Source organism: Vombatus ursinus, unplaced genomic scaffold (genome assembly GCF_900497805.2).
Source record: "Vombatus ursinus unplaced genomic scaffold, bare-nosed wombat genome assembly UNPS02000749.1, whole genome shotgun sequence".
NCBI classification, from domain to species: Eukaryota; Metazoa; Chordata; class Mammalia; order Diprotodontia; family Vombatidae; genus Vombatus; species Vombatus ursinus.
The window spans coordinates 11,390,868-11,459,137 of NW_020940527.1; the positions used below are offsets into that span (position 1 = coordinate 11,390,868).

General features: G+C 41.5%; 2 protein-coding genes across 3 annotated transcripts in view; one reads left to right on the top strand and one right to left on the bottom strand.

Annotated features, from left to right (window-relative positions):
* Nucleotides 1–7,867, top strand: part of ANXA11 (annexin A11) — a 49,158-nt gene extending 41,291 nt beyond the window's left edge. Inside the window, exons 12-15 of the mRNA XM_027859002.1 lie at nucleotides 2,567–2,662; nucleotides 4,237–4,295; nucleotides 4,912–5,034; nucleotides 7,048–7,867. Coding sequence (XP_027714803.1) covers nucleotides 2,567–2,662; nucleotides 4,237–4,295; nucleotides 4,912–5,034; nucleotides 7,048–7,107 — 338 coding nt within the window. The 3' untranslated portion in view covers nucleotides 7,108–7,867. The remainder of the gene's footprint in view (nucleotides 1–2,566; nucleotides 2,663–4,236; nucleotides 4,296–4,911; nucleotides 5,035–7,047) is intronic.
* Nucleotides 7,868–15,936: 8,069 nt separating this feature from the next.
* Nucleotides 15,937–50,326, bottom strand: PLAC9 (placenta specific 9). Of its 2 annotated transcripts, XM_027860404.1 has the most exons (5): nucleotides 50,047–50,325; nucleotides 21,600–21,700; nucleotides 18,649–18,772; nucleotides 16,948–17,053; nucleotides 15,937–16,094 (listed from the first exon to the last, which is right to left on the bottom strand). In XM_027860404.1, coding segments are annotated over exons 1-5 (387 nt in total). In that variant the 5' UTR covers nucleotides 50,102–50,325; the 3' UTR covers nucleotides 15,937–16,093. The 2 variants fall into 2 exon arrangements, with proteins under 2 accessions (XP_027716205.1, XP_027716214.1); XM_027860413.1 differs by lacking the exon at nucleotides 16,948–17,053 and having other exon boundaries at nucleotides 50,047–50,326.
* Between the last annotated feature and the right edge of the window lie 17,944 nt (nucleotides 50,327–68,270).

Consider the following 68,270-nt stretch of genomic DNA (forward strand, 5'->3'; position numbering starts at 1 on the left):
CACAAACATATGTGAGAAGGCACATGTGTGAGCTGGAACCCAGAGACCCCCATCCCTCATCTTCCACCAGTCAGTCCGTGTTTGCTGTGTGCTCCATCCTGAGCTGGGTTCTCTGGGGAGAGAAGACAAGGAAGGTCCCAGCCTCCAGGGTACCGTCTAGTTAGGAGGCAGGGCTAACACCTGAAGCAGCAGAGAAGTACTCACCCTTACATTGTCTCTGGAGCTCAGAGCAGGGAGGCCCTCATGGCCGGAGCGTCTCGGGAAGCCTTTGGTGGAGGAAGCGGTTCTGAGGTCCAGACTTGGTCATTCTCTTCCTCCTCCACTCAGCCACTCGGTTTCTGAGTTATGTCAGTTCCCCTTCCGTGCTCTCTCTTACATCCAGCCTCTTTACACTCTTACAGTCTCCTCTCGTGTTCAACCCTCGTTGCCTCTCACTTTACTGTTGTAATGATTTCCCAACTGGTCCCCAGTCTTCCTCTTCTCCATCACGGCTCTCACACCACTGCCGGAGTGATCTTTACACAATCACAGAAGCTCAGTCAAGAGGGTCCTCAGTGGCCACCAGATTCAACCTATGACTGAGAAAGAATCTCCGCTCCCTGGCAAGTGGTCGTCCAGCTTTTACTGGAAGACCCACGGAAGGGGAACCCTTACATCCCAAAGCAGCACATTCCATCTTGGGAAATGCATAAATTATGGCTTAATTATGAATAAAAGATGGCAACCCTGGGGGCAGCTAGGTGGCACAGTGGATAGAGCTCTGGCCTTGGAGTCAGGAGGACCTGAGTTCAAATCCGGCCTCAGACACTTGACATTTACTAGCTGTGTGACGCTGGGCAAGTCACTTAACCCCATTGTCTATAGACAAAAAAACCCTAAAACTTTCATTGTGTACTATTTTTTCGTTGTTTAGACGTTTCAGTCTATCTGGCTCTTCATGACCCTGTTTGGGGTTTTCTTGGCAAAGATGCTCATTTTACAGATGAGGAAACTGAGGCAAATAGGGTTAAATGACTTTCCCAGTGTCACACAGCAATAAAGTGTCTGAGGACAGATTTGAACTCAAGTCTTCATGACTCCAAGCCTAGTGCTTTATCCACTGTGCTACCTAGCTGCCTCTGTGTACCTACTACACATCAAGTAAAATCCAAATTTTCTAGCCTGGCATTGAAGACCTTCCACAGTCTTAAGTTAACTCTAGCTTACCTTTTTAGCCTAATTTTGCACTATTTCTATTTGCACATTGTATCAGCCACCAAAACCATCAGACTATTAAAGGCAACCAGGTAGCATGGATGGAGCACTGGGCCTGGAGTCAGGAAGACCAGAGTTCAGATCCAGCCTCAGACCCTTACTAGCTGTGTGACCCTGGGCCAGTCACTTAAATTCTGTCTGGTTCAGTTTCCTCAGCTCTAAAATCAGGCTCATAAAAGTATCTACCTCCTAGGGCTGTTTTGAGAATCAAATGAGATATAACTTGTGAAGTTCTTAGCACAGTGCCTGGCACATAGTGGGTGCCTCATAAACGCTTGTTTCCTTCTTTCCTACTCACTTTTACCAATGCTCTCTCTTCCCCTGCCTCCATACATTTGTAAAAGATACTTTCCAGGCTTGAAATGGATTCTCCCCATTCCCCCTGCCCCACACAGACATCTCTCTGCCTGTTGAAGTCTGTTTCTTCAGGGCCCACCTCAGTTGCTCCCTCACCAGAGAAGCCTCTGATCCCTGCTGGAAGTGACCCTTCAACACTTAACCTGCTGGTTGCACTTAGTCACAGTCTGATTTGTATTATAATTGTGTGTGTCCATGTCAAAAAGAAGCTCTGTCTTCTCTGTGAGACCCTTCCTGTTCCCCTCAGCAGTGAGTGCCTTCTCCCCAAGAAAATTCCCTTCTAGATACTTGTAGCTGATGATTCCCCTTGGAGAAGCAAGCTCCCTGAAACAGAAATTGTTTCACTTTTGTCTAGCATCTAGCTCAGTCCCTGGCATGTGATAGGTGCTTAATAATCAGTGCTTCTTAATTGATTGATCCATGGGTTATCATCCCTCCTACTAGAGGATAAGCTTTTTTTTTGTTTGTTTGTTTTTAGGCAATTGGGGTTAAGTGACTTGCCCAGGGTCGCACAGCTAGTAAGTGTCAAGTGTTTGATCTGAAGCCGGATTTGAACTCAGGTCTTCCTGACTTCAGGGCCGGTGCTCTATCCACTGTGCCACCTAGCTGCCCCTAGAGGATAAACTTTTTTGAGGTTAGGGATGTTTTTTTTCCCATCATTGTATCCCAGGCATCCAGCATAATGCCTTGGGAAAGAATAGATATTCACTACATGTTTGTTAAATTTAATTGAATTTAGCTTGGGTTAGATTTGGAAAAGACATGGGAGTAAGGAGCGCCCTCCAGCAGGCAGAACAGCAGGGCCCAAGGTTTGAAAGGTGGAGTAGTTACCAAAGGCAGTTTCTGAGGGCTCAGAACAGAGTGGAGGAAACCCTGGGAACCAGCGTCAGGGTTGGGCAGTTTTCCACTTTGCCAAGCAAAGGCTCATCCTCACGTGTCCTCTCTCTTCCTCTAGTTTTCAATGAGTACCAGCGGATGACAAACCGGGATATTGAGTCGAGCATCTGCCGGGAGATGTCTGGGGACTTGGAACAGGGCATGCTGGCTGTGGGTATGTACCCCCGGGCACGTTGGTTGGCCACATTCAAGGCTAAACTTTGTGACTTTAACGTGATGGGAGAATCTTCAGCCGACACAGACTCTGCCTTTTGGGTTAGGCATCCCCCTTGGGATTCCCCAGGCAGGCAGGAGAGGAGCCTTTCTAAATCAAGAAACATTAGGCCTGGGGGTTGGAAACGGGGGATGGGGCGACTCATGGCAACCTGCACCTTAAAGGGTCAAGGAGTAGGTCACTTTTCCTTCTTGCTGTGTCCAGAGCAGCTGCCGTGCATCCCAAAGTGATAACCAGGGACAAAAGAGGGTGGGGATGGCCATCTCGAGGGTTTCATCACTAAAATTGTTGCCACCCAAGGTAGGGGAGTTCGACTCCTTTCTTTGGCTGGGCATCCGTGTCCTGTCTCACTGTGTCCTTCGCAGCTGAGTCACTGTGTTTGTAGCTTTGTTCTGAGAGATTGCTGTTGTCGTTTGTCCTTCATTTCGAAGAGGATTATGACATCAAGAAAATGATGCCGTGATTTCAAGGGAATGGGATTTAAGTGAGGCCGGGCTCTGAGAAGTCACCAGCCTCACTTTTTCCTCCGGAGCTATGTGGGTCCAGTGGCCAGATACAGATCAGGACGACTGGACGTGGCCCAGCGTTCTGGGACATATGCAGTGCATCTTGACAAGGGGCAGGGCTCACTGGGCTCATCTCCCAGAGGAAATGAAATCACACACATCCTGCCAAGGCTTCTCAAAAGACCTGCCTTAAATTACTGGTCAGCAGAAAGACTATTCCTTGCAATGGCGAGTCCTACTGTACTATGATGAACTGGGTTGATGGACTTTCTCCAAGCACGGCGCCCCTCCCCACCCCATTTCCCTAAAGTCAGCCTCTTGTAGCTGAAGGCTGGCATCTGCTCTTGTCCTCCTCCACACTTACAGTCCTCATTTCACCGTCAATGCGGGGCGCTACAAATTGCCCTTTTCGAGCCTACTTGGAAAAATAATGTCTGTCTTTTCAATTTGCTTTTTTCAAAGCTTTCTGGATCACGTGCAGGGTAAACCCCGCTAATTTCTCTGTGTTTCTCCTGTGGTGTTTGTGGCTTATCGGGTGAGGAAGCATCCCCGAAAACGTCCCTTCCATGCTTTGCTGCCTTTTTCTGTGTGAATGTCATTTGCAGTTGGTGTTTTCACCTTGTCTTTCACCTGAGTGGTTTTTCATGAACATCCATGTTCTTTAGAAAGAAACAATTAATGACACATAAAACGCTCAGTTTCCTTTGCCATTCATCATTGGTTGGTTACCAAGTGCCTTCCAGAATAAGAAGTTTGGCTCAGATCGAGGCACCTGCATGACCTTTATTTCAAGAAGCCATGGACCTGGGATTGTGGGATCGTTGTGGTGGGTTATGGGAAGTCAGAATCTGGAGGAGTAGAAGCAAACGGCCTTGTGCCATGTCCACAGAAACTGGGATGAAGGAAACAGTGGTTTAGATGCTTGAGACCTCCCAGCAGGTCTAAATGGCTGTTTCTCAGCCCCTGCATACGTTGCTAATCTGAGTAAGCCATGTTTCTCTGTTTCAGTCAAGTGCCTCAAAAACACTCCAGCTTTCTTTGCGGAAAGACTCAACAAGGCAATGAGGGTATGTATGCTCTAAGACCTTTGCACACAGCCATCATCATCATCATCATCATCATCATCATCATAATAAGACACTTTAAAGTTTCCAAAGCCCTTTACTCACAATAACCCTTGGGGGTAGGTGCTATTATTATTCCCTATTTTACAGCTGACAAAAATTAAAAAAAAAAAAGATTAAGTGACTTGCCCAGAATCACACAGTATCTGAGGCAGGATTCAAACCCATGTCTTCCAGACTCCAAATCAAGCACTAATCAGTACTCTGTCTAGGCAGTGTCAAGGAAACCACCGTTACATCCGTTGGGCACAGTCATCACTAATCATTGAAACAGAAGTCACTTTTAGCCTAATAATCATGCACAGAGAGGACCCGGAAGGATTAGTTGTAGCTCGGAGCCTTTGTGGGCCAGAATCCAGATCCTCCCCATGTGATGGTCAGTCTCCCCACCCAGCAGCTGTTGTGCCATCCTCAGAAAAGGGGAAGTGAGCAGACCTCACTCACATGGTCAGGCAGAGAGTAGAAATTTGGATATTATCCCACTTCCAAATATACCAGCCCCTTTTAAGTGGGGAGGAGAGGTAAAAGATGCTGATTGATGTTTTCCTGGTGACTGCAGGGAGCAGGAACAAAAGACAGGACTCTCATCCGAATCTTGGTGTCTCGAAGTGAAGTTGACCTGCTTGACATCCGAGCTGAGTATAAGAGGCTCTATGGCAAGAGTCTGTACCATGACATTACGGTAAGGGGGAGTTTTCAGGTGGAGAATTAACTGGGGCAGATTGCTCTCTGTCTCTCTCTGTCTGTCTCTGTCTCTGTCTGTCAGTCTCTCGAGGTCTAAACCTCACCGTTTAGTTATTTATTATATACAATACACAATACCCTGGTATCCTCTGATTCCACATACAGATATCATATATATCTTGTCTCTTTAAGACCAGGATCCCCACCTCATGCTTCATATCTTCCAAAACAACCACATTTTGTGTCACTAGCTACTTGACATCATCCAGTGGGGAAACCCCCCTAACCTTTTGAGGTTGGCAATCAGAAACAGTACTCTTACCTTCTGCCATATTGTTTGTCAGTTGATTAATTTCTCTCATAGGGGATTCATTGACCTTTCCAGTTTCAGTCAGAGGGCTGGTTCTAGGTTCAGCTTATTTTGATATTTGATATTAATGGCTGTCATAGCTAATAAACAATACCTTGGGAAAGTTGCATAGATTCAAAATGAAAGAACAACATTGTTAGCTATACTTCCTAAGTCGTAGTATCCATTTCTCTATACTATCCACTAATTATGCAATTATGTTGAAATTCCTCTAGTAAATTTCTGTCTTCCCTTTTGTCACTGATGTAAGCCACCCTTTTTTAGTCACAGGTGACCCTCTAAAATTAGAAATTATAGGGGCAGCTAGGTGGCGCAGTGGATAGAGCACTGGCCTTGGATTCAGGAGGACCTGAGTTCAAATCCAGCCTCAGACACATAATTACTTACTAGCTGTGTGACCCTGGGCAAGTCACTTAACCCCATTGCCTAACCAAAAAAAAAAAAAAAGAAGTGATAAATGAGCTGTGTACAATCTGTCTGTCAAAGGAGTAGCCATGCCAGTAACATTATAGGTCCTTGGTTTTTGTTTTGTTTTGTTTGTTTTTAATGAACTGTGTTGCTTTTTTATTTTTTTAATTTAAACTCGTAGCCAGAAATAGGGGAAAATCTTTACATTGGACAACCCAGAAGATGGGCACCAGTTTCCTAAATTCTAAGAATTTAGGTTGCAGTGTACACAAAAGAAAATAGACTCTAATCTGTCTTTCCGGGCTGATTACACTTTGATCTTTCTAGCACGTTCCGTATTCCATCCCAGATGGGCTGCTTACTGATCCCTCTACATGCCATTCAACCTCCCATTTCACTACTTTTGCACAGGTTGTCCCCATGCCAGGAATGCCGCCTTCCTCGTGTCTTGTCTCTTAGAAACTCTAGTTCCCTTTAAGGTTCAGCTCAAATGCCACTTCCTGCAAGAAGCCTTTCCTGAATTGAATCGCTGTTAGGATTTCCTCACTCAGAAATTACTTTGTATTTTAGGTCCTTGTTTTGTTGACCAATAATACAAGTACTACTCTGCGGGGGTCCATTTTGACCCTGAAAAATGATTCCTCCTATGTGAAAGGGTTGGGAACCATTGGTTTAACATATGCATAAGCTCTTTTTAAAAGCCTGTCAAGTGCTCTATACAAATAAAGGAATGATCATTCTAAGTTATCTTTCTCCAGTAGGATAACCTTTTGTTTTCAGGGACAAAGTAGGGGATAGGTCACAATTTACTTACTCTGATGCCACTTGAAAAATATCAGAGAATGTGTAGTTTGTAACTTAAAAAAGTTCTTCGGGCACTTAGTTTAGATTTACTATTTGGATCCAGAATGATTTGAACTTTGGGCAGATGTAGATGGGCAGAGTAGTTCTAGTGGATAGCCAGGGGGGCTAGTTTGATTCTACTTTGCAGTCTTCCCCTAGAATGACCAGGAAGCCTTCAGCCCTCCAAGAATCTTGGCTTTGCATGCCCTTACTGACTCCAGGCTCTCTTTGACCCCCTGAAGATGACACTTAGTTCCACTGGTACCTGCAGGATCCTTCTGGGGCTTGGAGGGATGGTCCCTGAGAATTGGGACCCTTGCAGTAAGAGAGAATCAGGAAACAAGGTTCCTCTTCTCTTGCCTAATTTGTCTCTTTGGTTTCTGTGGCCAGGGAGACACCTCTGGGGATTACCGGAAGATCCTGTTGAAGATATGTGGAGGCAACGACTGAGCCTGTGTGCTTGCCTTCTGACCCAGAAGAGGGAAAGAACAGCAGCCAAGTTTGTTTGTTGTTTTTCCTCCCAAAAAAGAAATCCCAGACTTGTGTAGATGTTCCAGTGAGAAGTGGATGTCAAAACATCCATCGTAGATTCCTGTCTCTGTCCCATCCTTTCCCTCCCCTAATGGCATATCACGCTGAAGGACTTTGATAGATGTTTTAGGACTTTTCTCAGGATATTTTTTTTCCATCCGTCACAGTGGCCACCAGCTTCCTGCTGCTGAAGTAGATAATTGGTTTTCTTTCCTCTCTCACAGTCTCACATGGTCCCATGTTCCTGTTGCACATTCTGAGACTGTTGGCTTCATTTAGACTTTTTAATTGTGTTTTGAAGCAATGCTTAATTTTTTTTAAATAGCCATTGCCATACGCGTGTCTTTTTTTTTTTTTTTTAAACCACAAACATTTCTGGTGCAAGGGATGACTGGTTCTCTGTGGAGGGGTGCCCTGTTTGAGAAGGGAGTGGAAAGGCATTTAAATGTAACTTGTGTGTCTGGAGGGAATGTGTCATGAGAACTGTCATTGCCAAACACTTTTTAAAATATATATAGAGAGAGACTGTGTGCTATGCCATTAGTGCACATATCATGAGAATGTAGCAGCAGCTGCTAGCCAACGACAAAAACCCTTCTGTTTTGATAGATGCCTTAAACCTGAATGTCTGTAGCTGAAAGCTGTTATCAAATTAAAGCCATCTCTCTTCTAAACCTTCTAGAAATGTCTTACTCGGTCATAGTGTGTGGTTTGCCTTTTAGTTTGTGGTACAGATTCTGCTGTTCAAGGGGCTAAGGCTGCTTTGGAGGGTGGACATCAGAGCTAAGGTAGAAACCCACCTTCAGAGTGGGAAGGGTACACCATGAGTCTTACCTAGTTCTGTCTCTTCTGGGGACCTGGGATCTGCCTCTCAAATGTCAGGCAACCAAATATTGTTATGGAGCCATGAATATAGTGTCACTTATGTGTCCCTCAGCGGCACGGCCAGGCAGCATAGTGGATCTGAGTCCAGGTGCCGAGACTGGGGGAGCAGAGGTAGCAAAACTGAGAGCATGCTATAGAAACGGTGGCATGGGAAGAGGAAGGCTACTTGGAAACAAGAAGGCTAGAGGCATCACCTCTGAGAACAGGATCAAGAAATCAACAGCTCAGAATCGAGAGTCAGGAAGAGCCGAGACTCGTGGGAAAATGCCAAGAAACAGGGAAGGACTAGATCCACTGCTTGGGGCCTATGCCAGTGGACAGAAAGAATTCCTGGACTCTTGTTTCCATCTTTTTGTCTAGGTCAAGGTTCTTAACTTTTTTAGTGTCGTGGCCTCCGTACCTCCCACCCTTTGGCAACGTGCAGTTAAGTTTATGGATCCCTTCTCAGAATAATGTTTTTATATAATTGAAGGAAATGCTAAATTTCTTTTGGAGATTAGTGAAAGTAGAGATGCATTTTCTTTCCCCATCCAAGCTCATCGACCCCTTGAAGTGTGTCCCTGGATCCCTGAGGAGGAGACCCCAGGTCAAGAACCACTAGACTAGAAGAAAGATCTTCAAGGCTGGAAAGGCTGGAACAAACATGGCCAAGAAGAAATTTAAAGCCGAGAGTTAAATAATCGCCTAGGTTCCCTCGAGGAGTTCAGATCACCTGACCTAGTAGATATTTTTGTTTTGGGCCTTTGTGTACTCCCAGAGTGCACCACAATGCACACAGTAGGTGCTTACTATAAGTTTGTTGAATCAGATTACCTTCCAGGGCACTGAATAATTTGCTGATTGGTCCTAGACTAAACCACTGGCTGTCATCTTTTAGCAACCAATAGATCAGCCAATAGAGGATGGCACGGATGCCAAAAGGTAAGAGAACTGTTATTCTCTGAGTCCGTATTAAGCATCTGCTATGTACCAGGCACTGTACTAAGCATTGAGGATACAAAGAAAGGTAAAAGACAGTCCCTGCCATCAAAAAGCTCATATAGTCTACTGGGGGAGAGAACATGAAAACCAATATGAACAAACGAGTTAAAGACAGTATAGAGAGGAAATAATCAATGGAGGGAAGGCCACTAGCATTAAGAGGGACTGGGAAAGGCTTCCCATAGAAGGTGGGATTTTGGCTGGGACTTGAAGGAATCCAGGAGGCAGAGATGATGAGGGAGAGCATTCCAGGCATGGGATACTGCTGGTGGAAATGCCCAGAGTCGGGAGATGGGAGTGTAGTATGAAAGGAACAGCAAGCAGACTTCTGGGTCACTGGAATGAAGAGTACAAGATGGGGGTTAGGGAGGGGAAACTTTTGGTTCCTAAGGTGATAGAAAACTGAAAAGATGGGTGGGGATCAGGATTAAAGGGCTTTGAATGCCAAACAAAGGATATGATATTTCATCTTGAAGATGGTAAGAAGCCACTGTAATTTATTGAGTACTGGGGATGAGGTAGGATGACATAGACCTGCACTTTAGGAAGATCGTGTAGCCTGCTGAGTGGAGGTTGGACCAGTCAGGAGAATCTTATGGCAGGCACAATAGGCTTGTTACAACAATCCAAGCATAAAGTTTCAAAAGGGTTGGGGAGATGGATTCTACAAATTAGATCAGAGAATGTGAGGTCAATCCCTGACAAAATTCTAGCATGTTTATGAGCACATAGAAAGCAGTGGTGATCTTGGTGTTACTAAGCCCAACTCATACCAAACTGATGCTATTAACTTTTTGTCGGGGACAGGGTCACACAGATTGGTAGAGCAGGGTATTGCCATAAAGAAAATGGATCTGGGGCAGCTGGGTGGTGCAGTAGATAGAGCTCTGGCCTTGGAGTCAGGAGGACCTGAGTTCAAATTTGACCTCAGACATGACATTTACTAGCTGTGTGACCCTTGGCAAGTCGCTTAACTCCGATTGCCTCACCAAAAAATAAAAAAGAAAATGGATCTGGTTTTTAAGGAGGCATCTAACAAAGTCCCTCAAGTGTTCCTTTGGACAACATGTGAGCTGGTGAGTAGACCTCAGTGAATGGAAAGACATCTCTAATGGTGTTCTGCAAGGAGCATTCCCCCCTTCTGCTATCCTATTGAATATTTTTATAAGTGTCTGATGAAGGTATACGTGGTATATACTTACTAAATTTACAGATAACACCTAACTGAAAGATAAATAATACAATGGATGAAAGAATCAGGACCCATTGGATAAAATTTGAAAACTAAATGTAAGGTACCATTCTCAGATTTTAATAATCACTTGCAGAACTAAAGGATAAGAATGGACCTAGGGGCAGCTAGGTGGCGCAGTGGATAGAGCACGGGCCCTGAAATCTGGAGGACCCGAGTTCAAATGTGGCCTCAGACTAAACACTTGACACTTACTAGCTGTGTGACCCTGGGCAAGTCACTTAACCCTAATTGCCTAAAAAAACAAAAAAGAATGGACCTAGATTAATAGCAGTGTGAATGAAAAAAAATTGGGGGAGAGGGGTTTACTTGGTTGCAGGTCCATAATAGTGATGCGTGGCTGCCCAAATAGCCAACTAGCTTCATTAATAAACATAAAGGGTCCAGAAGGAGTTGTCTGGATCCTGTTCCTTGGTCAGACCATACGTGGAATGTGTTAGTTTGGAGTGCGACCCTCTTGAAAAAGGTCTGGGGGCACCAGCAGCAATAAGATCTTCATAACCAAGATCCAGTTCTGTTTTCTGCCAAACTGTAGTATGGGATTCAAAGCCAGGACATTTCAATTAAAATCTTGGTTCTGATACTTACTTAGTTGTGTGGTCCTTAGCAAGTCATTTAAACTCTGATCCTCAGTTTTCTCATCTGTAAAATGGGAATAATGCTTTTATTAATCTGTCCTGTGGAGCTGTTGTCAGGAAATTGTTTTGTAAACTGAAAGCTCTCCATACTTGGGAGATCCTTTTATTCTGTAAAACTGGGAGGGAAAGCTCAGGGACTGAACCAGGCTGTGTCTTGCGCAGAGATGTCAGACACCCCTAGTGCTGCAAAGCCAGGTTAAAATTAATTCGGAAATACTTCATAAAATAAATAAACTATAATAGAATGTAAAGTTAATGTGATTTTCTTAGTCATGAGTCTTGGGATTTGAGGTCAAAGGCCTGTTGTCACACATGTGAACCAGCAAATCTTAAACCAGGTAAATTGCTTGAAGACTGTGGCAGAGCCTTGGACTAAAACCCAGGAAATAATTCCAAATGAGAACCAAACCTGTAAACTACCAGGGGGTGCTTCCCTTGCTCAGTGGCTGGAGTAGCCTATTTCAAGGTTTACTCTTCCTTACTTGAGACAGCTTTGTTATAAAGAACTGCAGACATATTCTGCCCTAGGCAGGAGTTTCTTAAATCCTACCTGCTGAGATAGGAACCAGTCCCAGGACAAAGATAGCCTACAAGCCACAGGTTAAGTGGCAACAAACTTACGGCTAATCAGATTCAAGCTTTAAGAAAAAATGACTGCGTAGATTGATGCTGGGCGTTCTGAAAAGAGAAGAGGATCGCAGACCATCAAAAATGGGGAAGTAATTAGGCCCCCTTCCTGAGTTTGTCTGCCCAGACGTGTTTGCTGCCTGCAGATACTTCACCTATAGAGTGAACAGAAGAGGACGATGTAGGGCAGAGGCCCTTTCAATGCTCCAGGCTTCACAGAGTGGAAATCACAGATTTAGGAGGAACCTCAATGGTCATTCTGTCCAATGAGTACCTGAATATGAATTCCCTTTATGTCGTCCCTGAGGAATGTTCATCTGTCCTTTGCTAGACAACCTGCGAGGGAGAACCTATCATAAGATCATAGATTTAGAGTTGGAAGAGACCCGAGAGGCAAACTCCCCCATTTTACAAATGAGGAAACTGAGTCACAGAGAAGTTAAATGACTTACCAGGGTCATGCAGGTAGTAAATCATCTGACACAGGATCTGAAGTTAGGTCTTCCTGATTTTGCATCCAGTTTCTTGGCCCCTAATTGAGGCTTGGGATATTTCTCCCTTGGGATATTTCTGATTTTTAGGAACGTTTCCTCATATCATGCCTAATTAATTTGGCCCTGAAACTTAGATTATTTATTCCTGGTTTTGCTATCTTATGATATTTCTTGTCTTATTCCTGCTAAGAAAAGAGAAAAATATTCTTTGTAGACCAAATTGTTCAGAGGACAGTAGCCGTGCTGAGATATAGATAGCCCTTGACCAGTGAATTTGACTTTGCTGTGGCTGCAGAGACAGACTTAGTGATAGTTCCTCTCAACGCTTCTTTGAGGAAGGAACAGTAGGATGACATTACATTCAAATATACCTCTGGGTGAGTTGGAAGGGTTGTTTCTGACAGGGACTTTTCTTTTCCTTCCTCCCTTCTATCCCAACACATACTCTTTTTGTTGGAGTTTTTGTTATTGTTGTTCCAGACCGATAATTTCATCTGTACAGGAGCTGCCAAGTGAGGAAACTGGTCTGCTACTTAAAACTTTTAGAGTAGGTAATGAGGGATCAGCTAACTTGCCCACGATTAGGTAGGTAGACTGAGTCAGAGGTAAGACTCAAGCTAAGATCTTGTCTTTAAGGCTAGCTCTCCTCTCTTCCAGGATGCTTCTCACCACATACTACATAGCTCATATACAAGCATATCCTACATACCCAGTAATTACTTAAAACTAAGACCAGGCAAAAAATCACCCAGAACAATTCCATAGAAACTATCATATGTGAGTCATTCACTAAATGATGTTACGGTACCACTTATCTACTTTACAGTGATATTTTGTTATAATGATGTTGCTGGACATGGCGGCTTTGTTTGGAATACTCCCGTATGGTGACTTAGGAATCTACAAGGCACGTTTTCTCAAAACAACCTTATGAGGGAGATTATGCAACAAATAATAATAATTACCCCCATTTTACAGATGAGAAAACTGAGGTACAGAAAGACTAAATGTCTTGCCCATGGTTATATGGCTAGTCAGTAAGAAAACTGAGAATTGAATCTATGTTTTCTTTCACTTCAAGGTAGGATTTGAACTATTACACCAGTGATTCCCATTTAGTGTTTTACAACCCCTACCCCACCATGGTCCAAAGGGTTGGTGCTGAACATTCTTTAATAGTGCCCTAAGCAATAATTACCCAATTATGTTGCAGATAAGCTTCAATCAGTTCTTGATAATAAAGAGTTGAACAGTGAGCATGTTACATTTCTAACACATATAGACGTTAGGTGACTTTTCCATGTCTGAGTTATTACTCATCTGTTTGAATTAAGAGAAGAATTGACTGTCTTCACTCACCATCCTTTTGACCTGAGTGTACATAGCGACGAAAATGAGCATATTTAGTAGACATCTTTTAAAAAATGAATGAACTCAACACATCATTACAGGGTGAAAATGGAAACATATTTCATGTTCAAGACAAAGTAAAAAGTATGATTAAGATACTACAATTTTGGAACCCCACATAATTAAGAACAGTAGGTTCTGTGATATTGCATAACTATTAGAAAGTGAACTACCTTTGGATTAGGTTGTCAAGAAAGTCATCCGAGATCATCTGCAATTTTTAGAAGTGACTTGAATAACTTCCTGAAATTTCCAATAAATTTAATTGGACTTGACACGTTTGATAGGTCTTTTATGTCTGACTGATTAAATGACAGTGGATGAAAAAGAAAATTGACATATCGAAGGATCTTGGACCATGACCATCACTTAAAAATGATAGCCCTATACATCTTTGGCTAAAAATAAATGAATTTCCATCAGCAGGAGAGCTTGTAAAAGTCTCCTACCATTTTCCCTACATATTGTACAAATGAACATTTTCACTTTCTTCTTTTAAATCAGAACACAGAAACAAACTTGATGTACAAACAGATTTAAGATTGTGTCTGGTATTGAGCCGATAATATTGCAAACCTTTGTTCAAATAAAAAAAAGTACAACATTGAATTTAAGTTTATGTGTGATTATAATATTATGAAGATATTATAATGTCTTCCAGGTTGTAACTTAGTTCATTAAAATGTTATTTATATTCAATTAAGTTTATAAAATAAAGAAATTTAAATAGGAAGTCTTGCAGAAAATAGTAAGCATATGTGGTCTTGCTAGATTACTTTTAAGTCTTAAAGAACGTCTCATAAAATGTTTGTAATTCTATAATTATAGTTTAATAATTTTATTTAGAGTTTCCATAATTGTATAATGCAAGTTTTAGTTTGGAGCTTTGAGGGGCAAGAATTATCACTGTAGTTATTGTAAGCAATTAATGGACAAATCTAAAAGAATATTATTACAAGTATTATCCATGGGGTTCACAACCCATTTTTTTTGTTGTTGTTGTTGAAGGATGATTGAAGAACAAAAAAAGTTTGGAAGTGATAGTTCCTCTATAGAAAATGAACTATAGAAATTACTATAGAAATGGATTACTCTAGAAAATGAATTATAAGGGGCAGCTGGGTGGAACAGTGGATAGAGCTCCGGCCTTAGAGTCAGGAGGACCTGAGATCAAATCTGACCTCAGGCCCTTGATGCTTACTAGCTGTGTGACCCTGGGCAAGTCACTTAACCTCAATTGCCTCACCCAAAAAAAAAAAGAAAAGAAAAAAAATGAACTATAGTTAAGGAATTTTGATGATCACCTGACCATCTTGTTTCACACATGGGGAAACGTGCCCAGAGATATTTACCCAAGACTACATAGACATAATCCACATTCCATGTTCCATGGCAGATCGGAGGCCACCACTCTGCCTTCTCAAACATCCTTCCCCTCTTCTCTCTCCCCTTTTTGCCTTTCCTTTCTCTCTTCTCCAATTCCCCTCTCCCTCTCTCCACTTTCCCTTTCTAGTCTCCCAGAAGTAACTTGTCTTGCATCTAAACCTCCCTTCCTTCTGTGCAGGGAGCTCTTAATCTTTTGTGTCATGGACTACTTTTGGCAGTCCGATGGAGCCTGTGAACCTTTTTCTGCAATAATGTTTTCAGTACATGTGATTATAAAGGAAACCAATTATATTAAAATATAGTTGTTGTTGTTTTTCTTGTAAGTTCAAGGAACTCAGGTTAAGTACTTTTGTTCTACGAAATAGAATCTACCAGCAAGAGCGCGCTGGGTTTTCTTACCTCAGAGGGGCCAATGCTTTCCTTTGTGCCAGTTTGTTTCCCAACTCACTCTTTCCCTCTCACCAGGGTTTCCTGCCTCCACCTCCCCTCCTTCTAGGCAGTTTTCCTTGCTGAAGCCCTTTGTGCCGATGTCTTGGCTCTTATCAACTTCTACTGAGGCTTCCTCTCTACCCTTCTTACTGACTCTTCCAACTTTTGTCTAAGTCAGAATACATATCCACTTGACCCTGGACTTAATTTAGCTTGAGATCAGTTGTGTTAGGAAGGAGAGGGAGAGTATACTTGAGTCCCTAAATCTCATGTAACTCTTGAGTTTTTAGTCATTTATCTACAAGATGTGGACTGTCCCCATCAATGCCCCCACTGATGCCAAGGATGTTAAATTCATAGATTTTAGAGGCATTCGCTTCACCCCACAGTTTTTACAGTTGAGGAAAACAGGTCCAGAGAAGTTTGTGTGCCAAAGGTCACAAAGGTTGCACGGAGCAGGTTCAGGATTTGAACCTAGATCTTTAGACTACATTTTCAGGGTTCTAGACTTCCAGGACCAAGATGATTTCCTTGAATAAGGAGAATGTGAATCTGACTGATCCGGCAAAGCAAATGGAGATAAAAGCAAAATAAAGAGGGAAGCATCAGACCTGTGGCTTGTCGCAACAGTGCAAGAGTCTCCACATTACCGCTCACAGTACAAGACACATTTATTACATGACAGCCTTTTCCAACAGGTGTCCAAGTGGATGGAAGAACAGCCACCTGGGGAGGGAGTTATCCAAAAAGTCGTGGAGCCACTGCTGCCCTCAGCTCCAGGTCCTCTTGGTCGTCATAGGGATTCTGTAGGAAACAGGAGGTCTCACGGTGGGTGGAAACAGCAACAGCATAGAAGGAAAGACTGATTGAATGCCTGTGGGTGGGTATCTAGATTTGCAAGGAGGGAGAGGCTCCTCTGTTGGGGAGGCCTCCTTCCAACTCCTGTGTGTTGTGGGGCTAAAATGAATAGCCACTTTGTCCATAAAACTGGAAACTTTCTTCCAATTAACCCTCTGATCCTGTCCCCCTGCAGTGCCCAGATGGTGCTCTTCCCCCTGGGCTCAAAGCTTTTTATTTCAGTATCAGACTTAAGAAGCAAACTCTCCCAAGAGAGGATTCACCAAAGTCTTAAAATTTATGCCAGTGTATAAGGTGCTGACGAGAGATCTTCCCTTAAGGAAAGGTTTTGTTAAGAAGAGGGGAAGAGAAAGCCCGAGAGAATCTGTTGTCTGCAAGGGAGAAGACGGTGGCACAAGGAGGGGAAATGACCATAGCCCTAGGAAGCTGTTGGTGCCCAAACCCATTGCGCATGTCCCAGGTTTGCTGAAGGTCACATTCTACCTAGCCCTTCTCCTTTGTTCTGCTTTTCTGCATGGGGAACCCAGCTCCTTCTTCTTCAAGCAGAACTAAATCTAGAGTGGTAGGGGCAGCAGATCTTGTCTACCTGTTTGCATGTGGAACCCCCTTTCCCCAGAAATTCCCAATCTCTTCTGGGACATGTCTTTGGCTGGACCTTTTGGCAACAGAGGGAATACAAGGTGCAGAAGGGTAGTTAAGGCTTCAGGGAATTGGGGAAGGGGGCGATGCATGAGGAAGGGCAGTCAGGGAGGAGTAAGACCAGAGCCCAGTGCTGACTGAGATCTTCACTGAAGCTTACCACATCTCCCCTCCCCCTGCATCCTCTTCCTCGTCTGCGGGGAGCTCCCTTTGCTCATCAGCAGAGCTGAAGAGATGGCAAGACCCAGCCATGTCTATTTTTCCTCCTGTTGACAGCAGGAATGGGAATGTCTTAGTGCCTTCCCAGGCCCCCAACTTGAGCTAATCTTTCCAAAAGTAAAGGCAAAGAGAGGCAATTTGGCAGAATGGGTACAGGCTAGGTTTTGGCATCAAGAAGACCTGAGTTAAAGTTCCGCTTCTGACCCATGCCAATCACGTGACCCTTTCAGAGTTCCAGACGATAAATTACAAAAGAAATGCTATTCTGCATTTCTAATAAAGAGTTTCTACACCAGAGGATTATTCATCCCTATGAAACCACAGGACTTGACCAAACCCTCCCCCACCAAATATATGTGTTTGTTTATGTGCATATATGAGATACACAATGCCATGTGTCTAAAACTACACACAGGACACAGAAATGTATACATATATGTGTATAGTGTACGTAGTATATATGTGTATAGTATAATGTAGTGTACATGTGTTTTATATATATAAAAGATACATACACGGAACCCCCCACATGTAAGATAGTTATGTGTTACATGAATATAAGATACGTGCATTTATAACCCCATGTGATACATGTGCATGGCATATATGTACATGTGTTTGTGTACATGTGCACACAAAAGTAAAGGCACGCACACACACACACACAGGGTAAAGTCTACTCACTTTATCCTCCCACCCTTCTTCCCCAGGTTAGTACCCTCCTCCAGACATCAGCTGAGTCAAACCAGGTGTTTTGGCTTACAGTAAGACTCTTAAAGACCTCACGTTCTGAGAACCACATTTTCTTCCAAAATCTGGAATCTCTCATCTGATCTTTTTTTGTGTCTTTTGGTATTCATCCCTACTGCGAATGAGAAGGGGAGGTGGGATATCATCTTATCTTTTTTTCATGAAGACCTAAAACCATCCTGGTACCTTTGGGCTTTAGCCTTGTCTGTGTTACATCTGTGCCCTTTATTTTCCCGTTGAAAGACACCCAAATCATGCTACTTCCTTATTCCTACTTCTTGAGACAGCTAGGTGGTGTGGTAGATAGAGCGCCGGGCCTAGACTCAGGAGAACTCAAATTCAAAATCAGCCTCAAACTCTTACTAGCTGTGTGAGCCTGGGCAAGTCACTTAACCTTGGTTTGCCTCAGTTTCCTCAACTATAAAATGGGGATGATAATAATAGCACTTGCCTCAGGGTAGCTCAAAAGAAGCATGCGATGTGCAGCTTTAGAGACCCCCTCATTCCAAATGTGCATATGGACTATTTGTGCCTCACCTGTGGTAGAGCCTTCTGAGCTCATATCAGTGCTATCAACCAACCACAGGTGGACACGCCGTATATTGACCCCGACATAGTGATGTCATTTTTGTCCTCTTCGAGAACAAAGGACAACAACCAACCTCATAAAGTTGTGAGGATCAAATACTTGTAAAGCCCAATGCCCCACACGTAGTAGGTGCTATATAAATGCTAACTATTATTATTATTATTATTATTATTCCTGATCCCTCTCACTTTTTACCCCTAGAGCCTTGAGACTCATTAAATTGCAGCTGGAGGGGGGCTTGGGACAAAAATTGGAAGTCTAGGCTGGAGCCAGGACATTCGGGACCCTCAGAGGGACACGCACCATCTCCAAAGAAGTTCTCAGCGGGGCTCCCAGGCTCCGGGGGCAAGTTCCAGGCTATCCCATCCATCAGGTTCAGCAGGCTCTTTACTTCAGACTCGAGGTGCTCCACAGTCTTGTCCAGGGTCTGGTAAGGAGACAGTGAAAAAGTCAGGGGACGGGGTAGGAAAGAAGGGCCCAGAAATGGGAGATGGCCTAGGGTCAGGGCTGAGTCTGGATCAGACTAGCTACTGTGCCGTTGCTGGATTTCATCCCATTGAGCCGTACGTAGGGTTAGGGGCCATGGTGTAATTGGTAGCAAAACCAAACCTATATTATAAAGAGATGCATTAAATTAGTATTATGTATCATACGTATCATAGTAATATCATGTATCATATCATATCTACCCTACATATCTGACAGCCAGGTGGCGCAGTGGGCAGAACACTGGGCCTAGACTCAGGAAGAACTAGGTTCAAATCCAGCCTCAGACACTTACTTAGCTGTGTGACCCTGGGCAAGTCATTCAACTTGTGATGGCCTCAATTTCTTCAGCTGTAAAATGGGGCTAATAATAGCACCTACTTCACAGGGTTATGGGTGGCTAGGTGGTACAGTGGTTAGAGCATTGGGCCTAGAGTCAGGAAGACTCATCTTCCTTAAATTCAAATCTGGCCTCAGACACTTACCTGAGCGAGTCACTTAACCCTGTCTGCCTCAGTTTCTTCATTAGCAAAATGAGCTGGAGGAGGAAATGACAAACCACTCCAGTATCTTTGCCAAGAAAACCCAAATGGGGTTGCGAAGAGTTTGTCTTTATTTTTTCTTTTAGATTTTTAGACAATTGGGGTTAAGTGACTTGCCCAAGGTCACACAGCTAGTACGTGTCAAGTGTTTGTTCTGAGGCCAGATTTGAACTCAGGTCCTCCTGACTTCAGGGCCAGTGTTCTATCCACTGTGCCACCTAGCTGCCCCCCACAAAGAGTTTGAAATGACAGAACAAACAACCACTATCTCACAGGGTTGTTGTGAAGATCAAGTGAAATGATATTTGTAAAGTACTCAGCACGATACCTGGTATACAGCAGGCTCTACATAAATGCTTATTCCCTTCCTTTCCTTACCCATGTTCATCTACTTGTGTCCAGGCGTCTCAGATTTCTTTAAAGAAAAGGATGTGAGCTTTTGAGGAGATTGTACAGGGAGGGAATAACCTGGGGGTTCTGATTTTGCACTTACATACTCGGTATAAAAGGGATGCAGGATCTCCCTCCCTTCTTTGAAGAGGTGGGGCTCTATGGGTGTGAGCCATTGCATACACTATCAGATGTCCTTGTTGGGCTGGTTGCTTTGTCTGGGCTGCTTTTTTCCCTATTTGTTATAAGGGAAGAGTTATTAGGTAGGGAAGGAGGGAAGGATATTTTCGGAAATGATGTCAAAAGGTAATAATGAGATAAATAGTTAACAAGAAAAGAGGTGCTAGTCTCATCCTTTCCAACAAAGTCCCAGGATGCGGGCTCACATGGCTTCTGTCATGCTTCCCTCTAGTGGCCTTCTAGGAAAATAATGAGTTTAGAGTTTGGAACGTTTTCTTCCATAAAGAATGCATTGTTTTTTAAACTCTCTCAATTTAACTCTTTTTATAAAATATTTATTAAGCAAAGAGGTGTGTATGTGTGTGGCACATGTGGCCACTTTAGAAACAAGGATTTGAGCATCAGCCCTGAAGTCAGGAGGACCTGAGTTCGAATCTGGCCTCAGACCAAACACTTGACACTTATTAGCTGTGTGACCCTGGGCAAGTCACTTGACCCCAATTGCCTAAAAAAAAAAAAAAGAAAGAAAGAAAGAAACAAGGATTTGGATTTACTGCGTCTTCCCTTAAGAAGAGGAACAATCACGGTGATGCTGATAATCAATTATACGGTCACTAGGAGAAGCAGTGCGATGTAGAGAGCAGGCCTCCCAGTCAGGGTGACATGAGTTCAAGTTTCAACTCGGATACATCCTGGTTGTGTGACTTTGGGTGAGTCACTGAACTTTTCAGTGCTCCCAGACAACTCTAAGAACACTTTTCAATCTGCATTAGGAAAGGAAGTTTTCTTAAGGAGGAACTCCCAGTGCTGATGAAATCACAGGTCTAGACAAATAATGATAATGATCATAATAACAATATGCCACTATTATTTTTTGTTATCATCATTATACAATTCAACAAACAATGCACACCTACTATGTGCTTCACCCTGAGTTAGGTACTAGGTATATGAAGATGAAAAGTAAAACTGCCCAGAGTCAGCAGGATGCTGTGGAAAGGATACTGGAGACAGAGGACCTGAGTTCAAATCCCAGCATAGCCACTTATTACCCATAATGCCTCGGACAAGTCACTCCATGTCCCTGGTTCTTTGCTTCTTCATGTACGAAGTGAGGATGGTGGGCTAGAAGACCTTTAAGGTCCCTTCCAGCTCTCAGTCTGTGATTCTATGATCCTTGACATCTAATCATTACCAGTGGTCTACACTGAACCTCTCTTCCATTCGTGAGCAAGGCACCCAATGTAGATGCCAGTATGGGTCCCCTTACCTGGAATGCCTCCCTTGACTCTCTTGGTCTACCCAATCCTGCTAATCCGTCAAGGCAGGAGACTTTTACTGCTTCTTCCAGTCCACAGATACCTTTGCTTTTCTTGATACCCCTAAGCAGACCAGTCTACAATTTAGGACTTGATTCTATGTCGCCTTATATTGTTTTTCTCATGCATTCGTCTTGTCTCCCACAGCTGGGAGAGACATGGGCACGGTCCTGCGTTTCCTTGTTTTTCTCAGCAGTTGGCACAGAGCTGGATGAATAATTGAGCCCCCTCTCCATCTCTGCCACCTGTGCCCCTACCATCCCCAGAGCTGCTAGTGCCTGACTTGCCTCCCCACCCCCTCCCCCTTTTCTCCCACCCCATCCCGCAGCTCCCGTACCTCTTCCACAAGGTCTAGACGACTGTGGAGAGCTTTATGTTCTTCACACCAATTCATCCACTGGTCTGCATTCCCAGGGGAGGACCTGAATGGTTGTGCGGCTGCAGGAAACACAAACATAGTTTAAGGTTGCGCTCCCCTCACCCGACTATCCGCTTCCTACATAACCCCAGCAAGCAAGCAAGAAGAACACCAGAGCTCAAAGAAGGTGGTGGTTCTCGTTGAAGGGAGGGAAAAACAAAATGAATCGATGTGTATGTACTCTGGCATCTTTCCAGTCAAGGCTCAGCTCTTGGCTCACCTCCTCCTTGAAGCTTTCCAAGACACCTTTAGCCCAAGGGGACCGAATAACCTCTCCTTTCTCCGAAGTCCTATGCTCTTAGCGTAATAATAGCTCCTATTTATATTGTACTTTGAGGTTTAATGAATCACTTTTACTTACATCATCTCATTCCATCATCACAAGAACCCTGTAAAACAGGTACTATTATCATCCCCCTTTTACAAATTAGGAATCTGACACCAAGAGTAGCGACTCATTCAGTGACTTGATCAATGTTATACAGTAAGTACCAAAGAAGGAATTTAATCCCCAGTCCTCCTGCCTCCAAGTCCATCCATCCATCCTTTCAGTTATACCAACTTTCTACTTAAATCAACACCCCAAGATTTTTCACTTGATCATGGACGGTCTTGTACCATTCTTTACTTGTTTCATATGTAGAGAGATGAGAGGAAAAGGCTTTGTTAGTGGCTGCTGAGGATGTAATAAAAATGTCACTGTTTCATTCAGAATTCTATAGCTAGTTGCTATTTACAAAGAACAGATTTTTAGAATTCTTTCGCCAGCAGAACAATTGCTATTTTGCATAGAACCTAGGGACTGCTGGGAACAGGTTAAAACATTTTTCCTTATCAGTGACTTTTAATCCTTTTCTGTTTAAGGAAATGGGGACCTTGGGAGATTTACTTCAGTGAAGGGGTAAGATTAGCCTAAAAATGAGTTTCCGAACATGTCCGGGACATTGAACTGATAAGCCTAGGTGAAGGCAGTGTAGTTCATTTCAGAAGCTGAACCATTTCTCTATCTGACCCCCAAACCTGCTGTCATTCCATCTTTCTCCTAAACTTACTTTGCCCTCATCATGATCTCCAATCCATTTACCCCTCAAGTCATTTCTTGGGCCACTGCCTCTGCTCTTACTTTCCTCTCTTCCCTTTCTGATCTCCACCATATAATTAGCCAATTCAATGCCACACTGTCCTCTGCTCAACCTCTTTTCCTGTTCCTGTTTATCCCTTGCCAAACCTCAGCCCTGGATTACTCTCACTATCCACCTCCTCTGCTCCTATTCACATGCTATGAAAGAAGCTGGAGAAAGCCACCACTGTGTGGAAATGGATCAATTATAAATGTATGTTATCTAACTTCAACAGGGTCATCCATGGATAGGGAACACAGGTCAGGGCACCTGTGTTAAGTGATGCACACGTAGGGACTTGTGTGATTGGGACAAAGGCATGAAGGGGTAAATAATGACTTTACCACCCCAAAACTACCAGTGTCTTCTGCTGATGTCCTTGTCTAACTCTCCCAAGTTTCTCTCCATACCAATCTATCTGTCACAGATACACCAAAATAATCTTCCTGAATGCAGGTCTAACTATGTCCCCTCCCTACTCAAAATAAATGGCTCAATTAAAAAAACAAAACCAAAAAACATTAAGTAGCCGGTAGGTGCTCAGCTCTATGCTAAGCACTGGGGATACATTAAGAAAAAGACAGTCCATTTCCTCAAGGAGTCTACAGTCTGATGGGGGAAGACATCACACAGAAGAAAGCTGGGAAAAGGCAGGGGGTCACCAGAGGGTGCCCAGCATGAAGGCATCTTAATCTTGGGAGTTGAATCCAAGCAGAGCTGCAGATAGAAAGTCAAGTGAGCTGCAAAGTCCAGGTTCTGCTCTCTATAAAGAAAAGCTTTGGGTGGGATTTAGTATTCCACCCCTCAGTCCTCCAACCAGGGGGGAGAGGAGGCTGAAGGATGAAATATAAGTTACTCGATTTAGCATTTACATATCTTTACAACCTTGTTCCATCCTACCTTTCTGTCTTTCTTGTAATTTATTCCCCTTACACTCTCTGTGATCCAGTCATACTGACCTACTTACCATTTCTTGCATACTCCATCTCCTGTCTCTGCCTTTGCCCTGACTGTCCATCGTGTCTAGAATGTGCTCCCTCTTCACCTTTGCCTTTTATAATTCCTAGTCTGCTTCAGCACTCAGCTTAAGTACCTCCACCTATGTGAGGCATTTCCTGATGCCTCCAGCTGCCCATGCCTTCTCCTCAATCATCTTGTCCCTATTTGGTATATATTTTGGCATGCCTCCTTGATGTTAAGGTACTGACTTACCTTTGTCTTCACATCCCCAGAGCTTACCACGATGTCTGGCATACAGAGGTTACTAAAAATGTATTGATTCATTGAAGCTACACCTCTCTTAATGTAGCCCCAAATTACGTTAACTCAGTGATTGATTATGACTTCAGAAGACTGATTGGGAAACATGCCTCCCACCTCTTGGCAGAGAGATGGTGGATTATAAATAAGTGAGGCATATTTTCCAGACATAGCCAATATGTTGATTGTTTTCCTTGGCTTTTCATATTTGTTTCAAGGAAGATGCTAAAGGAAAATGATAAATGTTAGAGGGGATGTGGGAAAATTGGAATACTAATGCACTGTTGGTAGAGTTGTGAACTGATCCAACCATTCTGGAGAGCAATTTGGAGGCTAGAAAACTGTGCATATGCTTTGATCCAGCAATATCACTACTATGTCTGTATCTAAGAGACAGAGAGACAGAGAGAAAGAAAGAGACAGAGAGAGAAGAGAGCTATTTGTACAAGGATATTTACAGCAGCTCTTTTTGTGGTGGCAAAGAATTGGAAACTGGGGGAATGCCCATCAATTAAGGTATGGCTGAACAAATTGTGGTATATGATTGTAATGTTATACTATTGTGCTATAAGAAATGATGAGTAAGCTGATTTCAGAAAAACCTGGATTTACATAAAGTGAAAGTAAAGTGAAGTGAGCAGAACCAAAACATGGTATACGGTAACAGCAGTATTGCATGATGATCAACTGATAATCACGTAGCTCTTCTCAGCAATGCAATGATCCAAGACAATTCCAAAAGACTCATGAGGGAAAATGCTACCTATATCCAGAGAAAGAACTGACAGGCTCTGGATGCAGATCGAAGTATACTATTTTTCGCTTTGTTTTTTGTGGGGTTTTTTTTGGTCTATGTCTGTTTTTCACAACATGACAAATATGGAAATGTGCTTTGCATGATTGCACACGTATAACCTATATCAAATTGCTTACTGTCTCAGGGAGGGGTAAGGTGAGGGAGGGAGAAAATATGAAACTCAAAATTTTTAAAAATAGATGTTAAAAATTGTCTTTACATGTGATTGGGAGCTTTTTTTTTTAATTAAAAAGAGAAAATTCTACTGCAGGGGAGGAGGGGACAGAGTAGGAGAAGTTAATTTGACAGTGTCAATGGTGTTATTTAAAAAAAAAAAGGAAAGAGCGACAACAAAGCATTTTAAAAGAAAAAAAAAGATTGCATTAGCTCTTCTGGTATCATTGCCTTATATCTCTAGGGTGATTCATATTTGCCAGAATTTTCACATCCATTGTCTCGTTAGATCTTATAAGGGAAGCAAAGCAAATTATCCTCATTTTGGGGGGGGGGGCTAGGCAATGGGGTTAAGTGACTTGCCCAAGGTCTCACAGCTAGTAAGTGTCAAGTGTCTGAGGCTGGATTTGAACTCAGGTCCTCCTGACTCCAGGGCTGATGCTCTATCCACTGGGCCACCTAGCTGCCCTCAAATTATCCTCATTTGACAGATCAGGAGCCTGAAGCCAGAGATGTAGAGTGACTTGCCTCATATGTCACGGTGGTTGAGCCGGGCCTACAACATACACCTCCTCATTCCCCGTTCAATGTTCTCACCATTATACCCTTCTATGGAACCCTCAGCTACTTAGCCATGGTAGGGCCTGTGATGCAGAAGGTAAGATCTGCCCCAGAGATGTATCAATGTTGCCTTTAGCATTTTGTTATTGTTGTTTCAGTCATGTCCAGCTCTTTGTGAGTCGGACCGAGCTGCCCCACCTTCAGCATAGGATACCCTAAAATACTTCCCATAAAAGGCCCCAAAATGAACTTCAGCTATCATGTGGCCTAGGGAAATGGCTGCCATCGCTTATCTGTCACCATTGACCTTCTTGGTAATGCTGGTAACTTCACCTTCAAATGATCAAGTATTAACCATTTCTAGGAGCAGCAAGGTGGTACAGTGGATAGAGCACCAGGCTTGGAATCAGGAAGATCTGAGTTCAACTCCAGCTTCAGATACTTACTAGCTATGTGACCTGGGCAAGTCACTTAACCCTGTTTACCTTCATTTTCTCATCTGTTAGATGAGCTGGAGAAGGAAATGGCAAACCACTCCACTGTCTTTGCCAAGAAAATCCCAAATGGGGTCACAAGGAGTTGGACAGGACTGAGATGACTGAATAACAACAATTAATCAACTTCTACCCCCATACCTTGTCATACACCATAATTATAAGTGATGTTTATCTAAAGCCTTAAGGTTTGCAAAGTGCTTTTACGTACATGATCTCATTAGGTATGAAGGGCCTTGGAGGCAGGATGATTTTCAGTTTAACCAACCTGCCCGAAAGGGCTCTTTGTTAGCTGTCCAAAAGATCTTCTGTGGAGATGGTCCCTGGTGGGGACCTAGTGGATACACAGGAGGTAACTACCCTCTGACTATGACTGTTTACATTACAAGACCTTCTACTTACTACATGTTAATGATTCTGAGCCTGGAAGACATCTTAGATCATCTGACTCAGTGCCATCACTTGACAGATGAAGATACTGGAGGCCGGAATGGGCAAGCGACTGACTGGAGAGCTCAGGTGCCCTGCCTCCCAGGGGCCCCAGGAGCCAGTTTGAGGGCTTCTTATTAAATTTTCAGTGTGAACATTTAAGCCTCAGAAAACTGCAAATGCTACAAATGAGGCCTTGATTTACTGATTCTGTAGACTTTTTTCTTTTTTTAGCTTATTAATTTATTTTGATTTATCAATAATCACTTCCATATGCTTTTGAGTTTAAAATTTTTCTCCCCCTTCCTCCCACCACCCTCCCCAAGACAGTGCACAATCTGATATAGGCTACACAGTTACATTCACATTAAACATATTTTCACATTAGTGATGTTGTAAGTAAAAATTAAAACCAATAGGAGGAACCATCAGAAAGAGGAAACAAAACTCAACAGAAGAGAAAAAAATAGCAATTCAACTTCCATAGTTCTTTCTTTGGATGTGGATACCATTTTCCATCACAAGGCATCTGGAGATGTCTTAGGTCCTCGTATTGCCCAGAAGGGCTAAGTCTATCAATATTAGTCATCGCACAACATGGCTGTTATTGTGTACAGCATTCTTCTGGTTCTGCTGACTTCACTCAGCATCAGACCATACAAGTCTTTACAGGTTTTTCTGAAGTCTGCCTATTCATTATTTCTTATAACACAATAGTATATTCCATCACATTCGTATACCACAACTTGCTTAACCATTCCCCAATTGATGGGTATCCTCTCAATTTCCAATTCTTTGCCACCACAAAAAGAGCTGCTATGAATATTTTTGTACATGTGGGTCCTTCTCCTATTTGTATGATCTCTTTGGGATATAACCCTGGAAGGGCTATTGCTGGGTCAAAGGCTATGCACATTTTTATAGCCCTTTGGGCATAGCTCCAAATTGCTCTCCAAAATGGTTGGATCATTTCACAACTCCACCAACAATGCATTAGTGTTCCAATTTTCCCACATCTTCTCCAACATTTATCAGTTTCCTGTTTTGTCATGTTGGCCAATCTGATAGGTATGATGTGGTACCTCAGAGTTGTTTTGATTTGCATTTCTCTAATCAATAGTGATTTAGAGCATTTTTTCATATGACTATAGATGGCTTTAATTTCTTCCTCTGAGAACTGTCTGTTCATATCCTTTGACCATTTATCAATTGGGGAATGGCTTGTGTTCTTATAAATTTGACTTAATTCTCTATATATTTTAGAAATGAGACCCTTATCAGAGAGACTGGTGGTAAAAATTCTTTCCCAATTTTCTACCTTCCTTCTAATCTTAGTTGCATTGGCTTTGTTTGTGCAAAAACTTTTCAATTTAATGTAATCAAAATTATCCATTTTGCTTTTCGTAATGTTCTCTATCTCCTGTTTGGTCATGAATTCTTCTGTTCTCCATAGATCTGATAGGTAAACTATTCCTTGCTCTCCCAGTTTGCTTATAGTATCAGCCTTGATATCTAAATCATGAACCCATTTTGACTTTATTTTGGTATATGGTGTGAGATTTTGGTCTATGCCTAGTTTCTGCCATACTCTTTTCCAGTTTTCCCAGCAGTTTTTTTCAAAGAGCGGGATCTTATCCTAGAAGCTGGGGTCTTTGGGTTTATCGAATGATAGATTACTATAGTCATTGACTATTGTGTCTTGCATATTTAACCTATTCCACTGATCCACCACTCTATTTCTTAGCCAGTACCAAGCAGTTTTGATGATTGCTGCTTTATAATACAATTTAAGATCTGGAATGGCTAGGCAACCTTCCCCTGCATTTCTTTTCATTAGTTCCCTTAATATTCTGGACCTTTTGTTCTTCCAAATGAATCTTGTTATTATTTTTTCTAACTCTATAAAATAATTTTTTGGTAGTTTGATTGGTATGGCACTGAATAAGTAAATTAGCTTAGGTAGAATTGTCATTTTTATTATATTAGCTCGGCCTACCCATGAGCAACTGATGTTTTTCCAATTATTTAGATCTGACTTTATTTGTGTGAAAAGTGTTTTGTAATTGTGTTCATAGAGTTCCTGGGTTTGTTTTGAGAGGTAGATGCCTAAATATTTTATAATGTCTACAGTAAGTTTAAATGGAATTTCTCTTTCTATCTCTTGCTGTTGGGCTTTGTTGGTAATATATAGAAATGCCAATGATTTATGTGGGTTTATTTTATAGCCTGCAACTTTGCTAAAGTTGTTTATTATTTCAAGTAGTTTTTTATTTGATTCTCTAGGATTCTCTAAGTATAACATCATGTCATCTGCAAAGAGTGATAGCCTTGTTTCTTCTTTGCCTGTTCTAATACCTTCAATTTCTTTTTCTTCTCTTATTGCTAAAGCAAACATTTACAGTATGATATTGAACAACAGTGGTGATAATGGACATCCTTGTTTTACCCCCAGTCCTATTAGAAATGCTTTTAGCTTGTCCCCATTACATATTACGTTTGCTGAAGGTTTTAGATAGATGCTATTCATTATTTTAAGGATGACTCCATTTATACTTTTGCTTTCTAGTGTTTTTAATAGGAATGGGTGTTGTATTTTGTCAAAAGTTTTTTCTGCATCTTTTGAGATGATCATGTGGTTTCTGTTAGTTTTGGTGTTGATATGATCAATTATGCTGCTAGTTTTCCTAATATTGAACCAGCCCTGCCTTCCTGGTATAAATCCTACCTGGTTATAGTGTATTATTCTTGTGATAAGTCACTGCGTAGTTGATCGTTGGCTGCAATCCAAGCTCCTTTGCCTTACAGAATATGTTCCATGCCCTGTGTTCCTTTAATGTAGAAGCTGCAAGGTCCTGTGTAATCCTGACTGTGGTTCCATGATATTTAAATTGTTTCTTTCTGGCTGCTTGCAGTATTTTCTCTTTAATCTGGTAATTTTGGAATTTAGCTATTATATTCCTTGGCGTTTTCAATTTGGGATCTCTTTCAGGTGGGGAGTGGTGGATTCATTCCATAGTTATTTTACCTTCTGGTTCTAGGACTTCAGGGCAGTTTTCCTTTATGATTTCCTGAAAGATACTGTCCAGGCTCTTTCTTTCATCATGATTTTCAGGTAGGCCAGTAATTTTTAAATTGTCTCTCTTGGATTGATTTTCCAGGTCAGTTGTTTTACCCATGAGGTATTTTACGTTTTCATCTATTTTTTCATGTTTTTGCTTTTGTTTGACTGATTCTTGCTCTCTCATAGAGTCATTAGTTTCCATTTGTTTAATTCTAATTTTTAACATATTGTTTTCTTCTGTTAGATTTTGTACTTTCTTCTCCAATTGGCCAATTGTATTTTTAAGGGATTTGTTTTCATCAGTGTACTTTTTTTCCAATTGGCCAATTGTACTTTTTAAGGACTCCTGTACCTCTCTCATTTGACTTTTAAAATCCTTCTTGATCTCTTCTAAGAAGGCTTTTGGGGCTTCAGACCAGTTCATATTCCCTTTTGATGTTGTAGATGTGGGTTTGTTGACAATGTTGTCCTCTTCAGAATGTCTGTCTTGATCTTCACTCTTCTCATAATATGAATCTATCGTACATTTCTTTTTACTCATGGTGTTTCTTTATTCCCTGGCCTTTAAAGAGATTAAGCTCTCCTGCTGGGGAGCAGAGGGCATTGACCCAAGCTTCTTGTGTTGGGAACCTAGGTCTTGGTCACTGACTTTGTGTGCTGGGGCCTCTTATGTTGGCAATTGGAGGCTGTAGGGTTCTGGCAGCTTATCTGGTGTTGGGCTGGAATCAGCAAGGCTGGAACTTTCAGGCAACTCTAGGTTGCTTTATTCAGCTCCTTTCAGATGAATGCTGCTTATCCGCCTGGGGCCCTTTTTAGTGCTGCTTCCCTTATATTTGCTGAGGCACTGGGAGACCCATTTGATGTAGAATGCTGGGGCACCAGAATCTCCTCCTGGTGTGCTAAAGTGGTTCTTTCCACTAGCTGGCTAGGTGACTCCCGATCCATACTGCTCCCCTTCCCCCAGGGTAAGAGGTGCCTTTCACGTTAATCCCTCTAGCTACCTGGGTTACTGCACTGCTGTTTCCTGTCTTTCTTCTGGTTCAGCTGTTCCAGGGTTTTTTCTGGGGTGATATTTTCTGGGTTTTCAGAGGTTGATAGGGGAGGGTGACAGTGACTGCGTTTTTACTCTGCCATCTTGGCTCCCAGAAGCAGAAACTCTGTAGACTTTCTTAAAAAAATATTAATAATGCAAATTAAACTTAAAAGCATCTCTTGCCACTTTGGGGGGCAGAGTCAGTGGTTAAAGATTTATTAGCAAACCTCTGCCTAGCCCTACCTACCTAGCCATGGAAGAGTATCAGACAGTTTGTTGTTTTTTCTAGCACTTTCACACCCATCATCTTCTCTGATCCTCTGATCCCTGTGAGGGAATCCAATACAACAAATACTTATTAAGTACTTACTGCCTGCTAGGCACCTTGCTAGGCAATAGGAGTACTGTGATACGACATAGTCCTTTCCCTTGAGAGGCTTTCATTCTACCAGTAGATAGAACATAAAAACAGATACTGAAATACAAGATCATACGAGGAGGGAGAAAGGGATAGCTGGGGGGGTGAGGAAAGCTTCCTGTGGAGGTGATGCCTTGAAGAGAGCTAAATATTCTTTTTTTTGTGCAAAACTATTTATAACAGCTCTAAAAAACCTGAAAAGTAAATGGGCGGCCATTAATTGAAGAATGGCTGAAGTCATGGCATAGTAATATGATAAACCATTATTATGTCATAAGAAGAGAGCTAAATATTCTTAAGAGTTGAAGGTGAGAGGAGCAGCTAGGTACTACAATGACTAGAGCACTGGCCCTGGAGTCAGGAGGACCTGAGTTCAAATCTAACTTCAGACACTTACTAGCTGTGTGACCCTGGCCAAGTCACTTAACCCCGATTGCCTCACAAAAAAATAAAAATAAAAAGAGTTGGAAGTAAGAACAGAGAATATTCCAGGCATTTGGCACAGCCCATGCCAAGGAATGAGGGCAAGAGATGGAATGCAGAGTTCACGGACTTGAACTGGCAATTAGACTAGTTTGGCTGAAGTGTGGAATGCTTGAAGGAGAATGATGCAGTATAAATCTGAGAAGGCAATCTGGGGTTAGATTATGGAAGATTTCAAATCCAAAACTGAGGAGTTTTATTTTGTCCTGAGGGCAGGCACTGGGATCATGGTCCCCAGTAATCTTTGCTCTGGATGACAGAGTGGAAGTCAATGATGGACAACCACCAATCTCCATCATCTTGCCCTACTTCCAGCATCCTTCCCCATCCAGGGTCTCTGTCTCCATAAAAGTCCCAGGCTTCTCAGGAATGGGCTCCACAGGGATGTAACACCACCATGACCATGGTGAGGCCTTCCTCTTATCCGCCAGGGATTTGAGTTGACTCATTTTATATCAGTAACAAAATCCAGCTTGGCCTTGGTAGCCAGAGCCTTCAAGGCCAATAGATATATATATATCTTTGGATCCTTGAGATCAGCTCCATTATTTAACATCTCCATTTTATAAATGGGGAAACTGAGTCTTAGGGAAGTAAGGTGACCTGCCCAAGATCATTAGAAACCAGAGCCCAGTTCTTGCTTTCAGGCATACTGGTTGTGTGGCCTTGGACAAGCCACCTAACCTTCAAGTGCTCCAGGCAAACTCTATAAGGCTCTCAGTTGGTGGTAAATGGACTATCATTATTGGAACTTGTTATATTAAACCAATAAAATCATAGGTCTGGTGTCACTTGAACACTCAAAAACCTTTAATGGGGGCAGCTAGGTGGTACGGTAGAAAGAGCACCCGCCCTAGAGTCAGGAGGACCTGAGTTCAAATGTGACCTCAGGCACTTGATACTTACTAGCTGTGTGACCCCGAGCAAGTTACTTTACCCTTGTTGCCTTGCAAAAACAACAACCACAACAAAACAAAAAACAAATACAAAAACCAACCTTCAATAACTCCCTGTTAGAATCAATGAAAACAAATGTAAAGAAAGGAGGCCTAACAGTACCAGATTTCAAACTATATTACAAAGTGGTGACCACCAAAACAATCTGGTGCTGGCTAAGAAATAGAACGGTAAATCAATGGAATAGATTAGGTACACAATACATAGTAGTAAATGGCCATAGTAATCTAGTGTTTGATAAACCCGAAGATCCAAATTTTGGGGGCAAGAACTCACTATTTGACAAAAATTGCTGGGAAAACTGGAAAGCAATTTGGAAGAAAGTAGGCCTAGATTAGCATTTCATACTGTATACCAAGACAAGATCAAAAAGGGTTCGTGATTTAGACATAAAGGCTGATATCATAAGCAGATTAGGGGAGCATGGAAAATTTTACCTGTTAGATTTATGGATAAGGGAAGAGTCTATGGCCAAATAAGAGATAAAGAGGATCACAGGAAGTAAAATGGATAATTCTGATTACATTAAATTAAAAAGATTTTGTGCAAACAAAATCAATAAAGTCAAAATTAGAAGGAAAGCAGGAAATTGGAAAAAAATTGTGTAGCAAATTTCTCTGATAAAGACCTAAATTCTCAAATATATAGGGAACTGAGTTAAATTTATAGAAGTAAGAGCCATTCCCCAATTGATAAATAGTCGAAAGATATGAACAAGTAGTTTTCAAAAGAAGAAATCAAAATTATCTATAGTTATATAAAAATGCTCAAAACTGCTATTCGTCAAAAAAATTCAAATTAAAATAACTCTGAAATACCACCTCACATCTATCTTATTAACTAACATGGCAGAAAAGGAAAATGACAAATGCTGGAGAGGAGGTAGAAATATTGCGACACTAATGCACTGTTGATGGAATTGAAAACTAGTCCCCGCATTCTAAAGAACAATTTGGAACTATGCCTAAGGGGCTATAAAACTGGACATGTTTTTGACCTAGCAATACCACTACTAGGTCTGTATCCCAAAGAAAGCAAAGGGAAAGGAAAAGGCTCTATATGCACATAAATATTTATAACAGCTTTTTTTTTGTGGTGGCAAAGAATTAGAAATTGAGGGGATGCCTATCAACCGGGGAATGACTAAATAAATTGTGGCATATGATTGGGATGGAGTACTATTTACTACTGTGCGATAAGAAATGATGAAGGGGATAGTTTCAGAGAAACCTGGGAAGACCTATATGAACTGATGCAGAGTGAAGTGAGCAGAACTAAAAGATCATTGTATACAGTAAAAGCAATATTGTAATGACGATCAACTGTGAAAGACTTAACTATTCTGATTAATACAATAATCTAAGATGATTCCAAAGGACCCATGATGAAAAATGCTATCCACCTCCAGAGAAAGAGAGAACTAATGAAGTCTGAATGCAGATTGAAGTACACCTTTTTTTTAAACTTTATTTTTCTTGTTCTTCTTTTTTTGGGGGGGGCAATATAGCTAATATGGAAATACGTCTTGCCTGATTTCACATGTATAACTGGTATTAAATTGCTTATCTTCTCAGTGGGTGAAGAGAGGGAGAGAATCTGAAACTCAAAATTTTTTAAAAAAATGAATGTTAAAAAACAATGCTTCTGTTGCCTTTTTATGTGGCATCATAAGACTTCTGCAATCTGGCTCCTACCACACTTCATCCTTATCTCACATTACTCCTCTCTATGTATTTTACATCCCATTCAAACTGGACCAGTATTCCTTCTTTCATCTCCGGGCGGGAACACCAGCTTCTCCTGGCCTTAGACTACACTCCCTTCTCTTCTCCTCCTCTTTGAGTCCCCATCTTCCTTCAAGTCTCAGCTCAGATGCTGTATCCCTCCCGCCGACCACTTGCCCCTCACTTTAATGTCTCTCTTCCACTTACCTAGTATTTACTTGTGTGTGTGTTTCTCTTTAGTAGAATGTAAACCCCTTGAAGGCAGAGCTGGATTTTTCTCTTTGAATCACTAGCACCTAGCAGTTAATATCTGCTTCTCATATTGTTGGCGCAATCCCTCGGGGGGCAACCTGGGGTTTAGGAAGGACTGGGGATGAGAGAGGAAGCGACAGGGAAGGGGGAGCAAGAGCCGTAGTGTTTGGCTTGGTCTGTGATGTGACTCGTTGCAGCTATTCCCAGAAATTTCCTGGATTGCCAAAGTTCCTCTAATCAAATGAGCTCAGAGGAAGGAGAGGCCCTCTCACAATAACTTATCTCTTCCCACTCCTAGCCCAAACCCCTGCCCAGCAGATGGGCGCGTTGGCCGCAAGTTATTTCTAGCATCTGCCATGGATGGTTGCCCCTCGCCCCATCCCCTCTGACCCCCACATCTCAGCCAACTCTCCCAAGTCCCCCCGGCCTGAAAGGCCTGGATGACTCAGTGATGAACGGGCCCAGGAGCTAGACGAATTAAAAAAAAAAAAAAAGACCAGACTCAGGACAGCTCATTTTCCTGGACCTCTGCTCCCATTCCTCCTTGTTTCTCTCCTTCCCTTTTCCCATCCCCTGCTGCCCCCCCCAAAGACTACACAAATAGACAAAGAACGAAAGCAGACATGCCAAGGAGGGTTTGGGTTTGTTTTTTAAGTTGTGTCTGACCCCCTCAGCTCACCAGAAACACCCTGTTCTTTGCATGTCCGAGACCACATCCAGCTTAGCTCAAATCCTCCTTAAGGGAAAAAGCTGTGGCTGGAGATCCTCTCTCTCTATACTAACAACACTAATCCCTCAGCTCCCAGGGCTCTTCATCCTCAAAACATTTTCACGTGTATCATCTCATTGGGAAGGGAAAGAAAGGGAAGAGGAGGGGAGAGGAGAGGAGGACAGGGCAGGGAGGAGAAGAGAAGGGAAGGGAGGGAAGGAGAAGAGAGAGGGGGAATAGGAAAGAAGGGGAGCTGAGAGGAGTGAGGAAAAAGCAAACTACATAAATATTAGTTACTATTATGATCGTGCTATCCCCAGCTATATTTTCAGAAGTAAGATTTGAACCTGAGTTCTCTGCCTCCAGAGCCACGGCTCCTTTCTTCTGATTTTATTCTTAAAATCAGTTTAGTTTTAGAATAGATCACGTGAACCTAGATTTGGCATAGCAAGGGACCTTCTCAGTCATCTAGTTCAATTCTCTCATTTTACAGATGGGGAGGTTGAAGCCCAGAGAGATTAAGGTTATACAGGTAGGAATTCAAACTCAGAGTCCAAATCCAGCACCCTTTTTACACACCAGGCTGCCTTTCCAGGGAGGTTTCCAGAAGAGTAGCCAGCATCCCTCATTCCCTGGGTGCCTCCACTGAAGATGTGATATAAGTGGTTTCAAAGTTGTCAGGACTCCCTGAGGATGGTGCAAGGGCAGTTATGCTGGGGAAACACTAGCCCGTTCCTTGCTGCTGATGTCTCCCATCTCTCTGACTCCCAACCCTTGATGGCAGTCTGAGAAAGACAAGGAGACAGCCAAAGGGAAATGGGTGTAGCAATGGAATGTGGAAGCTGTCATCTCCTTTGACTCTGGGATGGGGCAGGAATGGGCCAGCTAAGGTCTATGGCAGAGGTAGCAGATGGGCCACCAATCTCTAGAAGAGGGATGTGATATCCATGAGACCAATAAAAGAAGGAAGGAAGAAAGGAAGGAAGGAAAGAAGGAAAGAAGGAAAGAAAGAAGGAATGAAGGAAGGAAGGAAAGAAGAAAGGAAGGAAGGAAAGAAGGAAGGAAGGAAAGAAAGAAAGAAGGAAGGAAACAAGGAAGGAAGGAAGAATATTGCTTAATTTGTGCTAAGTACTGTGCTAATACACATATGAGATTAAGACTGTCCCTGCCCTCAAGGAATTTACATTTTAATAGGAAGACATAACACTTAAGGGTAATGGTAGCTAAAAAATCTGTTGGGACTAGAGGCATCTAGGTGGCCCAGTGTACTGAGTATTAGATTCAAAGACCTGAGTTCAAATTTAGCCTCAGACACTTACTATCCCTGTGACCTTGTCCATATTACTTAACTTTAGTTCCCTTATCTGTAAAATGGATATGATAATAAGAGCACCTACCTCCCTGGGTGGTAGTGAGGATAAATTGAGGCAGTATATGTAAAGCTTTTGCAAACTACAAATGCTGGCTTTTGTTATCTCCAGTGGACTCCAGGAGTATTAATTGATCTACCCTTTCCAGAAACAATGGTAATATTGATTTGGTTATAGATCCCAGAGCTAGAGGTGGAAAGGGCAGATAAAGGTCTCATTTCCAATATATGGAGGGAATTGATTCAAACTTATAAGAAGAAGAGCCATTCTCCAATAGATCAATGGCCAAAGGAGATGAACAGGCAGTTCTTAGAGGAAGAAATCCAAATTACAATAAACATGGGGAAAAAATGATCCAAATCACTGATAATTAGAGAAATACAAATCAAAACAAGCTGAGATGCTACCTCACACCCTTTAGATTGGAAAGGATGACAAAAACGGAAAGTCACAGTTGTTGGAGGGGCTAAAACAGGCAGCATTAATGCACTGTTGGTGGAGATGTGAATCAGTACAGTCATTCTGGAAGGCAGTTTGGAACTGGGCTCCCAAAGTCACTAAACTGTATGTATCTTTTGACCTAGTCATAACAGTTTCAGGCTTATACCCCCCCAAAGGAATCAAAGAAAGAAGAAAAAAACCCATATGTACCAAAAATAAATAAATACGTAAATTGAAAATGATAGCCGTTCTTTTTGTAGTGGCAAAGAACTAGAAACTATGAAGTGTCCATCAACAGGGGAAAGTTGAACCAATTATATTATATGAATATAGTAGAACATTATTAGGCTGTAAGAAATTACTAAAATGACATTTTCAGAAAAACTTGGGAAGATGTATATGAACTGATTCGGAATGAAGTGAGCAGAAACGGAAGAACATTTCGTACAATAATACCACCACTGTAGAGAAAAACAACTGTGACAGATATAACAGAAATACAATGACCAACCACAGTGCCAGAGGACTATTGATGAAGAGGTGAAGGACTCAAGGTGTAGAAGGAAACATGGATTTTCTTTTTTTTTTTTTTTTTTTTTGGAGGGGAAGGTAATGGGGGTTAAGTGACTTGCCCATGGTCATACAGCTAATGTCTGAGGCCAGATTTAAACTCAGGTCCTCCTAATTCCAGGGCCAGAGCTCTATCCACTGCACCACTTAGCTGCCCCAGAAATGTGTATTTTCCAACACAACATACACACAGAAATTTGTTTTGCTAATTGTGCTTCTTTGTTACAAGGGTTTTGGTTTTCTTTTTCCGATGGAAGATGGGTATCAATGAGGTTGACAAAAGAAAAAAAAAAAAGAAATATAGACCGATGGAAGGAAAATACTGGCCTGGGTGACCCCAATGGTACCTTCTGACTCTGAGAAGTCAATTACAAATTAAAAAAAAAAACCCAATAATTTATTAACTCCTATAATAATAATAGCTCATAGCTAGCATTTATGTAGTATCTACTATGTGCCAGGCACCATGCTAAGTGCTTTACAAATATTATCTCATTTGGTCCTCACAACAACTTTGTGAGGTTGATGCTATTATTGTTCCCATTTTACAGATCAGGAAAGTGAGGCAATTAGAGGTTAAGTGACTTATTCAGGATCATACAGCTAGCAAGTATCTGGACAGATTTGAACTCAGGTATTACTGAATCCAGACCCAGAGCTCTACCCACTAACTACTTCTGAAGGTGCTGGGAATACAAAGAAAAAACAATCTCTACTCTCAAAAAGCTATGATTCTACTGGGAAGACACAGGTATGTATTTAAATATACATCGAATAAATACAAAATAGATACAAGCTAATTAGCAGTTGGGGGGGTCAAGAAAGGCATGATGTAGAAAGTGCTTCATGTGAAAATTTGGAAAGCCATAAGAACTCTCATCAATACAATGACCATTCGTGATTCCAGAGGACCAGTGATGAAACATGGTATCCACGACAGAAACGTGATGGCTTTTGAGTGTGGAATATGTTCATGTATATGGATATGTACATGTATGTGTGTGTATGTTGTATCTATCTATACATATGTTTTATGTGCAATACATATATGCCCACGTAGAGATGTATGTGGATTCACACACACATATGTATACAGTCATCGAGGGAATTAATTTTGTTTGACTATGCATATTTGTTACAAGAAATTTCCTTTTCTTTTTTTCCCTAGTGGGATGGGGTATGGGAAGAAGAGAAACTAGATTTCCATTCATTTTAGGGACAGAGTTGCTATAGATGTGAAATATTGCTTGCATTTTCAGATGAGGTAACTGTATTATTACATTTACTTTGGTACAAGAGATCTCTCATTAAGTGAGGGTAATCTATAAATGTTTGTAATGTGAGAAAAAGCAAAATATCTTTACAAAAAGAAATAAGGGATTCTCTGAGGTATGAGAGACAGCCAGTGGGTGAAGATGTAGTACCATGTATGAAGAACCCAGGGAAAACCAGGGAAATTCATTACCAAGTTCAGAGTTAGGGTTGGAGGTCAATTTCTGGCCCTTGGGCAGACTAGGAGAAAAGGGACTCAGTCCCTTTCTCAATGATTTGCACAACACTTGTGCCACTGGACTTTGAACAGAGATGACAGTTGATGCCGAGGACAGAGTTCCTTCCTGTCCCAATTGCCTTCAGCCAAAGCCGTCTCTCTCTTATTTTCTCTTTCCTTTCCAGCTTCCTGGCCATTTGAGAAATTGCTTATTCTGGGCTCTGTAGGCTGATTTCTTGGTTTCACATATCTTGCCAGACATTCAGATTGGACAGCTGCCACGGGTGGGGCACCCTTGTTGTTCTAGCAAAAGGGAGAGAATGAGGCCTAACTGCAGCCTCCCATCATTCTCTCACTGGCTGCATGCTGTTAAAGAAACAGATTCCTACTCCTGCTCTCCTTTGCTTGTTGGACAAGCTCTCTCTGGAAGAGGAGACCTTAGCTCAGTCAGAAAGAATCCCCTCTGACTTTCCCAGAATCATCTCTACTGCTGTCAGAACAAAAAAAAAAAAAAAAAGCACTCGAATAAGTTCCCTTTGTTGTTATTTTTTAGTCAATTAGTCATGTCCAACTCTTTGTGACCCTATTTTGGGGTTTTCTTGGAAGAGATACTGGAGTGGTTTATTATGTCCTTCTCCAGCTCATTTTATAGATGAGGAAACTGAGGCAAATAGGGTTAAGTGACTTGTCCAGGGTCACACTGCTACTAAGTGGCTGAGGTGAGATTTTGCTGACTCCAGGGCTAGCATTCTAACCACAGTGCCACCTAGATGCCCCTAAATCCCCTTCATCCAGAATGAAGTCATCCTCCAACAATCAGAATGCTTTTTGAAGCCCTGCATAAACACCAAAGATTTTCAAAATGATGACCCTTGGGATCCTGGGGATTCTGAGGAGCATTTTGAATCATCAAAGAAAAATTCACTAATAATAATTCCTCCTGTGGGTCTAGCACTTCACAAAGGGCTTCCATGCAGATTATATCGTCTGATACTGATAATGCGCCTGAGAGCAGGCAGGGAGACCTGGCAGAAGAGGGAGATCTGGATGGAACTTTCGAGACAGCCCAGGCCACTTCGTCCCAGCAACATCCCTGTTTATAACAGGACCACAGGCGTGGGCAGGACATTTCATCAGGATGAGGAACTGGAGACTTTTATCTATCGATTTTTAAAGGCAAACTCAACAGAGCAGTCGAAGGTCAGGGAAATGATTTTTAATTCATCTAACTGAGGAAACAACATTCTAACTAAATTTAAGCACAATGCTTATGCTTAACATATTTTTAGCTAAAACTAGAGTATGAGATAACTAAATTAAAATGCAAAGACACTTTTTTAAAAAGACTTTGGCAGTTCCTGGCTGCCCCACCCCCAGCACACCTTGACTGGCCCACTTTTGCACATGACAAAACTGAGACCTGTAGCAGTTAAGGGAATTGGCCAAGATCACACAGCTAGGAAGTAACAAAGCCAGGACTTGCCTAGTTCTCCTAACTCCAGGTTCCATAAACTTTTCCCTGGATCCTCCTGCCTTAGAATATATTCAGTATAACTATAATTTTATGGTTAAGTATAATATCAAATGAGATTTTATATATATATATATATATATATAGTGCTTTGCAAATCTTAAAAACAGCATATAAATAAATATTAACTATTTTAATAATAATTAACACATATTCACGTTGCTTTTTTTTTCCTTTTTTCATTTTTAGGCAATTGGGGTTAAGTGACTTGCCCAGTGTCACACAGCTAGTAACTGTCAAGTGCTTGGTCTGAGGCTATATTTGAACTTAGGTTCTCCTGACTTCAAGACCGGTGCTCTATCCACTGCTCCACCTAGCTGCCCCTCCCCATATTGCTTTTTAAAATCTACAATGCACCTCCTTTTTTCAAAGTATGTTTTTTGTATTTTCTTTTTTGCTTTTTGGTGAGGCAATCGGGGTTAAGTGACTTGCTCAGGGTCACACAGCCAATAAGTGTCAAGTGTCTAAGGCTGGATTTGAACTTAGGTCCTCCTGACTCTAAGGCTGGGGCTTTATTCACTGCACCACTTTTTTGCATTTTAATATACATTTTTGTATATGTCTATATTTAGCATACATATATTTATATATGCATATTATAAGTGTATATATGTGTTGTATAGGTGCACATATACAATATGTATGTGTGTATATGTACATATTTATCCCTTCCAGTCCAGTTGCTGGCAAACAGAACCAAATATTGTGAGAGAGCCTGTGAGGAATGAAGATGACTCCCTCTGGAGTCTCTGGGTCTGCAACTGCTGCCTGGTTCTGATTCTACACAAATGAAATCATCATTTGGAAGCTGGGTATCCTGGAAAGATTTAGACCTGAGCTCAAACCTCAGCTCTGATGTTTACTGAGTAACCTTGGATTAGTCACTTAACCTCTCTGTGACTCTATTTGCTCATCTCTAAAATGGGGATAGTTATAGTAACACTGCCTACTTCACAGAGCTATAGAAAGGCAAGCTGTTTATAAACTTGAAAGAGATGTGAACTGCTCAGCACCTTTTGTGGTAGCCAAGAAAATGAAAACAAAGTAGCCCCCCAACAAGTGGGGAATGACTAAACATGTGAACATCATGCAATAGTATTGTTCCATTAGAAACTGGAAGAATTCTGAGAAGCATGAGATTTATACGAACTGATGAAGAACGAAATCAGTGGGACCATAAAACTAACATATACAGTGTAAATGGGGGGGACCTCCGTAATTTTAAAAGCACTGTAATTAGGTTGTTTAAATTAATTAAATTAAATTTTAATTTTAACTTAAATTTAAATTTATACAGTATCATGAAGGAACATGCTTGAGTTCAAAGAAGAAATTCAAAAATACCCCCTCCCTCCTTTCTTCTATGCAGAAGTTAGGGACCATGGGTGTGGAACATTGTCAGACTCTTTTGATGCATTGGTCAGCGTTGATGAACCCTTTTTTTTTCCTTTGTTACAAGAGATGCAGAGATGTCACATGGACTAGTCTAAGAAGTCTTGGGTTTGAATTCCACCTCTGATACATAGTGATTGTGACCTTGGACAAGACATTCACTCTCTTAGTGCTCCAGGCAACTCTGAGTATATAAATTATAGAGTAAATGCCAACCTCCATTGGTATAGTGAGTTTCCTCACCTGGGAGTTCTCTATACCAGTGAAGTGCTTGGACTAGTCCATATCCCTCTATGAGAGATGGCTGCCTTGGGAGGGGCAAGGAAAAGGATATATTCAGAAATGTAGGTTATATAAAGATGAAATATATCTGTAAAAATTTTTAAATTTGAAAAAAATGCCTAGTATTATGGCTTTTGACTTAAAAAAAAAGAAATGATCAAAATGTCAATCTTTAGTGCCTTTCTGTAGTTCAAGGGAGACCAGAAGAAAAGCATCACTCCACACTGGAGCTATTTGGACTCCTGTACCCTACCTTTTCTCTTTGAATCCCTCCTCCCTTAATATTTTAAAGGTCCATGGCATCCTGTGGCATAGGAATTTCTATTACCGACCTAGTCCTCAAATTCTTTCACGTCTTAAATTAGTACATGGTATTCATGAGGTATTGTGATCAGAAAAATTAGTCCCCTGGTGGCCAAACCACTGTTGATGAGCTCTGAACATAGCTATGCTGCTCCACAACCAGAGAGCCAACAATAGTCTCTTGCCAGCCTGGAATGGGAACCCTTTGGCTTGGCAGAACCTGTCAAAACTTGTGTTCCCCCGGCCTAGACTTCCAGAACCCACTCTCCCTTCCGTGGCATGATGTGGCACCAGAGTAAGGCTTTAATGAAAGCCAAAAGAAATGAAAGCCACATCCTTAAGGGAAACAGACCCCAATGCTTGAGGCGTAATAAGAGCTACATCCCAGAGACTGAGAACCATGCCATCAGAAACATAGACTCCAGCAGGGTCTGGAATTGGAAAGCTGGCACAGTCTATGAGAGACCTTAAATAACAACGATCATAATAATGATAGCTAGCATTTATATACAGCTTTAAGATTTGCAAAGTGCTTTACATGCATTTTCTCATTTGATCCTCACAACAATCCTGTGAGGTGGGTGCTATTATTATCATTCCCATTTTACAGATGAGGAAATTGAGGCCAAAAAATGGTTAAATGACTGGTTCAAGGTTGGATGGCTAGCTAGTGTCTGAGACCAGATTTGAATTCAGTTTTTCCTTGCTCCAAATCTCACACTCTATCCATTGGGAATTCTATCTTGCAGTAAGAAATACAGATGGCTGGATTTGAAAAAGCATTCTGTTCCAGTTGCAGAATCTGAGTGACCTCCAGTTAGATGCGCATTTACCAAAATATTTGTAAAAGCCCTTTTCGTAGGACCAAGGAACTGGAATCAAAGTGATGTCTACTAACTGGGGAGTGGCTAAACAAGGTGTGGCATCTGAATATTACTCTGCAGTAAGAAATGAGATATATGAGGAATACTGAGCAGCACAGAAAGATTTACATAAATTAATGCAAAGTGAAATAAGAGAGATCTGCTAAAATGTTTACAACAGTATAACTAGAAAACACAAGAACAAGACAACTGAGGGTGAGTCCTGTAGAATTTTAACCATCAGACTTGGCTCCAAAGAAGGGATGTTAAGAAGGCAGCATAGAACAGCGCTCTGGACCTTGAGTCAGAAAGACGAGTTCAAATATGGCTTCAGATGCAATATGTGATGAAGGGCAAGTTCCTTAAACTCTCTGTGCCTCAGTCTCCTTTTCTGTACAATGAGGGGGGATGGATTTGATGACTTCTACAGTATGTTCTAAATCTCAGATCCCATAAAGCCCCTCCCTCTCCTTTTCAGAGAAAGGTGGTTACGGGTGTGGAGCATCACGTATACTGGCATACTTTTTCGATAGGTTGGTTAATTTTCCTGAAGTATTGTTCTCTGGGAGGGTTAGGGGAAAGGGGAAGGACCACATTGGGAAATGTAGATAATGTAAGAGAAAAAATAGCAATAAAAACTTTAAAAAAACCAGAGACAACTTGATTCAGATCTCTGCCCCCTTTTGCCTTCTAAAGGATAGAGGCTTTCCTGCTAATCTCTGCTAAAATAAACAGGATCTGGTGACCTCAAGAACCAGCAATTTGAGTGTTCCTGATGGGAACCTTTCTGCCAAGTGCCCCATGTTCCACAAATACCCATTTGCATGACCTCCCTTCATTTTGACTGGCCTGACTGACACATTGTGGACTTAGTCTAGGAAGGTCTGTCTTTCTGTCTTCATCTAAATATCACTAATAAAAAAGCTTCTATTTAGTATAAAACTATAAGGTTTGCAAAGCACTTTTTCATTAATCAAGGAACATTCATTAAGTGTTTACTATGTACTATGTATTGTGTTAAATGTTAGAAATACAAAGACAAAAGGGGCCACTAGGTGGCGAAGTAGATAGAGCTCCAGGAGTCAGGAGGACCTGAGTTCAAATCCGACCTCAGACACTTGAAACTTTCTAGCCGTGTGACCCTGGGCAAGTCACTTAACCCCCATTGCCTCACCAAAACAAACAAAAAAAAGAAATACAAAGACGAAAGTGAAAGACTCCCTGCCCTCAAAGAGCTTATATTTTAATGAAGAAACCACATGTACGCATATAAGTATAAACATAATATATATCAGAGGAACAGTTTCTTCATGTAAACCCAGCTTCTTCTGCCACTCACAACAACCCATACGGTAGTGTAAATATCATTACCTCCCTCTGACAGATGAGGAAACTGAGGCTCAAAGAAGACTCATTCTAAGTCAGAGTATATTGACAGAGAAAAAAAATCACAGGTGATCAAGGGCTCAGTCCCAGCTCTGCCACTGATGAGACATTGGCCCATTCAGTTTCCTTTGCCCTCAGTTTCCTCAGTCGTCCAATAAGGATACCTGTCCTATCTGCCTTACAGAAGGATGTTGTACAGATTAAGTGGGAGGACTAATATGAAAGTATACTGAGAAGCATAAAGGCTGCATAAAATTGTACCATCGTATCCTTATTGTTATTAATAAAAGTTTATCATATATGCGAATTAGAGTGTCAGAATGGAAAGAGGTCTGGATTTGGAGCCCAAGGACCTATTTAAAGGGCTGTCACATGGAATGGATTAATTAACCTTGTCCTGTCTGACCCTAGAGGGAAGACCCAGGAGCAATGACAAAAGTTACAAGAGGCTATGTTAGCTAGATGTCAGGAAAAATTCTCTGTGACCCCATTCGGGGTTTTCTTGGCAAAGATACTACAGTGGTTTACCATTTCCTTCTCCAGCTCAATTGACAGATGAGAAAGCTGAGGCAAACAGGGTTAAGTGACTTGCCTAGGGTCACACAGCTGGTAAGTTTCTGAGGCCTGATTTGAACTCAGAAAGACGTCTTCCTGACTCTATCCACTTGTGCCACCTAGCTGGTGGCACAAATATTATCTCATTTGATCTGGGGGTCTTAGCAGACCACAAGCTCAATAGGAGAAGATATTCTTTTTCATCTCCAGGCTGTACTCCTGACTCTTAGGACTACCTTCCCCTTCTCTTTTTAGTTCCCTTTTATGTGTTCTCTTCCCTTACTAGAATGTAAGCTCCTTCTGGGCAAGGATTGTTTTGTTTGTATCCCCTAGCAGCAAGCACAATGCCTAGACCATAACAAGCACTTAGTAAATGCTTATTGACTTGATTTATTGACTGTGTGACCTTCTGCAAATCATTGAACTTCTCCATTCTTTGATCTCCTCATCAGTAAATGGACTAGATGCCTTAGAGGTCCTCTCCAGCTCTAAAGTGATGATCCTATGATTTCTGTGCTATGAGCTGTATGCTGTTAGGTACTGCAGTCAGTCAGTCAAGTATTTATTAAGCACTTACTATGTGCCAGACACTGTGCTAAATGCTGGGGATACAAAAAGAAGCTAAAGACAGTTCCTGCCCTTGAGGAGTTTACAATCTAATCGGGGAGACAACATGAAAAAAAAAAAAACCTACGTACAAACAAGCTACATACAGGCTAAATAGGAAATAATTAAGAGAAGGCACTAGAATTGAAACTTGTTGAAAAAGCCTTCCTGCGGAAGGTAGGATTTTACTTGGGACTTGAAGGAAGCCAGTAGGCAGAGATGAGGAGGGAGCGCATTCCAGGCATGTGGGACAGTCAGAGAAAATGCCCAGAGCCCAGAGCTAGAATGTTTTCTTTGTGGAAAAACAAGGAAGTCAAGATGGAGGAACATATTATTTAGAGGATTCTCTCTGAGTCAGCTTCCCTCAACTCTTACCTGTGACAACTGAGTTTGAATAATAGGAGGACCACGCGATCAAAGCCTGCTGTGAATGTCCTATCAGGGACAGGGAAGCTTTAAAGGGCTTTACTTTGAATAGATGTTGGACAAAATAAAATCCACACCCAGGTTATAAACCACGGACCCACAGAGAGCAACAGAAATACAAAACCTAAGCCAGTCAAATGGAAAGCATGTGTTGCTTCTTTGCTATTGCAAGACGGGGAAGAGAGTCACAGCTGGACTTGCAAAAATCATCATCTGGGTCCAAGTCACAGTTTAAAACAGCTGAGATTCTGGGCAGGCAGCTGAGTCCTCAATGACTAATGTAACATCTCTGGGGAGAGAATGGGTTCTGTGTTTGGTATGGGACCCCAGTGAACGAGGCATTAGGCTTAATGATTCCTTGATGAAGTCCTCCATCTTCTGTCTTTCCCATTTGAACATAAGCTCATTGAGAGCAGGGATCATTATATTCTTGAATTTGCATCCTCAGTGCCCAGCACTGTGCCTGGCACATTGGCACATAGTTGTGGATTGATCATTTACTTGATCATAGGTGGGACTGGCCCAGGCAACAGAGTCAAAATCTCAGAACTGTAGAATGTCAAGAGTCAGAAGGAATCTGGTACAATTCCAGTCTGAAGCACAAATCACTACTAAGGTGGCCCTGATAGGTGGTATTAGTATTTCCAGTGTGGCTCGTAGGGTTTTAGCTAGCAGGTAATTACTACCCAGGGCAGCCAGTTCTATTTTTAGATAGATGTAAAGTATTGCACTTGCATACCAAAAACTTGGCTTCGCACTTATTAGATAGTGAAGGTATGGTTAGACAGCAGTTAATCCCTTCCCTTTTAAATAATAATAATACTAACAGTGAACATTTATACAGTGCCAACTATGTACCAGGCACTGTGCTAAGTGCTTTATCTATCTCATTTGAAATGAGGGTTTTACTATGCCCAAAGGACTATAAAAATGTGCATACCTTTTGACCCAGCAATAGTACTTCTAGGGCTGTATCCCAAAGGGATCATACAAATGGGAAAAGGACCCACATGTACAAAAAATTTATAGCAGCTCTTTTTATGATGGCAAAGAATTGAAAATTGAGGGAATGCCCATCAACTGGGGAATGGCTGAACAAGTTGTAGTATATGAATGTAATGGAATACTATTGTGCTATAAGAAATGATGAGCAGGAAGATTTCAGAAAAACCTGGAAAGACTTGCATGGACTGATACTGAGTGAAGCAAGCAGAACCAGGAGAACATTGTACACAGTAACAGACACATTGTGTGATGATAAACATCGATAGACTTAGCACTTCTCAGCAATGCAAGGATCTAAGACATCTCCAAAAACCTCAAGATGGAAAATGCTATCCACATCCAAAGAAAGAACTACGGAGTTTGAATGCAGATCGAAGCATACTATTTACTATTTTTTTCTTTTGTTTTGTTTTCTCTTTCTTGTGGTTCCTCCTATTGGTTCTAATTCTTCCTTACAACATGACTAATGTGACAATATGTTTAATAGGAAAGTATATGTATAGCCTATATCAGATTGTGTGCCATCTCGGTGAGGGAGGTGGAGAGGGAGGGAAGAAAAATTTAAAACTCAAAAGCTTATGGAAGTGATTGTTGATAAATTAAGATAAATTAATTTTTTAAAAAGAATGAAACTAAAAAAAAAAAAAAGAAATAAGAGTTTTAGTGGATGGCAACTTCAATAGGAGAAGGTAATTTGATGTGACAGCCAAAAGAATCAATATGAGCTGGAGCTGCATTAATAGGGACAGAGCTTCCAGAAAAATGGAAGGGGCATCCCACTGTCTTCTGTCTGGTCTGGACACTAAAGTGAAAAAGATCATTGTTAAAATAGAGAATGTCTAGAGGAGAACAACCAGGATGGGGAAGGACCTGGAGTTCGTGACACAGAAGGATCCGCTGAAAGAACTGGGCACATTTAGCGTGGTGATAAGAAGACTCTGGGAGACACAATTGTTTTGGAATAGCTGTCACATGGAAGAGAGAGGAGACTTTTTCCATCTGGCCCCAGAGGGCAGAACTGGAAGCAATGAATGGATATTGCAAAGAAGCCAGTTTAGGTTTGTTGTCAAGAGAAACTTGTGAACAATTTCAGCTGCTTCCAAATAGAATGGATGACCTCAAGAGGTGGTGAGTCCCCTCTCCTTGATGGTCATTGAGCAGAGGCCAGATATCCACTTGTTAAGTATCTTATGATGAAAATTCTTTTGTGTAAGAATTGGACTAGAGGCCCAGCCTAACTCCCTGAATCTGGAGTTCTGTTAACAATAACTGGCATTACATATGGCTTTGATGTTTACAATGAACTTTCTCTCTCTCTCTCTCTCTCTCTCACACACACACACACACACTTTCTTTGTGTGTGTATATATTATATGCACACACAAAACCACACATGTATACACACGTGTACACATATGTCTATAATATATGATATATTACATATTATAATTAATAATTATACCACTGTGTTGTTTTATAATATGTATCTATAATATATGTATACATTTATGTGTATACACACATATAAATATATGTATACACATTATATATACCTACACCCCCCCCCATAATCCCATTTGGTCTTGACAACAATTCTGTGAAAATAATACTACAGGTAATATCTCTATTTTTGGATGATAAAACTGAAGTTCAGACTCACAAATTGAGTTAAGATTCAGAAACAGTCTGGCAGACTGTAAGAATTTGGTATTGACATGAATTGAATAAGATGAAATTTAATTGGAAAAATTGTAAAGTTGTATGTGGGTTCAAAAAGCTCACCTTCACAAGTACAAAATCAGAGGAGGTATAACTAGACATGAGTTGGTCTGAAAAGATCTGAGAGTTTTAGTGAACTGCAAGCTTAATATGGGTCAATAGTGTGATATGGCAGTCAAGGAAGCTATTGTAAACTGAGGCTGCATTAGAAGAGGCTCAGTTTCCAGGTACAAGGTAATGGCTCTTCTCTATGCACCCTGGTCAGACCATGTCTCACATCCGTTATGGGTACCACAAATTAGGAAAGACCCTGATGGGCTGAATAGCATCCAGAGGAGAGCAAACAGGACAGTGACTTGTCTAAGCTGTGGTATGACACAGGTTTGGCATCGGGGATGGGTGTATGGGTAAACTATCACCGCATCCTTCAATTCACAAAGGCAATTTTCCTCTTGGGGACCCCAAAATGAATGTTTGGAACTGCGACATGCTATGGGATCCTAGGTTTAGAATTGGAAGAGAACCTCTGGTTCAAGCCTTTCATTTTACAGATGAGGAAGCTTAGGACCATCAAGGTTAAGTCCCTTGCCTAGGGTTGCACAGGCAGCATCAGAATTTGAACCCAGGCCCTCTGACTCCAAAGCCAGCTCTGTTTCCATTGTACCGCTACTAGATGTTTAAACAATGCAGGCTCCATCGGCAAGCCCTCAATTTGTGTACTGTCATTATGTTTCCTAACAGGACCCAAAGTTTGAGGTTTCGCTCCCAGCTGGGCTTTTGTGCCTCACACACACACACACACACACACACACACAGAGTTCAAAATGACCACATTTTCCAAACCGTCCCCAACAACCATCTCTTCTCCCCAGGCACACCGCCCCTCCTGGTGCCCTTCCTCCTCAAGGTTCACTTTCCACACCTCAGCCCACCCTCCCCACACTGAGCATACTCACCAGAAAAGCCCCCCTGGAGCACTAAAGCCAATTGCAGAGCCCAGATGAAGAGCATGATTTCCCGGTCTTCCCGATCTGGCTCCCACTCCCTAATGCAGAGGTGCACCCCTGTCAGAGAGGCGCAGGAAACCCTCCCCCTTCAGTTGGGGAATCTCCACCTCCTTCTCCCTGGGCTTTTATGAAGAGGTTGAGCCAGAGCACAGGGAGAAAATGCTCCACAGCCCAGCCAACATTCTGATGCTGTTCTGTTCCTCCTTTCCTTGTTCCCAGGGCAAACTCACGCATGCACGAACACATACGCACATTCACACACGCTCTTTAAGTTCCAGCGAGGCAGGCGGGCTGTCAGAGAGCCAAAGTTGCTCAAACTTGGAAGGCTTTGGTCCATCTGGACCCAGCCTGAGTGATACTGGGCGGCCTCAAAGAGAATGGGGTGCCCTGGGTAAGCTAGTTGTGTGACTGGGGCGGAGGAAACTGGCTAAGACAGGGAATGTGGCATTTTCTCCCTTTCTCTTAAGAAACAGTTTTTAAACTTTCTGCCCTGAAGGCATTGATCCTCCAGGTCCTCAAAAACTCTTTATTTCAATGAATTAAAAACAACTCTGCTGACTCCAGCTCACTTACATCAATGTTCAGTGGCCTCTTTGATTATAATGGGACAATTTAAATAGCTGTGACTGATCTCCTCTCTCACGTACTCACCATGACATTCTCATCCATGATCCTAAGAAACCCTCTGGGACTTCAGAATATTCTATCCAGAGCTACTTGCAGGAGAGGGGAATTCATAAAATACTAAAACTGGAAGGGAGCTTAGATGTCATCTAGTCTGATATTCTTATTTTACAAAAGAAGAAAATGAACTCTAGCTACGGGAATCATCTGTAACTCATGGGAATTTTTTTTTGCTTTCTCTGCCTTTTGAAATTCCCATGAGCCCTGGAATGATTCAGAAGGGACCAGGAGTGAGTTCAAAGAGATGTTTTGTGATGACCCCACAAGAAGAGAAAGGATGGGGTATTAAGCCCCTTTGGTACCAGAGCTGACTTACCTTGGTTGGCCACAAGTATTCCCTGTTTATGTCTCATTACTGTTGCCCCGTAAGTTTAAGACTACTTTTAGATGCTGTTTGTATTTGAGAGAGTGTACCCTAGGTTTATGGGAAGAGGAGATATTTTGTAGTTATTATTTTCACTGTAGCATCTTAGTAAATGACTTGGTTAATTGTATCTAATAATTGTTCATAGGAAGCACATGGGTGGGGGCTTCTGATCTATAGTAATAGAAGCCTGGACCCTTAGATTACGTTGTAGAACCTAAGAGAAGCTTAACTTCTGAAGACACAACTCAGATTTGAGTACAAGTAACATTAGACTGTTAAGTTCCTTCATTAGATTGTAAACTCCTTAAGGCCAGGGACCGTCTTTTGCCTTTTTTGTATCCCCAAGGCTTAGCACAGTGCCTGATATATAGTAGGTGTTTAATAAATTTTTATTGATTGATTGATTGATTGAAATGCAAACTGGGGAGAATAGTCCAGAGGTGGTGTCTAAAAAGCGTAATTGAGGGATCAGAGACTCACTTTACATCTGACAGTTCTATTACTGGATGAGATGTCTTTTTCTGGGTGAATATCTCTACTGCTAGATGACGTGATGGATGAGAAGGGGAGGAGAGAGAAATTCCCTCCTCCCCCCACCCCTCAAAGCCTGGATTCATAGCCTGGACTGATTTGAGCTTCCTCACAAGTCAACTATTTCCAGGGCCTAGCAATTTGAGCCCTGCATGTCATGGCCAACTTTGAGTTCAGCCAGTGGGGGCTGCCCCTTCCAATCCAATAAGGTGTTCATACTTAGTGAAGGGTGTTAACACCTTGCTAACACAATTCATGACTCATTACTTTTGTGGTCTGTCCTCAGTTTTCTTCTATTTTTCTACAGCAGCTAGCTGGGGGCCAAATGCCTTCCCCTTCATCTGCCATCTTTTGTCCAAGGGATATAATCCTTCTGGTCTGTCCATTCTCTACGAGCCTCTTTTAGGTGTGGGTATTTCCCTGTACAAAAAATTGAGGATGGAAAAGGAAGAAATACATAACAATATCTATCTCAGGATATATAAGAGAACGAGATATTTACATTAAAACTGTAGTGATTGATATGTTGTGTGTTTAAATCAATAAGTACAGACTGAAGAGAAACTAAAAGTGAACTTTCCCAGGAGGTGAGCACTTTTCATCTCCTAGACCAGACCTGAGGAGGCAGTATTTGACACAGGTGATAGAGGGCATTTTTCCAAAGGAAAAAGGGTCCGCCGAAGGCCACTGTGGAGACTAATGCCAGCTTTTTCAGGCTTTAGTTTCCCTCTAGTGGCCAACAGAATGCATGACTGTGTCAGTGTAAGTGAAAAGGTCATTGAAAAGAAGTTGGATACTGAGTAATCAAAAACAATTATGTCCCCTGGACACTGCAGCCATGGTGCTCATGGATCTTTGAACTTTTTTTAATTCACAAGGTCATCTACTGAGGAAAGAAAATAAAATAGATGTAGAGCTCACACTGCTCCATCCAAATATTTGAGGTTAGAAAGGAAGAAAGAGGCAGAGGGCTTAGTTACTTAGTCACCATCATCACTTCCTCTGCTATGAAAACCAGTAAGGAGATTTCAGCATTTCAGAGTAGGAACCTTTAGCCCTGAGTTTTGTGTGACCCGCTAGGTGGTGCAGTCGATAGAGCGCTGGGCTTGGAGTCAGGAGGACTGGAATTCAAGTCTGACCTCAGACTAGCTTTGTGACCCTGGGCAAGTCATTTAACCCTGTTTGCCTCAGTTTCCTCATCTGTAAAATGAGCTGGGGAAGGAAATGGCAAACCATTCCAATATCTTTGCCAAGAAAACCCCAAATGGGGTCACGAAGAGTAGGACACAACTGAAACAACTCAACAACGACAATTCATGTGGCCAGAGCCCTTGTGCAGTAGACAAGAGCTAGGCTGGAAATATCTACACATGCTCCATGGGATGGTACTCATTACACCTAACTACAGTCGATTCTCAACATTCGCGGGAGTTCAACTTTTGAAACTCCAAGCAGCTGTGTGATAGCTGGCACATTCATGGCTGTGTGCAATAGAGACAGAGTGATCAGTGTTGGAGATGATATCTGAGACCACCAGTCTTCCGAGCAAATGGGGAAGGGGTGTGGAGCAAAAGTTGGCTGCCTCCTTTTGGCTCCTTCTAGCTCAGCCTGGAGCCAAACTCTTTAGTGGGGGAAGAACACAGCTGCATGGCCTGGGGTGCTTAGCGAGGAGAGGGCGGTCACTCCTCTCTTGGTAAGTACTGGCTCTGTTCCCAGAACTGTTGGAACCAAAAAGGGGCTGGAAATGGGGTACATGAAACCATGCTGCGGTGCTGGTCGACTGGGCTCAGCCTTTGGTTTTCAGAGGGTGGCCATGGTAGGGAGGTTTATAGTACAACACCCTCACACTGCCATCTGACACAGTGGAAGGTAAGATTTGGGTTAAAAATGTTTTAGTTTTAAGAATTTTATTTGCTGTACGGTATTTATGGAACTATAGATTTCATGTGTTATGAAAAGGGACCATTGTCTGAAATTAATGTTTTTTATGGAGACGTTAGCACAAAATTACAAAAAGTAATTTTAGAAAATTACTAGTGAGAAAAATGATTTATTTGCATGTTACCAATTTTATTTTGCATACTGCATTTTATGGGTGATTTCATGTGTTAGGAAAAGTACATATTATCAGAATTAATGTTTTGTTAGAAAGATTTATATGTGTAAAATGTATTTTCAGTAATCTCTAGCAAAAGATTACAATTTTTGATGATCAGGAAACCTAATTCCATATTTGCCATAGGTTCAATGTTTCAACATTGGCATTTTTTGCTTTTGTACCATTTTCTTTTTATTCCTTCCTTCTTTCCTTTTTTTTTTGCTTTTAAAAATATATTTTTCCCCAATTACACATTAAAACAAATTTTAATATTTGTATTTGGTGAACGTTTTTCAGGGGATCCCTTCCCCACCCTCTTAATCGTGTTTTTCATTCCAATTACATGTAAAGCTAGTTTTCAACAGTCATTTTTGTAAGATTTTGAGTTCCAAATTCTTCTCCCTCCCCCCCTTCCCTTCTTCCTCCCCAAGAGAGCCAACAATCTGATATAGGTTACACATGTACAATCATGTTAAACATATTTCCACATTGGTCATGTTGTGAAACGAGAATCAGAACAAAAGGGAAAAACCACGAGACAGAAAAAACAACAAAACAATAAAAAAGTGAAAATAGTATGCTTTGATCTGCATTCAGACTCCATAGTTCTTTCTCTGGATGTAGATAGCATTTTCTATCACAAATCTTTTGGAATTATCTTGGATCATTGTATTGCTAAGAAGAGTTAAGTCTATCATAGTTGATCATCATACCATGTTGCTGTTATTGTGTACAGTGTTCTCCTGGTTCTGCTCACTGCTTTTGGGAAAGTTTGAGTTCCTCCCTCCCTTCTTCCTGAGACGGTAAGCAATCAGATACAGGTTATACATGTACAATCACGTAAAACATTTCCATATTAGTCATTTTGTATAAGAAGACTTGAATGAAAGGAAGAAAGTGAAAAATAGCATGTTTCAGTCTGTATTCGAACAATATCAGTACTTTCTCTGGAGGTGGATAGTATGCTTCATCATTAGTCCTTTGAAATTGTCTTGGATCATTGTATTGCTGAGAATAGCTAAGTCATTCACAGTTCTTCACTATACGATATTGCTGTTACTATGTACAACATTCTCCTGGTTCTGCTCACTTCACGTTGTATCAGTTCGTGTTAGTCTTTTACCAAGTTTTTCTAAAATCATCCTATTTGTCATTTCTTATAGCAGAATAATATTCCATCACAATGTTTAGCCATTCCCTAATTAATGGATATCCCTTCTATTTCCAGTTCTTAGCCACCACAAAAGGGCTGCCATAAATATTTTTGTCTAAATAGGTCCTTCCCTCGTCCCGCCCCCACTTTTTTTCTTTTTTAATGTCTTTGGGATATAGACCGAGCGATGGTATTGCTGGATCAAAGGGTGTACACAGGTTTATAGACCTTTGGGAATAGTTCCAAATTTTTTTGTGCCATTTTCTAGAAATGTTACTCCCATTAAAGTTGAGGACTGATTGAATATTTCTTTGTCATGAAAAGACCCACAGATTCCCCTGCATACCCCAAAGAGGCCATTAATAAGATGAAAATCCACATATAGACAAAAATATTTATAGTGGCACTTTTTGTGACAGCAAGGAATTGGAAATAAGGTGTATGCCCATCAATTGAGGAATAGTTAAACATATTGTGGTACAGGAATGTAATGGGAATATTATTGTACTGTAAGAAATTATGGATATGACAAATACAGAAAAGAATGGAAAGATTTACATGAACCGATGCAGAGTGAAGGAAATAGAGCTAAGAGCAACATACACAATGACTACAACAAAGAATAACACTAAATAATAAAAAATGAAGGTTGCAAAACCACAAACAACAAGGACGGCTACAAAGAAGAGATTTGAGAAAGATACTCTTATCCTATCCTATAAAGATATCTTTATCCTATGCCTTTGCTGAGGTGGATGGTCCATCAGTTGAGTATTTTCGGATTTTTTCCATGTGTTGATCAGTTTTACTGATTTTTTTTTTTCTCTTTAAAAATGCCTAGGACAGAGGCAGCTAGGTGGTGCAGTGGATAGAGCACCAGCCCTGGAGTCAGGAGGACCTGAGTTCAAATCTGACCACAGACCCTTGACATTTGCTAGCTGTGTGACCCTGGGCAGGTCACTTAACCCCATTGCCTTAACACCCTCCCCCCCAAAAAATGCCTAGGACAGGGCTATTCAATAAATGTTCATTGAATTGTTTAATTGACTTGAATAAATAAAGGATTGGGGAAAAAACAAACTTTTTTGTTTGATCCTAATTTTTATGGATGGCTTTTGCTTTTGAATCAGTTATTTCCAGATAGGAACTTTCCTTTCAGCCCTCTTTTCATGACAAAGAAATATACAGTCAGTCCTCAACTTTCGTGGGGGGTAACATTCCTAGAAACTGGCATGAAAGTCAAAAATACCAATGTTAATGTGTTGAACCTGTGGGAAACAGGGGGTTAGGTTTCCCAATCACCAAAAACTGTAATCTTTTAAAATATTATTGGTTAAAAGGGATGGCTTCCGGAAAAAAAGGGGGGAAGAATGATGGGGGAGAATTTTTGTGATATAAAAAAAGATATCAATAAAAATTTATTTTAAAAATAGTGCAAATTCATGAGAGAAGAAACCATTTCCCTTTTGCATTTGTCTACCAAGTGCTTAAGGTTCAACACAGTAGTAGGGGCATAAGTGCTTAATAAATACCCACACCTTCATTCCCAATACTTACTTTTAGCCTTTCTTGCCCTCCCTGCCTGGGGAGATCCCTCCCCTCCTCATTTACTAGTTTCTTCCCAAAGAAAAGTTCATTGGGGGCAGGGCCTTCTAATGTTTTCTAAAAACATTTAGTTTAGTGCTGGAAACATAGTAGGTATTCAATAAAGATTTAGTAAAGTTAATAGTTTAGAGTTCTTAAGAGTTTGTAAAGGACTTAATAATAAGCTAGCTTAAATTATAGAAGCTATATAAATCAAAAAGATATAATTTTTTCTAATCTGTAAACTTCTTTCCATATACAATCATATTTCATCCATACAACATCCCTGGAAGAGAGAGATGCTCTTATTATGCCCATTTTACAGATGAGAAAATGGAGGAACAGAGTAGTTGCATGATTTGCCCAGGATCACAAAGCTAGTGAGTATCTGAAGCAAGATGTAAATGTGGGTCTTCCTGACTCCAGGTTCAGTGCTCCACCCATTGTACCACCCAGCCATCTTTAGAAATTGCCCTCAGACCAATCCCTTGTTTTCATTGTCGAGGAAACTATGACTTAAAGAAATTAAGGGAACTTTCCAGTGTTACAACTAAAATCCAGCTTCCCTGATTCCCAGCCCAGAGTCTTCCAGGCCCATCTTGCAAACACCAATTCCCTTTTAAATTTTGTTTTGATACCCAGGAACCCGGAAAGTGGTGAAGTTTACCAAGAGATATCTAAGTGCTCAGTAAAACCTGAAGTTAGGAAGACCTGAGTTCAAATCCCTCCTGAAATCCACACTAGATGTATGACCTTGGGCAAGTCATTTAGCTTCTGTCTTTCTCAGTTTCCTCATCTGTAAAATAGAAACAATAATAACCCTTACCTCCCCAAGTTGTTTTGAGGATCAAATGACATAATCTTTATAAAGCACTTAGCACATAGTAAGCACTACATACATGCTATCTAGTATTGTTATTACAGTCAGGATTTATGGTGGAATTTATGATTGTTGAATAACCACTGTCCTTCCATGTCTTTGCTGTGAGATCTTCAGCATGGCAATGAAAAATGTAATTTTCAATCCCTTTGTGATAGAAAGAGCAGAGAAAAAAGAATAGTTGATATAAACATCTGAACACCTGAATCAGAATCTAAATTAGGATGAGAATTAGGATGAGAACTCAAAAATCTCTGACCTCGACCTCAGGGTTAAGCCAGACCAAGCTGAGACCAAGAGGCATGCCATCTAGCAAGGTGAATCAATACAGTGTACAGAATCAATGCAGTGTCTAAACGTGGGTAGGACAGGAGCAGGAAAATCGAATTTTAAAATTGAGATGGATTTCAGTGATTGTCTGGTCCAGGCCCCTCGTTTTGTCGGCCTAAGAACTGAAGGACTAGAGAGCTTACACTATTTGCCTAAAAAGAACAAGTGAGCTTTAATTCCTACTCCCTGTCTCCTAATGTCTAGGCCTTTTCACTTGACCATAGCTAGATGTTGAGATGGAGAGAAAACTGAAAATGGAGTTGAGAAGACCTGAGTTCATATCCAGCCTCACACACTCAACTAGCCTTGTCACCCTGGGCAAGTCACTTAGCCTGCCTACCTCATCTGTAGAATGTAGGATGTAGAGTTTACTCATCTGTAGAATGTGGATAATGATAGCACCCACCTCCCAGGCTTGTTGTGAGGATCAAATGAAATAATATTTATAGAGTACTTTGCAAACCTTAAAGGCCTATATAAATGGTAGCTGTTATTATTAGTTATTATTATTCTTAATGAGGGACATAATAGGGAGAAGATAAGGGGGAGAGACAGAAGGTAAGTCAAAAGGCCCTCCCCTCCTTTTCTGTTCCAAAGAGAACAAAAATGCTAAAGCAGGAGAGAACCATTCTTTGGAAACCTCAGCTAAGCCAAAAAGGGGAAACTGAATGGGGTTTTGTGAGAGCTGGGCCAATGAGGGACTGCCCCTCTCCACCCGTTTCCAAAGGCCAATGGCCAAGGCAAACAGGAAATGGAGGGAGCCATAAGCTTGGTAGGCAAGCTGTTCTAGCCCCTGAAGCTGGGGCCAGAGCCAGTGGAAAATGCTGTTGACAGCTGGAGAAGCTGCCTTGCACAATGCCCCTGTCTTCTCTTGCTGGGACCCCAGAAAATAGTTTCGGAGAACCACAGAATTTCATAGATGTCAGGGACCTTAGAGGTCATCTGGTCCAGCCTCATTTTACAAAGAAGGAAGTCTAGTCACAGAAAAGGGAAAACTCTGCTAGTCTGCCTTTTCATACTTACTACATGTTAACTCCTCTACACACAATTTTCCTTTCAGCCAAAGGGACTGTGGACTATCATTTGCCATCTGTCTCCGTGTGTTAAAACAAACTGTCCCTTAACCCCAACTTGGAATGCACTTCCTCCTTATCCCTACCCTTAGACGAATGAGCCAGGCACTGGTGGTAGTGGTGGTGCCAGTGCTTGAGGAGGTGGACAGGGCTCCCATGCCAGGTCATGGGGGGAGGGTGCTTGTGCCGCTGTCAGAGGAGGTGCCTCTGTAAGCCAGGCACTAGTGCTAGAAGGAGAAGATTGATACGCAGGCCATGTACCAGTGTGTGTGTGGGATTGGTGGGGGGTGGGGGCTGGGACGGGGAGCACAGCAGGGGGGAGACAGAAGCGGGGGAGGGAGAGATAGATAGATAGAGAGAGACAGACAGACAGACAGACAGACACCTATGAATTTTCCAGGCACTGCCGAGGTGGGGGGGGGGGACTGACTTGCAATCGAGGCACCAGTACCCCAGGAAGGAGGGATATCTCACTACCTAGGCGACATGCAATTCTGCCACTACTGACCTACCTGGCTTCCTTTAAGTCCCAATTAAAGTCCCACCTTCTGCAGGAAGCCTTCCCTAACCCCTCTTAATTCCAGTGCTTTCCCTCTTTTAATCATTTCCTATTTATCCTGTATATAGCTCACTTTGTATATATTTGTTTGCATGTTGTCTCCCGTGTTAGATTGTTAGCTCCTTGAGGGCAGGGACTTCTTTTCGCCTTTTTTTGTATCCTCAGCACTTAACACAGAACCTGACACATAGTAGGTGTCTAATAAATGCTTATTGAATTGGTGATGAGGTGTTTGTGTTCACTGGGCAGGTGTGTGTGTGTGTGTGTGTGTGTGTAATACTTAATAGTGTCAGACCACCGTGTTGAGGAGGGATGGAAGGGAGGCTATGTACCTGGGGCTGGGCGTGAATGTACACTCTCCAGGCACTACTCGGATGGAGACAGTGTACAGCTTCCCAGTTAGGCCTTTGGGGCTTAGACTAACTGCCTAAACCACCATTTATGCAAAGGAAAAATTTCCCTTTTGTTGGTTAATGTCTGAACTGGGAGGCCGAGGGAAGGAACTGCCCAGAGGGACCTTGGGCAATTAATTACTTATTCTAATTGTCTCCTGGGAGTGTGGTTGTGGGGCAGGGCAGAAATCCCTAGAGACCTTGGGAGGTGGGTTTGAATCTTTATTCAAATGCTTGGCTGGGTCCTTCAGGAAGATCAGGAAGGATAATGGTGATTAATTTACTTAAAGTTTCTGCTTTGACTCTTCCCTTCCTAACCCTGGGATAGCTAGAAAGTGTAGTGAATAGAGCTCCAAGCCTAGAATCAGGAAGACTGAAATTGAACTTTGTGAGTTCAGATCTGGCCTTAGACATATGTATGTTGTGTCACCCTGGGCAGGTCACGTTTGCCTCAGTTTCCTCATCTGTAAAATGAGCTGGGGAAGGAAATGGCAAACCATTCCAATATCTTTGCCAAGAAAACCCCAAATGGGGTCACAAAGAGTTGGACTCAGCAGAACATCAGCAAATCCCCACCTCTTTTCCTTTGGGTGGGCTGGGGGGTGGGGGTGCTGGAGCTGGGAGGGTTGGAGAGATCTGGGATGAAGAGAGAAGCATATGTCAGCTTCTGGTTAAAACTGACAAGATCCAGCCTTAGTGACCAAAAAATACTGCCTCCAGCCCACAGCAGGAATTCCCAAACTAGGGTATATGTACCACTGGGAGGCGTGAAAAGTTTGTCAATGGAATACAGGGAACTAATTAAATAATCTCATTTAATTGCTTATGTGGACATACAGGGTAAACCATAGAATGTATGTCCTTTCACATTATATAGAATAAGGGGCAAGGGATGGTTTTCTAGGGGCTAAGAGTATGGAAGCGAGGCTACAAAAGCCCAGTTGTCTTCATGATGGCCCTTGGGTCGTTCTGGATATGCCTATTCGAGTTAAGCTATTCAGCTTATTTCTGTAGATGAAGGAATGGCCCAGGTGGATCAGAGCCAGTGGGGAGCAGTGGCCAAAATGTTGGATTGGGAACCAAGAAAACTCGGGTTCAAATCCTATTTCTGACATTTGTGACCCTGAGAAAGTCACTTCACCTCTGTTTGCCTCAGTTTCCTTGACTGTAAAATGGATATAATAATAAGACCTATGTGTTCTCCCACCCCACCTTGTGAGGATCAAACGAGGTATTTGTAAAGTGCTTAGCACAGTGCCTGGCACGTGGTAGATGTTTAATAAATACTGGTTGGAAGTTATACCTTGCTTTTCTATCTCATTTTCGATCAGACTAATTAAATAAAACATGTTCATAGATCATCAGCCTAGTACAGGTAATTTTTCTGTTACTTGGCACTCTAGATGGGTTGTTGGAAATCACACAGTTGTGTGTGTGCATATGTGTGTGTATACACACACGTATGACACCAGGAGATTTGTGGGGAGGGCATTAACCATTAAAGGAAAGACTTCAAGATGAGTTTGAGTGGAGTCATGAAGGAAATTAGGCAGCAACAAGGACATGCGCTCAAGGCATGGGGGAACCGCCAGTGCAAAGGAAAAGAGATGGAAAATGAAGCAAAATACTTCTATTTGGATGCTGCTAGACATGAATTAGTCAATAGAGGGCAGCAGAGCACCTGTCACATAGTAGGCACTCAATAAATGCTTGTTAAATTTAATTGAATAATAATAGCTGGCATTTATAAAGCTCCTTAAGGTTTACAAATCATTTCTACAAATAATATCTTATTTTATTCTCACAACAACCCCGCAAGGTGTTATTATTATCACTATTTTACAAATTAGGAAACTGAGGCAGATAGTGGTTAAGTGATTTGTTCAGGGTCACACAGCTAAGTGTTTTAAGGACAGATTTGAATTCAGGTCTTCCTGAACAGAATGTAGAAGTAAGATTCAAACTCAGGTCTTGCTGTTTCTAAGTCCAACTCTATCCACTACTTCAGTGGGTTTTGGGAAAAATCTAATGAGGGTCTTGGGACATGCTGAGTTTTGAGATGCCTGTGAGGGTAGCTAGGACAAGGGCTGAAATTTATAAGTAGGATTTAAGATAGACTCAGAGGGAAGAAAAAGTAAATGCTGATATCACCATTTCACTAACTGTATCACCTCTGGAGCCTTACTGACTTTCATAGAGAGCCCCTACCCAGGCAGAGGTCAGGGTCCCTATTCTCAGCCCCTTAAACTAATTAAAATGATTGATCCTTGCATAATAAATACTTACTGACTTGACTTGAAGGATGCATTAGAGAGGACAGGGATTGGGGGTAAGGAGGCCTGGGAGGTCTCCAGGAGCCAGCTGGTGAAGGCTTCAATTAGGGCAAGGGCAGAAAGATTTGGAAAGAAGGAGAAAGTTGTTGCTGAGGCTGAATTGATAGGACTTGGCAAATTACTGGATGTGGGGGAAATCTTGAAAGTCCAGCTCAAAAGCCTTTTCTAATATCCTCAGTCAGTAAAAATCTTCCCCTCAGAATTTACAATGCACTTTGTATCTTTCTTAGTATTATATTATACTATACTACATTATATTATACTGTATGGTCATTAATTTCCTTATCTATAAAATGGTGATACTTGTAGACCTTAGCTCATGAGATGACATTTTATGAATCTTAAGAGTTCAACATAAATGTGAGTTATTAGTATTATGGTCTATGCTTTGTATATTCCTCAAAAATTGTCTGTCCTTAAAGCAGAAATCTTCATGATGAAACATTATTCCTCATTTTGGGTTTTATTGCAGGCCTGCTGCATGAAATAATTTGTTTATAATGGGAAAAAATAGTACTTACAGTGAAAAATTGCTAGACATGTCAGTGTCCCTTAAATTGAATTAGCAAAGTAGACATACTTCCCAGCACCTAGCACAGTTGGTTTCCCCCTCTGCATACAGCACATGTTTAATAAATGTTTGTGGAATTTAATCATTTAATTTAATCTCAGATTCTTCAGCCCCCAGATCTGGAAGGGATAATCTCGTCTGGTTTACTCCCTGCTTCAGATAGTATTAATCCATCCATATTAGAAGGTTCTATTTATGCCTAGATAATGCTTTTAACCCCATCCCCAATTACCAACTTCAAAACTGGGAGAGGGTTCCAAATTTCATCTCCACCCACTCTCATCACCCCCACACATATTTAGCCCTTTCTTCTGGGTTGCTTATGGATTAGGATTTTTTCCCTTTAAGGCAAGGATTTCTTTTTTTTTTTCCAGCCAAAAACAGGGTTTATTGAAGATTTGCCATATTAGCCAGACTCTTAAGGATTCTGAGCATCTGTGGGCTATTGGCTAGATTGTGAAAATCTGAGCATCTTTTTTTTATATTAATTTATTTTGATTTATCAATAATCACTTCCATATGCTTTTGAGTTTAAACTTTTTCTCCCCCTTTCTCCCCACCACCCTCCCCAAGATGGTGCACAATCTGATATAGGCTATACATTTACATTCATATTAAACATATTTTCACATTAGTGATGTTGTAAGTAAAAATTTAAACCAATAGGAGGAACCATCAGAAAGAGGAAACAAAACTCAACAGAAGAATAAAAAATAGCAATTTAACTTCCACAGTTCTTTCTTTGGATGTGGATAGCATTTTCCATCACAAGGCCTCTGGAGATGTCTTAGATCCTTGTATTGCCGGGAAGAGTTAAGTTTATCAATATTAGTCATCGCACAACGTGGCTGTTATTGTGTACAAAATTCTCTTGGTTCTGCTCACTTCACTCAGCATCAGACCATACAAGTCTTTCCAGATTTTTCTGAAGTCCAGCTGTTCATCATTTCTTATAGCACAATAGTATTCCATCACATTCATATACCACAACTTGTTCAGCTATTCCCCAATTGATGGGCATCCTCTCAATTTCCAATTCTTTGCCACCACAAAGAGAGCTGCTATGAATATTTTTGTACATGTGGGTCCTTTTCCCATTTGTATGATCTCTTTGGGATATAGCCCTAGAAGTGCTATTGCTGGGTCAAAGGCTATGAACATTTTTATAGCCTTTTAGGCATAGTTCCAAATTGCTCTCCAAAATAGTTGAATCATTTCACAACTCCACCAACAATGCATTAGTATTCTAATTTTCCCACATCTTCTCCAACATTTATCATTTTCCTGTTTTGTCATGTTGGCCAATCTGATAGGTGTGATGTGGTACCTCAGAGTTGTTTTGATTTGCATTTCTCTAATCAATAGTGATTTAAAGCATTTTTTCATATAAAGCCATATAGATGGCTTTAATTTCTTCCTCTGAGAACTGTCTGTTCATATCCTTTGACCATTTATCAATTGGGGAATGGCTTGTATTCTTATAAATTTGACTTAATTCTCTATATATTTTAGAAATGAGGCCCTTATCAGAGAGACTGGTGGTAAAAATTCTTTCCCAATTTTCTACCTTCCTTCTAATCTTAGTTGCATTGGCTTTGTTTGTGCAAAAACTTTTCAATTTAATGTAATCAAAATTATCCATTTTGCTTTTCGTAATGTTCTCTATCTCCTGTTTGATCATGAATTCTTCTGTTCTCCATAGATCTGATAGGTAAACTATTCCTTGCTCTCCTAGTTTGCTTATAGTATTAGTACGGCAAGGATTTCTTAATCATTTTTGCGTCAGGGACTGCTTGAGCAGTCTGGTAAAGCCTATGGACCACTTCATAGAATAATGTTTTTAAAAGAAAAAAAAAAGGATTAGAAAGAAAACCAATTACATATTGAAGGGCAATTATTAAAAAAAAAAAAAAAAAGCAACAAACAAACTACAAGTTCAAGGACTCCAGGTTAGGAATTTTGAATGGTAGCTTAAAAAATACTGTGCTCATCATAAAGTCATTTCTATGTAAAACAATTGTGTTGGAGAACAATTTTCTCTGATTTCCTGTGACATTTTCCTACCTTTCACGCCTCTCCTTCAAAGAACAAGAGCCTGATTCAGGCCTCAGCCTGGTTTGTACTGCTTACCTCGGATCTAAGTATACTTAGTAATAGTAAGTGCTATAGACATAATGATTGATTTATAAATGCATTCATATTCTGTTCCCACCCCTCAAAGAGGTATTTATATTTCATTCATCTAATCCAACCATACACCAAAATCTAAAATATACCTCGGAGGCATCAAGTAATGTAAGTACAAGTGCTGACAGCCCTAGAAAAGGTACGTGGCCCAGTGGCTCAAGAGTTCAGGAAGACCTAGTTTAGAATCCCATCTTAATTTTATTAAGCACTTACTATATGCCAGATATTGTGCTAAGATAAGGTTATAGGAAAAAAGGAAAGAGGGGCAGCTAGGTGGCTCAGCAGATGGAGCACTGGCCCTGGAATCAGAAGGACCTGAATTCAAATCTGGCCTCAGACCCTTAATATTAGCTCTGTGACCCTGGGCAAGTCATTTAACCCAGATTGCCTTGAAAAAAAAGAAAGAAAGAAAAGAAAACTCAGCCCCTGCCCTCAAGGAGCTTACATTCTATTTGTGGAGATAACATGTATGAATTTATGTGTTACATATGTGTGTATGGATACACACACATGATGTGTATAAGGTTTATACAAATAGATACAAAGTAACAGGGGGGAAGCGCTTGCAAATACGAAGGTTGAGAACTGCTTTCTTCTCAAGATTTTGATTGAACTGACAATTTAAAGAATCCAGGACTGGGTTGACTCATGACTGTAGTCCCTGCTGCCAGAGAAGCTGAGGTTGGTGCATAGTTTGAATGCAGGGCTTCTGAACTTCAGGCAAATGGGATACTCACTGTCCAGCACCAATACGATGAGCCCCTTAGAGACAAGTGCAACCAGGTTGCCTAAGAAGAGGAGAACTGAAGCAGTTTGGAAACAGCAGGTCAGAGGTTCCTTCTGTGCCAATTGGTTTTGGGATTGGCCAGTTGAGTGACCAAATACACATCCAGCCCAGGAAAAATAGTCACTCAGTTTGCAAGCAAGCAAAAAACAAACAAAACAAAAACAAACAAACAAAAAAATGAACCTAGGCATTCTAAAAGAAGCCGATGGGTAAGGGGAGTATTCCAGGGATGGGGGGGACAGCCAGTGAAAAGGTATGAAGATAGAGTCAGATGATAATGTATGAAAAACTGCAAGCAGGTCAGCAGACCAGTATGGTGAAGAGAAAGGGCTGGGGTGGGGGGGCGGGGAGTAGAGAGCAAGAGGTAAGAGGATTGGAAAGATAGGAAGGGTCTAGGTTATAAACAAATGAATGAATGAAAAAGTCCTTATTAAATACTTACCACGCTTAGAACTGCGCTAAATTCAGGCAATAAAAATACAAAAACAAAGATAGTCCCTTCAGTGGAGTTTGTGTCCTAACAGAGAATGATAATAAGGACAATGACCACAAGCATTTTAAAAAAATGGCTAGCATTTTTATAGCCTTTGAAGGTGCTTAGCATATTTAGTAGACACTTAAGAAATGTTTATTGACTGATTTTACAAATACTATCTCATTTGATCCTGACAATCACCCTGGGAGGTGGGTGCTATTATTATCTCCATTTTACAGATGAGGAAACTGAGGCAGACAGAGGTTTAGTGATTCACCCAGGATCACACAGCTAAGTAGTATCTAAGGAGGGATTTGAACTCAGGGCATCTTAATTTGAGGTTCAGCCCCCCTCCCCTCACACACACACACACACACACACACACACACACTCACTGCCTCAGGTGATGGATGAGTGGTACCCAACAGGTGTAGATTGACATACTCCTTCCAGGAACAAAGGCAGAGTTGATACGATCATAGTTTCAAAAAGGAAGACAAGGAGGGGTGTGAGACATTTTGAGGTTGTTAAAAAGATTCAGAGCGGAGCGCCCTCTTATGCATTCTTGAAATAATGGGCCAGGTGAGGCAGAAGTAGGGCAGGGCAGACTCTGTAGAGACAAAGTGATTAAAATCTCTAAACCAGATCTCTTTTATAAACTCCTCCAAAGCAAGGACCATGGATTTTTTGTTTGTTTATTTTGGTTTTTGTGTTTTGTATCTCTCTCTGTTTTGTTTTTTGTTTTTTTGGGGGAACTAGGCAATGGGGTTAAATGACTCGCCCAGGGTCACACAGCTAGTAAGTGTTAAGTGTCTGAGGCCAGATTTGAACTCAGGTCCTCCTGACTCCAGGGCCTGTGCTCTACCCACTGCTCCACCTAGCTGCCCCTTCTTTTGTGTCTCTAATCCTTAGCATATAGTAAATATTTGTTGAGTGACTGTTTGACTGACAAAGCTGGTGTGATGAGTGGAAAGTAAAGGGAAGAGCTCACTATCTATATGATCCTGAGTTAGTCTCTTTATTTCTCTGGGCCTCAGTTTCTTCATATGTCAAATAGGGATAATATGCATGCTGCCTAAGAGGATTGTGATGAAGCTCTGTGGAGAGAATATATAAATATCCCCATTATTATCTTACAGATGAGGAAAATGAAGTTTAGAGACATAAGTAATTTACTTGTAGTTACATAATTAACAAGGGGTAGCAGGATCAGGATACAAACTGATGTTTTCATTCTTTCCACAAAATCATCTGTAATCTGTATCTGTATTATATGATCTCTGGGGTCTCTTTCAGCTTGAAATCCAACAAAAGCCTACTATTCCTTTTTTTTTTAATCTTTCTTTCTTCCTTTTTTTTTTTTGCTAGGCAATTGGAGTTAAGTGACTTGCTCAAGGTCACACAGCTAGTAAGTGTGTCAAGTTTTTGGTCTGAGGCTGGATTTGAATTCAGGTCCTCCTGACTCCAAGGCCAGAGCTCTATCCACTGCGCCACCTAGCTGCGCCCCCCCCCCCCCCCCCCCCCCCCCCCCCCCCCCCCCGCCTACTGTTCCTTAAGGATGCTCTGAGTTCTTCTGTATCAAGATTTATGGGTGGTTGTCCTTCATTCCCGAAGAGGATCAAAATGACATCGCCATGCCAGAGTCAAGTTCCAGTGTGTCCAATTGATCAGACCAATACAAACTCAGAATGTTCTACCACAGATCGGGCACAAATAGTCCCTGTGAACATTTGGGGTGGGTTCTCTAAATCTGTGCATCTCACGGTTTTTTTGTTTGCTTTTTTTTTTTTTTTCTTTTGGTGAGACAGTCGGGGCTAAGTGACTTGCCCAGGGTCACACAACTAGTAAGTGTCAAGTTTCTGACATCACATTTGAACTCAGGTCCTCTTGACTCCAAGGCTGGAGTTCTATCCATTGCGCCACCTGGCTGCCCCTCTCACGTTTCTTTTGAGCTGCTTCAATTCTGCTTTGCTCATAGAGCACAGCACCTTCTCTGACGTGGGCACGCCATGCTGAGCGCTCCTATGCCAATGTCTCCCACGTCACACAATCAATTCCAAAGTTCTTAAGAGAGACCTTGAGAGTGTCCTTCTTCTGACCACCATGTGAGCGCTTGCCTTGTGTGAGTTCTCCATAAAATAGTCTTTTTGTCAAGTCTACATTTTGCAT

Excerpts from the sequence above, each read along its gene's own strand:
- PLAC9 (XM_027860404.1), bottom strand. The coding sequence starts at position 50,101 with ATGCTCTTCATCTGGGCTCTGCAATTGGCTTTAGTGCTCCAGGGGGGC. Across the intron at positions 18,773-21,599 it reads GTCTAGACCTTGTGGAAGAG|ACCCTGGACAAGACTGTGGA; the intron begins GTACGGGAGCTG and ends TCTCCTTACCAG. Across the intron at positions 17,054-18,648 it reads TGAGAACTTCTTTGGAGATG|GAGGAAAAATAGACATGGCT; the intron begins GTGCGTGTCCCT and ends TGCTGTCAACAG.